The sequence below is a fragment of the Triticum aestivum genome, chromosome 3A (assembly GCF_018294505.1).
Source record: "Triticum aestivum cultivar Chinese Spring chromosome 3A, IWGSC CS RefSeq v2.1, whole genome shotgun sequence".
In the NCBI taxonomy this organism is placed as follows: Eukaryota; Viridiplantae; Streptophyta; class Magnoliopsida; order Poales; family Poaceae; genus Triticum; species Triticum aestivum.
In genome coordinates this window covers 725,249,914-725,307,420 of record NC_057800.1, presented here as the reverse complement: position 1 = coordinate 725,307,420, position 57,507 = coordinate 725,249,914, and the positions used below count along the sequence as shown (strand labels likewise).

At 46.0% G+C, this 57,507-nt stretch overlaps 3 protein-coding genes, 1 non-coding gene and 2 pseudogenes across 4 annotated transcripts in view; 3 read left to right on the top strand and 3 right to left on the bottom strand.

Annotated features, from left to right (window-relative positions):
- Positions 1-9,947: 9,947 nt before the first annotated feature.
- Positions 9,948-12,863, bottom strand: LOC123059472 (uncharacterized; annotated as a pseudogene).
- Positions 12,864-15,473: 2,610 nt separating this feature from the next.
- LOC123063904 (small nucleolar RNA Z102/R77) lies at positions 15,474-15,557 on the top strand. The gene has a single exon (XR_006430603.1). It is a non-coding gene; the product is annotated as a small nucleolar RNA Z102/R77 (small nucleolar RNA).
- Positions 15,558-28,529: 12,972 nt separating this feature from the next.
- Positions 28,530-29,776, top strand: LOC123059470 (epidermis-specific secreted glycoprotein EP1). Its single transcript, XM_044482038.1, has one exon. It carries the CDS (start codon positions 28,591-28,593, stop codon positions 29,563-29,565), a length of 975 nt encoding a protein of 324 aa, XP_044337973.1. The 5' UTR covers positions 28,530-28,590; the 3' UTR covers positions 29,566-29,776.
- Positions 29,777-33,015: 3,239 nt separating this feature from the next.
- LOC123059469 (G-type lectin S-receptor-like serine/threonine-protein kinase At5g35370) lies at positions 33,016-34,566 on the bottom strand (annotated as a pseudogene).
- Positions 34,567-36,984: 2,418 nt separating this feature from the next.
- On the bottom strand, positions 36,985-39,167 carry LOC123059468 (glucan endo-1,3-beta-glucosidase 8). Its single transcript, XM_044482037.1, has 2 exons — positions 38,407-39,167; positions 36,985-38,314 (listed from the first exon to the last, which is right to left on the bottom strand). Exons 1-2 carry the CDS (start codon positions 38,739-38,741, stop codon positions 37,156-37,158), a joined length of 1,494 nt encoding a protein of 497 aa, XP_044337972.1. The 5' UTR covers positions 38,742-39,167; the 3' UTR covers positions 36,985-37,155.
- Positions 39,168-57,121: 17,954 nt separating this feature from the next.
- LOC123059467 (protein DETOXIFICATION 40) overlaps positions 57,122-57,507 on the top strand; it is a 5,560-nt gene continuing 5,174 nt past the window's right edge. The window contains exon 1 of the mRNA XM_044482036.1: positions 57,122-57,507. This exon is cut by the window's right edge and continues 9 nt beyond it. Within this exon, the coding sequence (XP_044337971.1) occupies positions 57,241-57,507 (267 nt within the window). The 5' untranslated portion in view covers positions 57,122-57,240.

Below are 57,507 nucleotides of genomic sequence, written 5' to 3'. Positions count from 1 at the left end.
ACAAATTAGGAGAACACGTTAAATTCCTATGTTGAGGACATGTCCATATTATAATTAATCTTTTAAGAATTCCAACCTTCTGTATGTGTGCATCAAGCTCATAAATCGAGTTCATTGCTCTTTTTCCTTTCGACATCAATCACATTTGGAGTCCTTGATTTCGATCCAGGATCTCCGTATAGAACTGTTGAGACGTGCTGCTCTGTGCTACCATTAGAAGAATCCAGCTTGTCTGCCTCAGCTACCGTCGACAGTGCCCGCGCCTCTTTGACGGACATCTGAGCTATCCCCGCGGCGCACTGGTCGGCTATTATTTCTTCATTCGATCTTGAAGGAGAGTAGCAAAAGCAAAATAAACACTTACTCATCTAATAAAGCAGTTATGCTTCCGAATCTGTTCAAAAACTAAAGAACTTACATGGATTCAATGCCGGTTGGTTCTTGAGCAAGCAGATCTGCTGGACTGCTCATCTTCTACCGCGAAAAAAGAACTCCAGAAAAAGACTTCTGTTAAACAGCAAACGAACAGGCATGGCGAAATTTTCAAAGCGGAAATCACTACAGCCAGCCGAGGGGAGAACTGGTTTTCAAATCTGGCTACGCAGTGCTTGCGAGCAAGCAGAACACTCCACAAGGTAGGCGATGGTTGAGTACATTAATTAGGTGGGTACAATATTACTGTACAAGGTCGGACAGGACAAGAAAGAATAAATGAGCAAGAACAGGTATAGACCGTTGATTCATATAACACGTGCGCCGTATTAACAGGCTATAATGATTTACAGCCAAACGGCACATATCCCAAGGTTGCATGCGTGCGGCAGCGATTTCGTAGGTGGTCGTCACCGAGTGCTCCTAATCCACCTCCGTATTTATGCCCAGTTTACAAGGCAGTTACAAAAGGAGGCAGTTGTCAAAAGTGGCACCGACATAGCAATGATTAATAATTAATTAACCTAATCAATTAATTCCTAACACAAACAACGGGTTTTTACGGAGACCTTAGTGCGAAAAAGAATTCTACGAGACCAGGTCTTACGTGAGACCCATCCTGATAGATGACACGTGGCATTCACAAATCTCAAAGCATCCTCCACCCCCCACTTAAAATCAGGGGGGGAGATTAGATGTTTTGTGATTTATGAATGCCACGTGTCATCCATCAGGACGGGTCTCACCTGCTAATCGTGAGACCTGGTCTCATATAATTTTTTCCCCTTAATGCTAACTTCTCCGTCATCCTAAATTTTAAGAATGGTGTTAGTCCCAATCAAATGATGCCACATGTGACACTCCACGAAACCTGTAAAAATGTGTCCGTCCTTGTGTCTATCAAAGCCCACCGGTTGCAGTCTGACTTGGTATAAACTTGTAAACTAATTCCCTCTTATACGAGCAAATACAATAAGGTGATATAAGCAGACTATAAGAATTTAAATATAGTATTTATACTTAGTTGGAGGAGAGAGAAGAGGAAAGAGAAAAGAGAAGCGGACTATCAGCTTGTAGCCGGTTGTAGCATGAGCTCCAACATAGTTTGTGAGATAAAAGATGGAGTCACATATTAATGATATAGTATACTAGTATGAGTAATTATTGTATTAGTAGGCTATTAAAATGGCTCTAGATAATGTGACAACTTTATATAGCCTGATGTTGGCTATACTATTAACCATGCTTGTAGGTGAATAGTACATTTCACAGGACTAACAAAACATACAAATACAGACGTGGAGCTCATCAATGTGCAGCTTTTTTACAGGAGAAACTGTGCATATGCAGCGCAACATGCATTACAAAGTATTCTATCTCTCCCATGCAAACGACTTCTTTAATTGGCCCGTTCTACAAATCGTCCGGATGATAATACACAAACATAAGCCGCCTCGCCAGCCGTTAGATTGCCCGATGGATCGGGTGAACGCAGAAAACGCACGCAACCGCTCGCCCTCAAATCCAGCCACGCCTCCTCTGCAGCGATGGTGCTCGCCATCAATCCCACCTCACCGTGCTGACTGTGACAGCGACATCGCACCACCGGAGCCATCGGCAGAGCTCCAACGCTGCAGCACCGGAGCCACCGGCAGAGCACCAACGCAGCAACACTGGAGCCGACGAAGAACAAAGCTTTAATGCACAACACCTACGACCCCCGGGGAAGCTCCACGGCAGCACGATCGCGCGAAAAAAAAAACTCCACGCTACATTGTCGGCATCCCGACGAAGCTCCATTGCAACCGTGACGGAGCTCCATTGCAGACGACGCGCGGTGTTCCGGCGAAGCTCTGTTGCAGCCCCAGCCGCTCTCCATTGCAGCCACCGGCGGGGCTCCATTGCAGCCACCGGCGCGCTCCATTGCAGCACTGCCCGCTGCATCGTAGCTCCTCGCGGTGTTCCAGTGAAGCTCCATTGTGGCGCTGGTGAAGTTTCATCGCAATTTATGGTGCCGCCGGTGAAGCTCCATTGCAGCTGCCGGTCAAGCTTCCTTGTGGCTCCGAGCTCCGGGCCTCCGCGCGAGCGCTGCATCGCAGCATCGGGAGCCACCGGCGAGCAGTGCACTGCAACTCCGGGGTGCTGCGATGTCTGATGTCGCGAGAGGTCGAGAGCGACGGGGTGCTGTGATGAAGCTCACGTCGGGCGACTTCTGATGCGGCGACCGAGCTACTGCGGGGGAGATGCGGCCTGCGGTGCTCGCCGTCGTTCTCCTAGTGGATTGTAGCAGTGGTGGGGTGAGGTCTGGGCGTGACGAACAGAGATGGAAAGGGAAAACGAGAGGAAAGAGATGAGTGGAGGAGGAGATTGTGTGCGGGAAGAAGATAAGGCTAGACCGAGCGGTGACGGGTCCACAGGGACACGTGTCCACCACAGGACGTGGCTTGCGTTTCCTTAATTTCATTTGGTTGATAATAAACGTTTTGCTCTTTAATTTGATACTAGTAAAAATTTGGATGATAGATATCTTCTGAACCATAGCTCTGTTTTCTATCTTTTTTATACTCCCTCCGTTCCTAAATATTTGTCTTTCTAGAGTTTCAAATGGACTACCACATACGGATGTATATAGACATATTTTAGAGTGTAGATTCACTCATTTAGCTCCGTATGTAGTCACTTGTTGAAATCTCTAGAAAGACAAATATTTAGAAACGGAAGGAGTATATTATAATTCATAGGGAGAAGACCTTCAGAACAAGCTCAATCAAGGATACATGTGAACTAGTTTTAATTTTTACTGTTTCACTGGTTTAAAAAAATCACTCATTCAAAAATCAATATTTTAAAATGCACATTTCACTCATTTAAAAAAATATTTCAATTATTTAAAAAACACTTGATTAAGTCAATACATAAAAACTGTTTCCTTTAATTTCAAATTTAAAACATGTTTCGCTGATTTCACTTATTTCAAATCACTGGTTTCACTAAAAAATGGATATATTTGAACTAGTTTTTGTTTAACATATTGCAGTTATCTTTGAAAGCACTTTCATAAACTAAAAATTGTTTCGCTTTATTTCATATATTTGAAATAATTAGTTTCACACATGAAAACAATCCATTTCACATATCCAAAATGTCCGGTTTCACACCGAAGATGACCACCACACGACATGGCCAGCTGGCTTCATATTTTTCGTGGTCAATATCATGCGAGTTATAGCAGTCCTAGGGAACTTGTTTAGTGTTGGAGTTATCACATTTCTATTAATGAGTGTGACAATTTTTATAGGATACATACCACCTTGGGTCAGATGTCCTTTTGGAAAGCAACAGTAATTACAAAATTAGCTAGCGATCATACCAGTAGTAGGAGATGCCACAATTACTTGGCTTTGCGGTGGTTTATCAATGGACAATATCACGTTAAATCGTTATTTGTCTCCATCATTTACTCTCCCTTATTTTTATTAGGCGCCATTCATCTTCGTCTGCTCGCATGTGCGTGTATTCCTTGTATTCTTAAAATAAAAAAAGTACTATCTCATATTGAAATGCAGATGTACAAATTTTCAACGACACATAAGATACATACTTTGCTTTCAAACCAACAATAATACTCTCCCCGTCTCAAAGTGTCACTGATTTGGTACAATTTTATACTAACTTTACAGTACTAACTTATTTCGGGTCCCGATAACTGCCACACGTGTGGTGTATCGGGTAGTTGTGCCACACGCCTCGTGTGGCATGGACAGCAACCAGTCCACACACCTACGTGTGGGCAAAATAACTAATGCCCACACACATCTTTTTTTCCCTCTCGAACCCTCTCACACGCGTGCGTGTGGACGAAGTTGATAACGCCCACACGTCCGTATGTCAGGCCTCGTACTCTCCTGGTCCCGCACGCGACGCGTGACGCCCACCGCGCGTCCGCAGTTGCCATGGTCCAGCCACGCCTCCTATGCAGCGGTGGTGCTCGCCATCAATCCCACCTCACCGTGCTGACTGTGACAGCGACATCGCACCACCGGAGCCATCGGCAGAGCTCCAACGCTGCAGCACCGGAGCCACCGGCAGAGCACCAACGCAGCAACACTGGAGCCGACGAAGAACAAAGCTTTAATGCAACACCTACGACCCCCGGGGAAGCTCCACGGCAGCACGATCGCGCGAAAAAAAAACTCCACGCTACATTGTCGGCATCCCGACGAAGCTCCATTGCAACCGTGACGGAGCTCCATTGCAGACGACGCGCGGTGTTCCGGCGAAGCTCTGTTGCAGCCCCAGCCGCGCTCCATTGCAGCCACCGGCGGGGCTCCATTGCAGCCACCGGCGCGCTCCATTGCAGCACTGCCCGCTGCATCGTAGCTCCTCGCGGTGTTCCGGTGAAGCTCCATTGTGGCGCTGGTGAAGTTTCATCGCAATTTATGGTGCCGCCGGTGAAGCTCCATTGCAGCTGCCGGTCAAGCTTCCTTGTGGCTCCGAGCTCCGGGCCTCCGCGCGAGCGCTGCATCGCAGCATCGGGAGCCACCGGCGAGCAGTGCACTGCAGCTCCGGGGTGCTGCGATGTCTGATGTCGCGAGAGGTCGAGAGCGACGGGCTGCTGCGATGAAGCTCACGTCGGGCGACTTCTGATGCGGCGACCGAGCTACTGCGGTGGAGATGCGGCATGCGGTGCTCGCCGTCGTTCTCCTAGTCGATTGTAGCAGTGGTGGGGTGAGGTCTGGGCGTGACGAACAGAGATGGAAAGGGAAAACGAGAGGAAAGAGATGAGTGGAGGAGGAGATTGTGTGCGGGAAGAAGATAAGGCTAGACCGAGCGGTGACAGGTCCACAGGGACACGTGTCCACCACAGGACGTGGCTTGCGTTTCCTTAATTTCACTAGTAGATCGCCCGTGCGTTGCTACGGGCTATAATGCATACATAAATGAATCAAACAAATGATTAAGGTCACCTCTAAGGTCGAAGCTTATTTCTCCCTCATACATTATGGCGTGTTTGAGGCTCCTCGAAATTCAACCATCAAGACAGTCGGAGATCCCCCAATCCAGATCATATGTGGGGAGAAATGTGATTGTCCGGACTATGGGCCATGCTATATATCTCCAATACGCAGGCCGAACACAAAAACCTATCCCATGACACACCCTTCTCCTTTTTCTGTCGGACCCTATCTTTCCCGCACGGCTTCCGGCTGCAGCGGGATATTTCTCGCTAGCTGGAGCCCTTTCTTTTAGAAACGGGTGACGCCCACCTCACCTTTGTTGTGTGTTGCCCGTGCATTGCTAAAGGGGCATATATATTCTAGTATTCAACATTAATTTTGTCTAATATATATTTTTTAGGGACAACTACATTTGAGCCCTTAGTTGTGTCACACCTGTTTGATTTGCCCCAAAATTCAAAAAACCCTCGTTTCTGTCCATCTTGTTCCATCCTCTTATACTTTTGCCCTTTCACCGTTTGACCGAAACTTTGAAAATTTCATAACGAATTCATACTAACTCCAACAAATACAAATAAGATATCAAAATGTTCAGAACAACATCACCTATATGTGCATGTCATTTGCATTCATGAAAAAAGTGTTCAAAAGCCCCCATCTTAGTTTGACCTCATATGATCTCAGCATGAATAGTTAAATTTAGAAAATGATAAAAAAAATAAAAAAAATCTGAATTTTTTTGTGGCAAACATTGACTAATAATTAAATAAACTAAATTCCTGACTTTGCAACAGGCTTCTACTGAAAATCTTACAAAGAATTGAGTGTTTGGGAGTTGTTCTAGGTACCTTGTGCTTGATTAAGGGTAGTGGTTGGTCAGCGGATGCAACAGCCTTTGGCCGTCCATGTGTTGTCAGCTGTAGTTCGTAGATCCGTCATGTGTACGCTGTGCCTCATCCGTTAATCGTCAAAGATGAGAAGCTCGGTTCCTTTATGAGAAGCTAGGTAGGACGTGCGCATGGATTGCTGGCAGAACATTGCATCAGGGGCCTTGAATAGGATGCCTGACCGTGGAGGAAAAATTGGATGACAGATCATAGGGTGTTGATTTTTCTGTGTACGTTAATCTGGCCGGCCTTTGGGGTAATTTAAGTTTGTTTAAGAGGAAGCGCTAGGAATCTGATTCCTTGTACGATGGATTTCATGTCGATACGTGTGATGGGCTTGTAAACGTGGCTTGGGCATTAGTATGTTCCTTAATCAGGGGCACAGTTACAAATGTTGACGCATCCAACATTTTAGGAAACTGATCCCTGATTTCTAGTAGGATATAATAAATCCTATAAATCACGTTTTATTTCTAGTAACAAATCGCTCCTCGGTTGTTTCAATGGAAGCATTATCTCTGGTAACAAATCGCTCCTCGGTTGTTTCAATGGAAGCATTATCTCTGGTAACAAATCGCTCCCCGGTTGTTTCAAAGGAAGCATTTTTCATGCGATAGAAATCAGGAAGCATCAAATAGGTTCTCAAATACGTATTGAAAATATGCAGATGCCACTAATAATATTACCATAAGCTGTTAACAAATTCCATGTGGCGATCCTTCCATGTGGCATTTAGTTGCTTCATTGCCCTTTCATTGATGCTTTGATATGAAAAACACAAAATGACACATGCTTCCTTACATGTTTAATAAAGCTTCATGGCTCACCATTTGATGCTTCGGAACAAAAATGGTAACCGAAACTCTGTTCAATGGTGTAGAAGCATCTCGATTTGGTGGAAGTTGCATCATACATTTCAGAAGCATTTTTCTTATGTGTAGGAAGAAAAATAGAGCAATGTTGGATACACCATTGATAGGTAATTGAATTGCAGGTAGAAAGTATACCAATAATTTTACATATACATTTTGACCGAAGAAAATTATGCTTCCAAAAGGGTGGAAATTTGTTTCCAACAACAATCACTTGTACTTCCAATGTGAACAAAATCTGAATCACGTGTGGCTACTACACATATGGTATCCTTCAACCCGGCCAAATGCAAGACCGCTGGAGCACAGCCGACGTAGCACGCATGAGAGCATCGCTACCATGCAGCCACATTGAAAAGGGACCTCATGAGTCTATAGCATGCAGCCCCAATTACAGGCTTCAACGAGCAGAGCACGACCATACCACTTCAAGCAGCAACTACAAAATGTCTGACGAGGAGTAGCAGAGGAAACGAAGGTCTGCACACCGGCGAAATTACAGTGCCACACCGGCCAGATTGGGGATGCAGCGCGACGAACGGATCACAAGGAGCGTTGTGGGGGCATGAAGCACACATGCACATGCTTAGCCATCAAGGCGACATGGTGTGTGCGTTCTTGCCGGAGGACTTGCTGGTCGAACGTAGATGCGGTGGTGCGATAAGAGCGAGGTTGAAGCGAGGAGGATCCAGATGGTAGGTGTGGCAGAGAGGGTGGCGAGGTAGTTGATTAGGGTTTGATGGTGGATGTGAGGATGATTCGGAGGGGTTATATAGTACAGCCAGGAGTTGTTGGATGCATGGCTCCAAAACGATTGGTGAGATGCTGGTCTGACGAAAGCCATGTATTAGACGTCTCACAGGAATAGTTTTCCTTTATATTTATAGCCTTACCATACCTGGATTGATTTATTGCCATATAATTACCATATTCGAAATTTCCTGAGTTATGACCTTACCATACCTGGATGGATTTATTACTATAATAATCATATTTGAGATTTCTGAGTTTATAGCCTTACCATACGTGGATTAATTGTGATTGATTACCATAAATACATTGGGTGTTGCCGGTTAGACGAGAAAAGAGGAAAACCGGTGAGAGGGTGGTGGTGGGAGGTGGGACGAAGAAAAACCAGACGAAAAAAAGCCAGACGCAAATAAATCGTGGAGACTATTCACCAACTCAGATTTCCTTCTCTTTCCCTGAACTCGGGAAATCCTTCCTGCATGTGACGCACGGCCTTAGCTGCCCTGCAATCTCCACGATTATCTTCCCTACATACACGTGATTGTTTCCTTCTCATTTGTTAACAGATTGGCTAGCACCATTATATATCGGGAGCAAGAAAATCGCCCGAGATATCGCTCCGTTTTATTGAATTGATTGTGTCTGGTTACCTTAAGTTAATTGATTGCGTTTGGAAAGAATTGATTGTCATGCATGATTGCGTTTGGAAAGAATTGATTGTCATGCATGAATCGGGGACGTAAGGGGGGAAACGGAACCTGACTGCGTGCGGTGAATGGGGTGGGGTAGGGGTGGGGATGGTGTGATGAAAAAAACCGGTTGAAAAAAAACCATGGTAGGTGGGACGAAAAAAAACCTGGAAGCGAGACTACCAACTGCTCCATTAGGAGTAGAGATTTGGTTGATAATAAACGTTTTGCTCTTTAATTTGATACTAGTAAAAATTTGGATGATAGATATCTTCTGAACCATAGCTCCGTTTTCTATCTTTTTTATACTCCCTCCGTTCCTAAATATTTGTCTTTCTAGAGTTTCAAATGGACTACCACATACGGATGTATATAGACATATTTTAGAGTGTAGATTCACTCATTTAGCTTCGTATGTAGTCACTTGTTGAAATCTCTAGAAAGACAAATATTTAGGAACTGAAGGAGTATATTATAATTCATAGGGAGAAGATCTTCAGAACAAGCTCAATCAAGGATACATGTGAACTAGTTTTAATTTTTACTGTTTCACTGGTTTAAAAAAAATCACACGTTCAAAAATCAATATTTTAAAATGCACATTTCACTCATTTAAAAAAATATTTCAATTATTTAAAAAACACTTGATTAAGTCAATACATAAAAACTGTTTCCTTTAATTTCAAATTTAAAACATGTTTCGCTGATTTCACTTATTTCAAATCACTGGTTTCACTAAAAAATGGATATATTTGAACTAGTTTTTGTTTAACATATTGCAGTTATCTTTGGAAGCACTTTCATAAACTAAAAATTGTTTCGCTTTATTTCATATATTTGAAATAATTAGTTTCACACATGAAAACAATCCATTTCACATATCCAAAATGTCCGGTTTCACACCGAAGATGACCACAACACGACATGGCCAGCTGGCTTCATATTTTTCGTGGTCAATATCATGCGAGTTATAGCAGTCCTAGGGAACTTGTTTAGTGTTGGAGCTATCACATTTCTATTAATGAGTGTGACAATTTTTATAGGATACGTACCACCTTGGGTCAGATGTCCTTTTGAAAAGCAACGGTAATTACAAAATTAGCTAGCGATCATACCAGTAGTAGGAGATGCCACAATTACTTGGCTTTGCGGTGGTTTATCAATGGACAATATCACGTTAAATCGTTATTTGTCTCCATCATTTGCTCTCCCTTATTTTTATTAGGCGCCATTCATCTTCGTCTGCTCGCATGTGCGTGTATTCCTTGTATTCTTATAAAATAAAAAAAGTACTATCTCATATTGAAATGCAGATGTACAAATTTTCAACGACACATAAGATACATACTTTGCTTTCAAACCAACAATAATACTCTCCCCGTCTCAAAGTGTCACTGATTTGGTACAATTTTATACTAACTTTACAGTACTAATTTATTTCGGGACGAAGAGAGTACATGTTATCCACCAACCAAAGGTGCATCCTTTGTTTCACAGAAGGAGAACTCCCATGTGTTTATGTTAAATGTTGGAGACCATTTCATATCCACCCGATCTCCTCCTCTGCGAAGGAAGCGATGCGGTGCCTCCGAGCCGTTGCTGCAAGAAGAAGAACAAGGCCAGCAGCACTGCCCCACACGGTATAACCGCGTCCCACCCGACGCCGAAGAGGTCGCCACGGTACAGGTGAGAGGAGTGCATGCTCGGCTTGTAGATATGGGCTCTGACCACATCGTACACATGAGGCGCCACACGGACCATGGTGCCCCCTATGTAGAACCACGGCGAGATCGCCCCAACTCTGGATGTTCCTAAGGACGCGTTCAGGACGACCTGCGGGAGGAGGAAGCCATCCAGTATCAGCCCCGCGTACGACACAAGGTCCTCCCAGATCGTCGCTAGCCCTTCACCCATGCTGATCATTGACGGGTCGCCGCTCATGGCACCGGCGTTGATCCCGTGGATTATGGCGGCGAAGGCTCCTCCGAGCGCGTACAATGGCAGGCATGTCCACAGCACGGTCCTCTCGGACACGTTGGATGTGCGGCGGCTTGACCACGCCAGCTGAAGAAGGCGCAGCTGCAGCACGAAGGCGATCAGCGTAGGCGCCGTCATCATGACCTCGTTCATCTCTAGCCTCCGGGTCGTGGAGTCGTAGAAGTCATAGTACTGGCTCCTCCTGCTTGCAAACAGGGCCTCGGAGTTGAGCGCGAGAGGGGCGAGATACCCCATGGTGACCACGGCGAGCATGGTGATCGATGTCGCCGCAGCCGCCTCCGGGTTCCTCTTTGTGTGGAGGATCTGCAGGATGGTGAAGACGCACGACAGCGTGGTGGAGGCCAGCAGCAGGACGCTCTCCATGTCCATCCTCGATACGGCCTCAAACACTTGCGAGGAGTACATCCCATAGGAGGTGAAGTCGACCTTCTCGAAGAAGAGGCGGTCGGTCTTGCGTCTTGGAATCGAGGGAGGCGAACTGCACCGTTACCAGTGTCTGGCAGTCCGTGGAGCCGTTGTGCTCCTTGCAGCCGACCATGCAGAGGATGCCCCTGTTGGGATCATAAACACCTTCTGCTGAGATCTTTCTCTTCTCATAGCCAACTGAGTAGTTGAACATATTGGTAGGGCGCACCCAGTTATCAGGTGGGGCAGTGTAGCGTATGGTGTAGCTGACATTCAGCAGAACCGGCTCTTTGTCTTCCACGGCCACCACCGTGTGCTCGAAGAAGGCGTCATCGGCGGCCAGCCTCTCGCCGGCGAGCATCGCCGAGCCGATTGTGACAGGGTCCGTGTGTCCGCTCCCGATGTCCGGCCCGTAGAAACCGAATTCAAAGTCACGGTGAGTAGTGTTAAAATCCGGGAACAAGTGCGAACCCGGGGTGATCTTCTTCTCCTTGCTCATCTTGAGGTAATGCTTCATGGCCTCGTCGAGCACCGTGTCGTTGTAGCTGTACTTCACGTCGGAGAGGTTGGTGGAGCTTCTTTGGTCGTCGATGCTCGACGCTGTTATCACGCCGTGGATCAGTCCAGAGCCGGCGTCGGTCGAGTTCCAGAGCATCCCGGACACGATGCTCCGCTCCCGCATCGTCCATACGGCAGGGAACCAGAAGCTCATCCCGATCCCGCATCCGTGCTCTTGCACCGCCGGAGCAGACGACGGCACCGGCAGCGGAACCCGGCACGCCGTGAGGCAGAGCATGCGCCGATCCGAGTCCCAGTACCCGTCGGCCACGACGGCCTCCTCGCGTACCAAGAAGCGTCGTCGGCGGCGGTAGTGCCGGCGCCTCTCGGACGACCCGGTGTCGTTGGAGAGCACAGCATATGCGCGGACGTGCACGGCCGCGCCGTCCGCGGTACAGTGCATCTGGTTCACGCGCATCCGGGGAAGCGGAGCGCCGCCGTGCTCTAGTCCGTACGAGGCCATGAGCTGTTGTTTCAGGTAGCCGCACAGGGAGTTGTGGCCACCGAGCGCCCGGAGCGACTCCCTGTCCGGGTGCTTGGGTGGGCTGGGGCTGCAGGCCGCGCGCTCGGAGCCGTACCTGTAGTCGTCGCCCTCGGCGGAAAGTCCCAAGGCCGGAGCCGCCCTCCAGACTGCCGGTCACGAATGGATCGGCGAGGGTGGGAGGACTGGGGACGCGGAGGCGGAGGGCGACGTCGGGATAGTGCTTGAGGGAGCCGTCCTCTCCGCGCTCGGTGCCCGTCCCGACCATGCAGAGCTGCAGCGAGGCGGAGGAGTAGTGGCCGTCGAGGACGAAGGAGACGGGCGCAGGGAAGCTGTAATTGTCGCGGCGTCCACCGGGGCTGCGGAGACCGGTGAGGGTGAAGGTGGCGGTAAGGTGGAGGAGAGCCGGGTCTTGGGTGCGGGAGATGCCGTGTGGGAAAAAGGCGAAGGAGCGGTCATTGTAGGGACCATCATCTTGAGGGGAAAACAGGCCGGCAGCGCCACCAGAAAACTGGCCGGCGGAGATCTGGAAGGAGCGGGTCAGTGAAAGGGCGTCGTCGGCGTCGGTGCGGCGGTCGTGGGCGGGCGGCAGGGATGGGCAGGCGGTGGAGTAAGAGGAAGCGGTGACGGCGGCCGAGAGGGTGGCGGTGGACGCAAGGAGAAGGAAGCACAAGCAGAGGTGGCACGTGTGCATGCTGGGATTCCTCTTCCTCCCTGGTGCCGGCGCCATTCTTGGTCGGTTGGTTGAGCTTGTTAGCCCGGCCATGGCCATGTCCATGTGTTGGTGCTTACATACCCGAGGGAGTACTAGACTAGTAGTAGAAAACTGCAGGGCTGCGATGTGGATTGTGGAATGGCCGACTTATTTGTTGGCAACTTGCATGTATCGAAGAAAAGTTGGGAGGAAATATAGAAGAAAAAATGTGCCTAGTGGAAGTTGAGAGGAAATATCGAAGAAAAAATGTGTCTACTGGTGAGAGGCATAATGGCCGATGGGTCCACACACTTATCTTGTCCTGGTTTTTCAAAGTAAACGTTTTCGTTTTCATTCAAGTTAATTGTTCGCAAAAAAGAAAGATTGTCCTAGGTGAAACTTAAATTAAGGCTGACCAAGTCTCTATGCAGAAACATATCAAATTCTCTACTGTAGATAATTGTGGATTTTTTGTTCTTGAATTCAGAAAATGTTTGCATATTCGAAATATGTTTGCTAATTTGAAAAAAAAAGTCCATCAAATTGAAAAACTGTTCACGGATGTAAATATTGATCACCAATTTGAAAATTTGTTTATGGATTTGAAAAATGTTCACGAATTTAAAAATATTCATGAATTTTAAAAATCATCACGAATTTTAAAAATGTTTACAGAATTTAAATAAGAAAAAAATAATAAAGGGATACAAATTAAAAGGAAAGTAAATAGAAAATAAAAAACCAGAAAAGCCAAAGAAGAATGGGAAAAAACCTTCCCAAAAGCGGAAGGAAGGTTCTTGTAGCTTACATAAACCGCAATTTGAGCTAACATTATCGCCAATGAGCCGGTCCAGGAAACAACGTAATGTTAGTGAGCAATTTTTTGTTGTCGAGAATTCGCCCTCTCTAGCCACTTTATTCAGTAATAGGTAGTTCATATCCGATTGAACAGGAACAATCAGATGAAAGTACTAGGACCTTGAACAACAGCCTCTCTTGCCGCAGCATGAGCAGCTGCATTAGCGCACCTCCTAGGGGCTTGTTCGGTAATCACCCGCTCCCAGAATCTGTGGAGCGGAGAAACCACAACTCCTTCGATTTGTACAGCAGCTCCACCAACTCCGCTTCTGGAGTTGTGGAGCGGAGGGATACCGAACAGGGCGCTAGTGAACTCAAACTTGAACCCCTGAAATGTCCGATTGAACAGGAACAATCACATGAAAGTACTAGGGCCTTGAACAACAGCCTCTCTTGCCGCAGCATGAGCAACTGCATTAGTGCACCTCCTAGGGGCCTGTTCGGTAATCACCCGCTCCCAGAATCTGTGGAGCGGAGAAACCACAACTCCTTCGATTTGTACAACAGCTCCACCAACTCCGCTCCTGGAGTTGTGGAGCGGAGGGATACCGAACAGGGAGCTAGTGAACTCAAACTTGAACCCCTGAAATGTCCGATTGAACAGGAACAATCACATGAAAGTACTAGGACCTTGAACAACAGCCTCTCTTGCCGCAGCATGAGCAGCTGCATTAGCGCACCTCCTAGTGAACTCAAACTTGAACCCCTGAAATGTCGACAGAAGAGTCTCTGAAAATTTGGTATCCTACATTTACTAGGTCAAGCCAAGCCAAGGCCCAACCAAGCCCACAAAGCTGACTAAGTCATAACCGAGGCTTCAGGCAAAAGAAGCCAGGCATGTCCGACATCTGCCTAAGAACCGCCCAGATTTAAGTAAAAAAACTGGCAAAACTTGTGAAATCTCACAATCCATCCATCCCTTGGTCAGATTTTGTACGGTAACGCACCAGAAGAAAAAAAAACATACTACAAACATGCCCAGTACCACTATGAGATGCATACAAGATTTGATCTGATCATTATCGACTCAAAAGCGAAACGAAAGGAGAGTCGGTGGAGATCGTTGATGCAGATCCCCACATCTGAGATTTTAGAACCTATCATCCGCGAGGATGTTCTACGTCAGACAACCCTTCAGGAGGCCCTCGGACATTTCCTCGGAGACGGCTTCAGGGAAAGCAACTAGTTAACGAGCGCTCCTTCGGGAGCCTCGCAACGATCAGCACCACTTGGCGCTCTCAACTATTTGCCACGTGTCGCGCTCCCAACGATTTTGTTTTTTTATATTTTTTCGCACGCGTTTTCGGCCTTTTAAATGATTTCTTAGACGTTTTTTCCACCGGTCTTCCTTAGCTTTTCCATCAAAAAAAATCAAGAAAAAAATTTTTGCGCAAAAAACGCTTTCTCTTTTTTTCGCGAGAGTCCCGGTCGCGCCTCTCGGAAATGAAAAAAAAGCGTTTTCTGTTTTTTTTTCTTTTCGCGAGAGTCACAGTTTTACTTTCGCGAGTGGCATAGTTGTGCTTTAACGAAAGTCACAACCATGCCTCTCGAAAAAAATATATTTTCTATTTCTTTTTCTTTCGCGAGAGTCACGGTTTTCCTTTCGTGAGAGTCATGGCCATGCCTCCTCGGAAACGAAAAAAAAACGTGTTTTCTCTTCTTCTTTTTTCATCCGCGAGAGTCATGGTTTTGCTTCCGCGAGAGGCACAGTTGTGATTTCGTGAGAGGCACGGGCGTGCGTCTTTCGGAAAGGGAAAAAACCCATGCTCCTGGTTCGGTCTTTTCGTCCGGTTTTTTTTCGTGAAAAAAAAAAAGATTCGTCAAAACCTATCAACATGAGATCTAGTTTTGAAGATATTGACACGAAGAATCCAACGGTGAAAGCGATTCGAGATGAGACGATGAATGATTAATTTTCCAATTGGTTTGATTGGTCAACATGATGGCCTAATTACTGAACCGAATCTGATCATCCTTTATGGTTTGATATTAAAAAGAAATGAAATTGTTTTAAGCTTTCGCAGTTTCAAAGATATGGTGGAGTCCTTTGTTCCAGAATGGTACCAAAAATTATTTTAGTGCAGTTGAAAAATAAACAAACAAATTATCGTCCTCTAATCAGTTTAGGGGTCGGCTAAGTGCAGCCTAGAGGAGGATAACTGAATTTATCCTCCCTTACGATTAGATACAGGATCGGTTAGAGTTTTGCTAACGTGGGGACTTTTGATTGAGCAACAGGTTTATAAAGAGAATCAGGAGTAAAACGGGAAGAAGAATCTACAAGTAATCTTTCTAACTAGCAAGGTCGGAACATGGGCATATTGTTGATCTCAACGCAGAAACAAAGAACGTAAAACAAATCTGGATCAGACTTTCCTGATTCCACGCGGCCTGTAAAGAGTGTGCATACCTTGTTGGGGTGGTCAAAGAGAAATAGAGACCTAGTTTAGAGATCAATCGCAAGTTGTTGTTCTTTCATGGTGAAAAGTAAGTGGCTTTATTTTTTTTTTCCGAGAGAAATTTCCACATGGGCGGCACGACGACGCCGCCCTGGTCGCGGCTGCCCATTAGTGGTCGTTGTAGCGAGCAGGCCATTGTACGAGTTTTGAAAATGTAGTCTATATCAAAGTAATGCATTAACTCTGCACTAGTTGTTAAAAAAACTCTGCACTGCTTGTAGAATACTATGGAGAACGGGCCGCCATACCAGTGCGATGAATTTACATTTTTCAAAGTTGATTTTTTAAACATGCAAACATTTTTTTTTAAAGTGAACACTTTTTAAATGTGAATATGTTTTAAAATTGCAAAGTTTTTTTTGGAAAAAGCAAACGAATTTTGAAATTTTGAACCATTGTTTCAAGACACTGACATTTTCTAACATTCGCAAATACTTTTTGACTTTGTGAACAAATTTGTAAACTAGAACATTTCTGGAAATTTTGAACAAAATTTTAAAATCTCAAAAAAATAGAAACTCCCAAACATTTTTTCACATGCAAAGAAAAACTGAAAATTGGAGCACTTTTAGAATATTTAATGATTTTATAAAAACATGAAAATTTTGAATTTATGTAAAATTATGACAAATGCAAACATTTTTTGAATTGTTTGAACATTTATTTGTAAAAGTCAACATTTTTAAAATTTCAAATACAATTTAAATTCCATACGAATAATAGAAAAACTGAAAACTTGAAACAGATTCAGAACCGTTCCCAAAACTGGATGGCTTGTACTGTCTAATATGTCAATATTATTGCCCATATTGTGAAGCTTCCAGAATTTCCTGCTACGAGCGTCCAATAGCAATTGCGGTCCTTTACATAGCATTTTGCGTCAAGATGCCCACGTTCCGCAACCGCATCTCATCGATTCTACCTCTTGCGGAATTAAATCAATGCTTTCACAAGAAGTAAATCGGTGCCTCTTGTGTGTTTTTTTCGTTCTCCGAGAGGCACGGTGGTGTCTCTCTCGGAAGCAAATCCGTGCCTCTCGTAGTCTAAAGAAAAATGAGTTCTTTCCTTCTGTGAGTGGCATGGTCGTGTGTATCACATAAGCAAATCCATGCCTCCATGAGAAATTCCTGCCTCTCACGGATGGAAAAAATGTGTTTTTCCTTTTCCGAAAGGCACGACCGTTGCTCTCGTGAAAACGAATCCGTGCCTCCATGAGAAGTAAATGTGTGTCTCCTGTGAAGGAAAAAAAATATTTTTTTTCTCTTTTGCGAGAGACACGGCCGCATAAGCAATTATGCACGTGCCTCCATGAAAAGTAAATTTGTGCCTTACGAAAGGGGGGAAAAAGAACATGCGTCAAAAAATTGGAAAAATATTTTTGGTCCAAAACCTAAGAAAAACAGAAAGACTTCCGAAAAGCCGAAAAAATAAAAAAAATGTATTTAAAAGCCGAGAACGCATGCAAAAAGATAAAAATTAAAACAAAATTCGGAAAGAACGCCCATCGCGCGACACGTGGTGGCGGCTGAGAGTTCACCAAGTGGCGTAGCCCAGCCCAAGTGACCCTTGCGGGGGCATTCGAAGGAGTACTCCTTGATTAGTTGCTCTCCCCGTGCGAAAGGCGGAGAGCGACTAGGTACCGCTCATAGCGACACCTACACGAGCGTCACCTGCAGCACTAGCTAAACGAAACTGGTCCAATTAGTTCCAAGCATCCACAGGAAAAACAAACATGTCTGCACATACGAGTTTTTTTATTCGTTTGATTTTCTAAATATGTTAGTAAAGTTTAAATCATTTGAAATACCTACTTCCCAGAACTTAGAACTACTTTTAACAAAATCTTGGAGTTTAAAAAGATTAACACACTGGAAAAAATTTCTAGAGTAATTTCAGCAATATGTTTATAGCATTCAAAAGAATGTGTGACATTTACAAATATTGGCGCATTTCATAAAACCTGTACATGACATTTAAGAAAAAGGTTTATACAATGAAAACAAATCGTGTAATTCAACAAACCGGATACAGAAAATTGTTACAAGTTCAAAATATATATTTGATATTTTACTGAAAAGTGTTTGCACACTGTAAAAATTGTTCTGTATCATTCAGAAAATGTTTCGACAGGGATTCCTAAGACTTTTAACATATATAAAAATTAATCAAAATCTTTTTGAAAGAATATTCATCATGTATTTAAAAAAGTTATTAAAAAATGTTTTGGATGTATACAAAAAATATAAAATGTATATCAAAAGAATAGACATCAAAATATATGTTTGAAAATAATGTTGAACATATATTTTAAAAAATTAAACGTGTAAAAAATGTTCTTGGTATATATGATCAATGCACAGTGCCTACGAAAAATGTGGACATGTGCTGAGAAAAAAGGAAACATAAGGAGAAAAGATGATCAAAACCGAGAAAAATTAAAAAAGAAACCAAATAAAATAAATAAAAATAAATGAGCAAAAACAAAAAAACTTGAAGAAACCATGCAAAACATGAAAACGCCAATAAAACCCCATAGATTAAATTAGCAAAACCCAAAAAAGGCCACAAAGAAAATTAAAAAAGACAGTAAAAAGGTGAATACCACACTAATCCAGCAAGTACACAACAAAGAAGAATAAGAAAAAATAGACGAACAACAGCGATCGATCGAGGTAGCGCCTTCTGGTTCGCTTGCCATGAAGAGAAGAAATGGTCTGGCCGGATAACGACTCATAGAAAAACCCTTCTGGCGAGACATATGAAATATTTGTATGAGCGATACTTAGCCCTGGTGAAAATGGTGACATTTTGTCTCAACAAATAGGGACTACATATTCCAGTGTCCTATGCGTGGAATAGAGCAAGCAGGCAACATTATCAAGCCAGGCCTAGTTAGGTTGATGTAGAATTTCCTTTTTGTACCATTTTTTCCGTCTTTCAGATATTTCCTAGTTCTTTTGTTCTTGTTTGTGCACTTTTCATTTATTTTAATTTCATTTTTTGGTTTATATTTATACATTTGCTATCAAGTTTTTTTTCCGATGTGTTTTGTATACACAAACCTTTTTAATAATCCAGGACGAACATTTTCACACTAGCCGATAAATAATTTTCCCAATGTGCGATCAACTTTTTGTACAAGTGCAATGAAATTTATTTTAATTTGTGATTACTGATTTTTTTAATACACAACTAAAGTTTTAATACATATAGAAATTTTAAATACTAATTAACATTGGGGAAATGATAAGTTAATCGAGGAAAGTTGTTATTCCTTTAAAAAATTAAAATCTTGATGTGGCACTAGAGATAATATGAAAAAAGCTTGTATGGCAATCACTTATGCTCTTGTTGCAAAGTATGTGAAACAGTTAGACACTCATTCTTTTAGTTTGGGTGGCTAGAGCTATTTGGTGCATTATTGAAAAAAGTTACTACGGTCAGTTGTTGTCCTACAAACTTGTCGCAATGTATTTCTTGGTTGTTTGCTTTCCTGCATGTTTGGGTATATGGACTACTCGAAACAAAATCACTTTTCAGGGCGTGTGAGGTGAACGCTAGTTGTGATTATCCTTACAGTTTGCTTGTTTTCGTTATACTGGATGGGTTTGTTGAAGGAGGAGAACAATGCAGTGTTCCAGGAGGGAGTTCACCGTTCACGCGATCATGTAGGAAGAGACCATGTTGGCACGCCATACATCACCTAAGGGTGCTGATCCTGGTGCCTTGTGGATTGTTGATTCATGAGCTTGCCGAACGATGGGTGTATTACCTAGAAGTTGTTTTTCTTTTCAACAAATGGTTAATTTGATTGCCTCAAGATGGAGCATCAAGAAGATACAAACACGATTAGCATACACTAGTTATCAACCCGTGCATTCGCACGGGCTAGTTTATAAAAAAATATTAAGTATATCTTTTTCTTAAATTTGATAAAAATATATAATTTCATTTGAGTACATATAACTAATCTCTAGTATATCAGTACCACCACCACTGGTTACCAGCTCGTCAGAATTTTAAGAATATAAAATTTTCATTTACGAATAGTCTAAATTTGAATATACGACCAGAAATGGCAACATATTACAAAAATATTATTGTTCATAAATGTGAATTTTTCTATATTGCCGAGATAAAGAATATTACAATATTTTAGACATATTACAAAAAGATTATTGTTTGTAAACGTGCATTTTTCTACATTGCCTAGATAAATATGATTACAATATTTTAGACATATTAGATTGAACACAGGGAAGCATAGAAGAATAAACATGAGATCTCTAGAAATATATGACCATCTTGAAAATAATTTAACAACCATATGTTCCTATATACCTCGCGCTAAGCTTGTGGCTAGTTGGTCTACCAGGCTTGCTATAAGAAAAAGTAGTCAAAATGGCATATAGAGTGTTGACTTCTACCACAAATGCATGCCTACATGTTCCAACCCAAGAACAGCTTCACTACGAAAATGGGCATTTTATTAGGTAAAACTTTTAGTGTACCCAACTATCTATTGAAATACAATGGGGTTTCTTATGCAAAAAAAAACGATATGAAATCTCAGCGACCATCTTATATTTTCCACCAAAGCAACCATGCTCTCCATATCTTCGTTCTCGGGATCGGCAACTAATCTAAGTGTTGATTATTGAATTCAGTGCAGTTTTATAACACCAAAGAACATGTACTTGGCATCTAGAATTAAGATGAAGATACAACGTAGTGTGTGCTCATGTAGATGAAAACAAAATCCATAAAGATTGATGATGTGGATGTCGTACTAAAAACTTATTTATTAACTCTAGGGGATATAGCACTCATATTTTTTATGCATCGTTCAGACTAAAATAGACATGGCATTTCCATTTGCTTAGATATTGTGTGTTCTGAAAAGGAAAGAGAAATATATCAACAATAAGCAGTTTACAATTTATCTACAAATTATGTAATGGAACCGGCATGATAAAAACGCCACTGTATCTTTCTTTGAACTTTATTACAACATGTAACACATGGAGCAGTTATCTCCAGAGAAGGGAGCCAGAACTTTTAGTACTTAATAATTAAGAATATGGTAATGGCAACATGGCACATCAGATTCTTGGAACCTATAAACATGAATACCCACACAATATAATTCTATTGAAGTAGTGGCCAGAACTTTGTAGTACTTAATAATTAAGAATACGTTAATGTCAACATGGCACATCAGATTCTTGGAACCTATAAACATTAATACGCCCCCTCGGCACTATGCAAATGTGTACATACATCATGTGAGACACAGTATACACTTGAAGATGATGTATAGCACTTGATGGCTCCTCCTCGCCGCGGCGCACCTTCAAGTATGATCTGGCCCGTCGCGCGCGGGTTGTGCGTAGCAGATTCTGCAGGTGCAACCTATAAAATCTAGAAAATATTATTTGGAAGTGTTCCTATATTAAGTATTTGGAAAATAAAAAGATCATAATATGGTTTTCACATTTATTGTTTAGATCAATAGTAGTTATGGACAATATTGTAAAACACGCTCTAAATAAATCTGAATGTAACTTGCTGTATAACCCTAAGAGTTTATTCTTGATGGCTTGATCTGTTGCACGATACAGTGGAGCTGCTAGGAGTGGGCCAGCAATTAGGTCCTCCAGATCATGTAAAATTCATAGGGAAGTTCTTTGTACCTATTTAGGGCTTTACTTTAACCACTGAGCTGGAACATGAAGGATGTAATAGGAGAAAAAAATATCAGTATAAGCATCCATAGCACGACACCCCATTCAATCATATAGTGTTATAGCTTTATATATAACTAAGCAAATTTAATCCATACTACATTCATGTCTTGCTAAAAAATAAAGTAACCATATATTGAGCAGATACTTTGTTATAAACTTTTGTCTGTATGTTTGAGCAGATACTTCGGTTCCTTTATTAGGGAAAAAAACTACCCAGAGTCCAAAAATATGCTTACAATCTATAAGAAATAAGGTCCAGCTTTGCAATATATTTGGTTTTATACAGATTAGGTTAAATGAACTACATGAGACATCATCACATATACCACCAAATTGTTCCCAAATGGCAAATATAGGAGTACATTAAATCACATGGATTAGTACGTTGATAGATAAATATGTATTAAACCCTCCAAAGAACTGTCGAGTACACCACACCATGCACTGCATTGATGCATTAGCCAAAATTAAAGCATCACTTAATTTCGGCAGGAGAAAAATAGGTCAGCATGCGTGGCTGATGCAGACAGTTTATGTAATGAACTGAACAAACCTGATCTTGTATCTTATTTCCCACCTAGTTAGAAATTAGTATATCACATAAGCACAAAAATAAACTAACCGCACCGACAGATTACTCTACTGATAGATTTCTCAATAAATACTCCAGTGATGGATTGCAAGATATATCTTCACTTCATGGGTGCATGTATATGCTAAATATTGTTTCACTAGTAGAAAAAGGGTCTTTTGTCCCGGTTGGTAAGGGTCTTTTGTCCCGGTTTTGTGAACCAGGACTAAAGGGTCGTTACTAATGCCCTGGCCCTTTAGTCCCGGTTCAATCAGGAACCGGGACTAAAGGCCCTCCGCGTGGCCGCTGGCTAGAGCTCCACCAGCTCCACCTTTAGTCCCGGTTGTAACATCAACCAGGACTAAAGGTAATTTTTTAAATTTTTTTCTCGATTTTCAAATTTATGAATTATTTTATAATTTAATCTCTAATCACCCACCCCTCATCACTGCTTAATTTAGCCTCTAATCTCTAATCACCCCTCATCATTCCAAATCATCTAACTTCCCGACCGGTCACCCATCCCTCTCACTACTCCAGCCCGAGCACGCTTAGCTTTTGGGTTCTATTCTCCTTCGTTTCCAAGTCTGCACTTGTTGTTTTCCTGACAATAGTAAGATGCCAATCCTATTAGCCCTCAGGAGTTTAGCTTGAGCATTAAGTCACACATTTCACTGTTTGAGTTTGAAACTATTATTGTACAAAACAATAATTATTTAGTAACACTAATATTTCTTGAATAAATAGTTTGACCACAGTTTGACCAGATTTGACCAAAATTCAAAAAAACCGAAACAATTATTTAGTAACACTAATATTTCTTGAATAAATAGTTTGACCATTGTTAGACCACAATTTGACCAGATTTGACAAAAATTCAAAAAAACTAAAATAATTATTTAGTAACACTAATCTTCTTGAATAATTATTTAATAACACTAATACTTCTTGAATAAGTAGTTTGACCATAGTTTGACCAGATTTAACGAAAATACAAAAAAAACTGAAATTTGAGCATACCTTTTTTCCTTTTAGAATTTGAGGATTCTAAAAATTTGCAAACAGGCCGTAGGCTGTCAAAATTGAAAGCGGATTTTCGTTCTGAACATTTTGATATATTATACGTTTTTTTCCGACATCGTATGCAAAAGTTATAGCCGTTTTACATTTTCCCTACATTTTTTGCAAAACATGTCCAAATTTAAGTTTTTTAATTTTCCTAACTAGTAGATGTAGTAATATAACTACCTCTCGAAGGATTTTATTTTTTTATCATTTTCTTTTGATTTTTTCAAAACAAAAAAGGCGATCGGGGGGGGGGGGGGGGGTAGAGTTTGAAAATGGGACCTTTAGTCCCGGTTTGAGACACAAACCGGGACTAAAGGGTGCGATGCCCTTTAGTCCCGGTTTGTGTCTCAAACCGGGACTAAACGTCCCACCCTTTAGTCCCGGTTTGTGTCTCAAACCGGGACTAAAGGTCTAATCTTTAGTCCCGGTTTGAGACACAAACCCGGACTAAAGGGCATCGCACCCTTTAGTCTCGGTTCGTGACTCAAACCGGGACTAAAGGGCTCAGGTGAACCGGGACTAATGCCTTAGCCGCACGAACCGGGACCAATGCTCACATTAGTCCCAGTTCGTGATTGAACCGGGACTAATGTGAATATTGCCCCGTGACCAAAGCCCTGTTTTCTACTAGTGTTCCTTCCAGAAGCTACTCAGGAGCACGCCCTTGATCTGTGCTAGACCTATATATTACATTGGATACATATGGGAGAAAGATCATTGACCGTGGACGTGAGGGATTTCTGTAAAGGTGAAATAACCAATTAAGCTACATAATATTACACGATTAGTGTTTACCTAAAGAGCCAGTGTGCATACATATTAGCCTCCTCTAGTTTTTTATATGAACTCTACATGCACAACCGAGTACTTTGATGATACTAATTCACTTAGCAGCATGGTCTTATTTGGTCCTTTGGACATCAAGATGACGCTGTATGAGAACAGGCTGACGACCTCCAGCGTTGATGACACCGAATGGCGATTCATAAATCTGGAAAGAAAAAATCTTTAGGGTGGGAGACGAGAGATTACATGGTGTTAAATATTACCGTATTAGAGAAGGAAAACAATACAAATTTCTAGATGTAATTATGTATCATGAAATTTACTTTTTATTGTAACGTGATGCAAATCCTTTTTTCTAACGCATGATGGTTGCATCTCAGCAGATCTACCTAGGCTATTCTACAATTTGAGCCGATATAACTTGGCTATGTAACTTCAGATTCAAATCTAAACCGCCAATAGCAAGAAAGAGAAAAGTTCAAAGGTGTAGAGATAGTCAAATTTACCTGCTATGGGGGACAGAGAATCGCATGTGAAGAGAACCTATTAGTGGGGAAACAATGTGACAGATCGGAGCGATGGAATCCCAAGGATTTGAGATGAGGCAGCGATTAGTGGAGAGCCACGATTGCAGCACCGGATTGAGGTGACCATCAAGACAAATATGTTATGTTGTGTTGGCTTGCGGCGGGGAGGCAAGACGAAGGATGATGGAAATAGATAGATAAAAGCGAGAGGGCGGCAGCAGCGAGTTCAATCCATGGGAGCAGTCTTACGGAGGGAGACATGGGGCGTCGATGTGAGATTGAGGGTGTGCGCAAATCTACCGGCCCAAAGTGATTTACATGCGTCTAGCCCGACACCTTCAACACGGCCGACGGCGGCGCCCAGGCCTACGATGCTGCCGCTCGCCACATCCACGGCAGACAGGCCAAGGTAAACTTCCCCGACACTCGCAGGGCGAACTGCAGAAGCAGAGCCGCGCCAACACCGCAACGTCCCCGTGCGCCTGCGAAGACGGCGACGTACTCTGCCGGTGCCTTATGCGGCAGCGCAGGCACGGGTGGAACAGCAGGCCGTGATGTCCAAGCGGCCTGAACCGATGGCCTATTTGAACATGGATGCATTCCTTGTTCTATGACGTGGTGTTTCTCAAAAAAAAGTTATATGACGTGTGTTAACATGAATACTTATATTCGTTTAAAAAAACCATGCATGCTTATTGGAAAAGGAGTCCTTCTTTAATCTTGATCGTTATAACTTGTACCCACGTGATGGATGGCTAGTGTTATTTTTTCTCTATAACGTGATTTTTTTTGAAGTTCTATAACGTGATTTTCATATGTGTAGACTGCGTCATGTTTTTTTAGCCCGTGGGGCTATAGATACATAGAGAGATGGGAGTTTTAAAACGTGATTTCTATATGTGTAGACTACGTCATGTTCTTTTAGCCCGTTGCAAGATAGAAAAGATAGGAATTTTTTTCACCTCAAAGAGAAAAAAGATAGGAGTTTTCTCTCTCTAGGATTTTATAGGTTGATCTACACCGTTATAATTTGATCCCATCAGATTAACTGTTCCTAATTACTAATTAACGTGGTAATTTCTTGGAAGTCTGTAATTAGTATAGGTATAGGTATAGATATAGATATAGATAGATCTGGCCTCTACATAGTTCAGATGCACACAACCAACAGAAAAACACACACAAAAAGACGTCAGCAAATAGCAAATTCATATAAGACCAAAGCTATGCGTAGGCGAGGGAAAAAACCCACAAAACGATCAGATACGCGATTAGCATACTATGACAATGACCATATCCGTACCAGTCATCTCATGACACCACATGGAGGACAAAATTCTGTTGTTGGTTGTTGGTGTTTGCAAAGTGTGTGGTGCCTTGTTGGGCCTTTTGCATGTAATGCTGACTACTTCCTCCGTCCTATAATGTAAGACATTTTTTTTACAGATTCTAGCTTGATGACGATGTTTCAATGTTATCACCTTTTTGTTCCGTGATAAGTGCTTCGATGGTGATCACATGTAGCAGCTTCCCGATAATGCTCCAACTCGCTCTTTTTTTTCTCATTTTCTCCCTACTTCTGGTTCGTGTTTAGTTGTAAAATGGAAACTGGTGTATTCTTGTTGAGCAATTAATTGAAAGGGGATGCCAATTTAAAAACAGTAGTTAACATTTTAAAATAAATAACCAATATGTTTCAAATACATGAAAAATATGCAATAAATATTTTTTTCCAAATACGTACCGGTCTCATTAACGGTATGCAAATATGCATAAACAACCAATATGTTTCAATATTTTTTTCAATCCATGGGAGCAGTTGTACGGAGGGAGACTTGGGACGTCGATGTGAGATTGAGGGTGTGCGCTAATCTACCGGCCCAAAGTGATTTACAAGCGTCTAGCCCGACACCTTCAACACGGCCGACGGCGGCGCCCAGGCCTACGACGCTGCCTCTCGCCACATCCACGGCAGACAGGCCAAGGTAAACTTCCCCGACACTCGCAGGGCGAACTGCAGAAGCAGAGCCGCGCCAACACCGCAACGTCCCCGTGCGCCTGCGAAGACGGCGACGTACTCTGCCGGTGCCTTATGCGGCAGCGCAGGCACGGGTGGAACAGCAGGCCGTGATGTCCAAGCGGCCTGAACCGATGGCCTATTTGAACATGGATGCATTCCTTGTTCTATGACATGGTGTTTCTCAAAAAAAATTATATGACGTGTGTTAACATGAATACTTATATTCGTTTAAAAATACCATAGATGCTTATTGGAGAAGGACTCTTTCTTTAATCTTGATCGTTATAACTTGTACCCACGTGATGGATGGCTAGTGTTATTTTTTCTCTATAACGTGATTTCCATATGTGTAGACTGCGTCATGTTTTTTTAGCCCGTGGGGCTATAGATACATAGAGAGAGATGGGAGTCTTGAAACATGATTTCTATATGTGTAGACTACGTCATGTTCTTTTAGCCCGTTGCAAGATAGAAAAGATAGGATTTTTTTTCACCTCAAAGAGAAAAAAGATAGGAGTTTTTTCTCTCTAGGATTTTATAGGTTGATCTACACCGTTATAATTTGATCTCACTAGATTAACGGTTCCTAATTACTGATTAACGTGGTAATTTCTTGGAAGTCTGTAATTAGTATAGGTATAGGTATAGGTATAGATATAGATATAGATAGATCTGGCCTCTACATAATTCAGATGCACACAACCAACAGAAAAACACACACAAAAAGACGTCAGCAAATAGCAAATTCATATAAGACCAAAGCTATGCGTAGGCGAGGGAAAAAACTCACAAAACGATCAGATACGCGATTAGCATACTATGACAATGACCATATCCGTACCAGTCATCTCATGACACCACATGGAGGACAAAATTCTGTTGTTGGTTGTTGGTGTTTGCAAAGTGTGTGGTGCCTTGTTGGGCCTTTTGCATGTAATGCTGACTACTTCCTCCGTCCCATAATGTAAGATATTTTTTTACAGATTCTAGCTTGATGGCGATGTTTCAATGTTATCACCTTTTTGTTCGGTGATAAGTGCTTCGATGGCGATCACATGTAGCAGCTTCCTGATAATGCTCCAACTCGCTCTTTTTTTCTCATTTTCTCCCTACTTCTGGTTCGTGTTTAGTTGTAAAATGGAAACTGGTGTATTCTTGTTGAGCAATTAATTGAAAGGGGATGCCAATTTAAAAACAGTAGTTAACATTTTAAAATAAATAACCAATATGTTTCAAATACATGAAAAATATGCAACAAATATTTTTTTCCAAATACGTACCGATCATTTTCCCAAATTCGTGATGAATGTTTTTCATACACACGAACATGAACATTTTTATATTTTCTGTATTTTTTTGATGTTTTTCTAAATTGAACTTAACAATTTTTCAATCTGTGAAATAAAAATTCGGCTGCTGGTATAGAGCGCATTCGTAGGAGCACGCGAGAGGTTGGACGTAGGCGCTGTGCTCCGTGCTTGCCTAGAAGAATATGGCCCAACCAATATACTACAGTACTAGCAAGGAAACGAGCTCGAAATTTTGTTCACTAGTAGTACATAGTAGGAACCAGACCACACGTACCGCGGCGGGCACAGAGCTGGCCACCGGCAACGCGTTGACGCGCAGACGAGTCGTGAACCGACGGCGGTGGCGGCGCCATCCCGCAACGACTTCCATGCCGGGCTGGATACCACGTAAGATCATTCTTTTCCCATCCAATGTGCGTGCCAATTCTGCACCACACACCAATCGCTTGCATAAAAGCACGCTCCGTCGATCCAGTCCCATACCACATCACGATATTCACAATCCACCAAGTCACAGCCCATGATCATGATGCACCGTGCTACGATCATCGCGCTCGTTGCGCTGATCTGCTGCCTCGTGGCAGCCGGCGGAGCGCGCGCGCAGCCGTTCGACTACCCGGCGGCGAGGCTGGCCACGACCTGGGCCAACACGGACGCCGCCCTGCCGCACCACGTCGTCTACACCGACGGCTCCGTGGCGCGCGCCGCCCTGCTGCGTCTCAACCCGGCCGGCCTCGGCCCCTCCTACGCCTTCGGCTTCTTCTGCACCGCCAGTCAACCACGCGGCAACGGCCCCGCGGCCCCGTGCACGGAGTTCCTTCTCGGCGTCGCCGTCGTGTACTGCAACAGCGGCGCGGGCATGACGTTCGTCACGGCCGGCGTCCCGCAGGTCGTCTGGTCGGCCAACCGCGGCAGCCCCGTCCGGGAGGGCGCCGCGGCCGAGCTCACGCCGGAGGGCGACCTCGTGCTCAGGTCCAGTAACGGCGCGGTCGTGTGGTCGGCCGGCACCAAGGGCCGGTCCGTCGCCGGGGCGCGCATCGGCAGCGACGGCAACCTGGTGCTGTTCGACGGGCGCAACGCCACGGTGTGGCAGTCGTTCGACCACCCCACGAACGCGCTCCTCGTCGGGCAGTCGCTGAAGCACGGGGCGCGGCTCACCGCCAACGCGTCGACCGCGGACTGGCGCGATGGGAGGCTCTACCTCGCCGTCGACGACGATGGACTGAATGCCTACGTCAACGCCACGCCGCCGCAGCGCTACTACCACCTCGGCCTCAGCGAGACCGCACCCGGCGCCTACGCGACGTACACCAACGGCAGTCTCACGGTTTCCGCTCGTCCCGCAGCCCCGCCTCTGGCAGCCATGGAGCTGCCCACCGTCGGGGCAGGCACGGTGCAGTACATGCGGCTGGAGCACGACGGCCACCTCCGGATCTACGAGTGGCGCTCGGGCTGGGCGCCGGTGTACGACGTGCTCAAGTCTGCTACGAACTGATGAGTCCTGAGCACCATACATACATACATCAAGGCATATGGCAATGTCCTAGAAAAATATGACACGAATAAAGTTCTGCGACATGTATGTACAAATTCCATTATAGAAAAAAATGGACATAAATCTTGTCTCCGTTCTCTCTATATTGATCACCTCATGCCAGATGGATGGTGACTTAGCTTGTGCCGAACCCAATAATGTCTATAATCCTAGAAACACCTCTAAAACTATGCTGGTTTCTGCCTTGGCTTAATAAAGTTGGGGCCGAGGAAACCCCTATGTTTTAAAAAAACACCTCTAAAACTATGACATTATACTATTGTATCTGGTACTAGTGCACACATACAGAATCAACAATAAAAATAACTATCCACTTTAGCTATATGTAAGTCGTCTGAATTTTAAATTTAGATCAATCAATTTTCTAACCGTTGATTCTTTTGTCAAGATTTGTGTTGTTTTCTTTCTTTGGTTGCTAAGGTTGATTTTTGACTTGTCCCTATTTGGGGTAAGTCAAACTTTTCTTATGCTGCATTTTTTATTTGCCCCTGTTTGGGGTAGGTCAATCTTTTCTTAGAGCATCACCAACAGGCCCCCAAAAAATGCCTTACGCACTAAAACTTTAGCGCACGCGTGTGCACGCGGGCTGCTACAGGTGGGGCCGCTAGATTGGGCGCTGTATTTTTGTGCATTTGAAAAACCTCTTCGTCAGTCCCGTGCGCAAAAAGACGATTTTGACGCCACAAAAGAATTATACCGCGTTCAGGTGAAGTGCGCCTGTTGAAGATGCTCTTAAGTTGAATTTTTGACTTGCCCCTATTTGGGTAAGTCAAATTTTCGATTGGGCTTGAAGCCCATTATACGTTGTCTGTTTGTTTTTCTATGGCTTTTTTCTTTTGCTTTTATTTTTTATATCGTTTATTTCCATATGGGTATTTTTTTGCATTTGGATGAGTGAAAATGTATGCATGCAATTATTGTACAATATGAGTGTCAATTACACTAGAGTGTGAAAAGTGCACTATTGTACGATTATTCTTTCCATATTTGAAAGTCCAATTTCAATGTCAAGCTGAGAGCAAGTATTTTTATCTCGTTTTCTTTCTTCTTAAAGGGTAATACCAATGCCACTATTTCATTGTTTTTTAGAAAAATCCATTGTTTTGATTAGTTTTAGTTTTTATTTCTTTTCCTTTTTTTCTTAATGAGTAATCACAGTGCCACTAATTCATTCTTCCTTAGAAAAAACTATTATTTTTATTTAGTTCTAGTTTTATTTCATTTTCTTTCTTCATTAAGGGTAACATCAATTCCACTAATGCGTTCCTTCTTACGAAACAGCTTAGCTCCACTAATTTATTTTGTTCTAGTTTTATTTTAATTATTTTCATTTTCTTTCTTTCGGAAGGGTATTAAATTGCAACTAACTCATTCGTTCTTAGAAAATTTATTTTTTATTTTTTGTTTTATTTTATTTCTTCTTTAAGGGTATAATACAAATAACATTAATTCATTCCTTCTTAGAAAACTTTTTTTTAAGGAAAATCCAGATAGCATGCTTATTTTTGCATATTACGGAAAAAGCAATTTATGTATAATGTGTGTGCAAAATTTTGTCATTACTTGTTTTATTTGTTTAATTTTCTTTCTCCTTAAAGGGTAATACTAATGACACTAATTCATTCTTCCTTAGAAAACTTACTTGGCTTCTTCTTTTTTCATTTTATTCTTTAAGGGTAATTCCAATTACACCAATTTATTCTTTCTCATAAAACTTCATTTTTGTGAGAAAAAAATCATTGTTATATGTCTGTTCTTGTGTATTGTAAAAAACAGAATTTCAGTGTAATTGCATGGAATTATTATTATTATTATTATCATTTTTCTTCTTAACGAGTAATACCAATGGCTCTAATTCATTATTTCGTATATTTTATTCTTATTTTATTTTACTTAGTTCGTATTTAAGCATTATACCTTTGTTACTAATAGATTTTCTTGTTGGAAACTTCTCTTTTTACGAAATTTCACAACTATATGCTTATTATTGCATATCACAATAAGATGCAATTTATGTGTAAATTGCGTAAAAAAATTGCGCTATTTGTTTCAATATTTTTTTCTTTTATCTCTTATTTAAATGAAAATACCAATTCTGAAAATTCATGAATCCTTACAAAATATCATTATTTTGATTATGTTTAGTTTTTATTTTATTTTTTTCTTCTTTAAGTGTAATACGAATGTCACTACCTTAGGAAAGTTTTTTATACGAAAATTCCACTATTACATGTTTATGCCTGCATTTTATAAAAGAGCATTTTTTTTTGTAAATTATGTCAAAACTTTGCCATTATGTTTTATTTATTATCATCTTGAAGGGCAATCGGTGCCACTAATTCATTCTTTCTCTTAAAACTACATTACTTTTATTTTGTTTCAACTTTCATTTCATTTTATTTCTACTTAAAATGTAATACAAATGCCACTTATTCATTCCTTCTTAGAAACTTCATTATTTTGATCCCCACCCCCTGTTTTTATATCATTTTATTTGTTCTTTAAGGGAACTTTTAAACTTGGTAGAACTTTGGATGGAAGGGAGGGGCCTCTAGACCAGGCCTGGGATTTGCATATCAGACTTGTCAAGGCCGGCCCGAAATTTGGGCTGGTGTGGGAATGATCAGGTTTAACACAAGTTACCTTAATTGCTGGGAAAAAAACATTGCTACCTTAACTTGGTATTTCCAAATTCAAATTGTCGTGTAATATGAAAAAATGTTCAAACACAAAAAAGGTGTCTGTTGTGTATGTTGGGAAAATGTTCTGTATATATGTGTAAAATATTTTTAGAAGTGAGAAAATATTCATGTATTGAAAAATAATGTTGGCATATTCAAAAGGCTATGTTCACATATGAAAAGAAAAGACAATAAATAAACAGAGAAAAAAGTGATGGAAAATAAAGAAACAAAAATGTAATAAAAATGAATGGAAAAAACCAATACTTTTTTTCATTGTATTCATTTCCATGGCCAGTTATGTTTCTTTTTTAGTTTCAATGTGAGCGTGGTTCTATGAAGCTCCGTTTCTATATGCATAGGAGCCATAGAGAAATGTCATGGTTAATTGCTAAATGAAGATATTTTCTTATTGTTGATTCTGTATGGGGTGTGGCTAGGTCTCAGTCGACTGAGATTTAACCAAGTCTCAATCATGTGATATAACATGTAAAAAAGAAAAAAAACTGAAAAGAAAATTTTACACGGATCTCAATGTAAGACCTCACGGATATAGCATCGACTGAGGCTTAACAAAGTCTCGGTCGATCGAAACTTAGCAAAACTGTAGAGATTATTTCGCTTTGGCACAAGCTAATCACACGTGAAGTCGCCATGCTTTTGTCATGAAGTACTCAATGTAGAGAGAATGGAGAGATGATTCGTGCCATTTTTTCGATATTGGAATTTGTACATATACATGTCCCAGAACTTTATTCGTGTCATATTTTCAAGGACAATGCCATATGCTACTGTATTATGTGCGTGTAGTGTTCAGGAGTCATCAGTTCCTGGCAGGCTTTGACCTGCGCCTTGATATGCATGGTGGAGTTGTAGTGCACCACGTCCGGCTCACCGTCTGCATCGAGAACACCTTCGACTGCAGGTAGCATGACCCGTCGCCGGCGTCCAGGCCGTAGTAGAACTGCGCCGCCGCGCAGGCGCAGTCGTCCAGGCACGCCTTCTTGCACGCCTCCTCGCTTACCCTCTCCACGGCGCGCATGCTCGTGCCGTGGTCGTTGAAGTAGGCCGTGCCCGGCAGCGACACCAGCCGGTGCTGCGTGCGTGGCCGCCGCGACGGGCGGCACGACGTTGGAGGCGGCGTGGTCGGGACGCAGCCGCGGTTGGGCCTCCGGAAGTCCACCGGCCGGAAGTTCACCGCGTCGGGGCAGCTGCACTGCGTGTCGTCCGTGCACACACCGTACGCGCCGCAGCGCAGCCGCCATCCGGGAAGAGGCGCAGCACGTCGAACACCGGCGCCCAGCCCGAGCGCCACTCGTAGATCCGGAGGTGGCCGTCGTGCTCCAGCCGCATGTACTGCACCGTGCCGGCGCCGACGGTGGGCAGCTCCATGGCTGCCAGAGGCGGGGCTCCGGGCCGGGCGGACACCGTGAGGCTGCCATTGGTGTACGTTGCGTAGGCGCCGGGTGAGGTCTCGCTGAGGCCGAGCTGGTAGTAGCGCTGAGGCGGCGCGGCGTTGACGTAGGCGCTCAGGCCGTCATCGCCGACGGCGAGGTAGAGCCGACCATCGCGCCAGTCCGCGGCCGACACGTTGGCGGTGAGCCGAGCGCCGTGCTTCAGCGACTGCCCGACGAGGAGCGCATTGGTGGGGTGGTCGAACGACTGCCACACCGTGGCGTTGCGCCCGTCGAATAGCACCAGGTTTCCGTCGCTGCCGATGCGCGCCCCGGCGACGGACCGGCCCTTGGTGCCGGTGGACCACAAGACGGCTCCGCCGGAACCCGACCTCAGAACCAGGTCGCCCTCCGGCGTGAGCTCCGTGGTGGCGCCCTCCCGGACCGGGATGCCGCGGTTGGCCGACCAGACGACCTGCGGGACGCCGGCCGTGACGAACGTGATACCCGCGCCGCTGTTACAGTACACGACGGCGACGCCGAGCAGGAATTCCGTGCACGGGGCCGCGGCGCCGTCGCCACGGGGGCGGCTGGCGGTGCAGAAGAAGCCGAAGGCGTAGGAGGGGCCGAGGCCCGCCGGGTTGAGCCGCAGCAGGGCCGCGCGCGCCACGGAGCCGTCGGTGTAGACGACGTGGTGCGGCAGGGCGGCGTCCGTGTTGGCCCAGGTCGTGGCCAGCCTCGCCGCCGGGTAGTCGAACGGCTGCGCGCGCGCTCCGCCGGCTGCCACGAGGCAGCAGATCAGCGCGATGATCGTAGCACGGTGCATCATCATGGGCTGTGTCTTACCGATTTGTGAATATTGTGATGTGGTATGGGAGCACTGTGGTGCAAGAACGTTCGACGGAGCGTGCTTTTATACAAGCGATTGGTGTGTGGTGCAGAATTGGCACGCACATTGGATGGGAAAGACGAAAGAATAATGGTGGCGTCCAGCCCGGCGTGGAAGTCGTCGCGGGATGGCGCCGCCGCCGCCGCCACTGCCGTCGGTTCACGACTCTTCTGCGCGTCGTCAACGCGTTGCCGGTGGCCAGCTCCGTGCCCGCCGTACGTATGTACTCATGTGCATATCTGGTACCCCCTCCAGTCTTATTTACATCTAAATACATTCTCTTTTATTCATTTTAATGACAAGTATTTCCGGATGGATGGAGTACGTGATTTTGTTAGTAGTAATACTAATTTCCGCGCTCGTTCCTTGGTTGTATATGGAAATGGCTAGAAATCAGTCAACTAACTTTTTCATTTGTGGTCAGTCGATTTATTAGCCATTGGATGCAAAATCAAAGGCCCACAGTGCTTCTTTAACCTCCATCTCTTTGAGCCGCCAGCCACCGCCGGTCGAACCGTCGGCCAACCGCCGCCTGCACCGCCTCTTCTCCCCGCCCTCCCCGAAACCACTCCCCACCGTCGGTCCTCCGCCGCCCCGGCCATCCCTCTAGGCCTCCCATGTCGAGCTTTTTCTCCGGCGAATCCCCACGCCACCGCGCCCCACCACCGCCGGCGACCACCACCCCCACCCTGGGTAGCCTCTCCGGCAAGCACCCCCTCCTCGCTGCGCGGCTGGTTCTTTCTTCCCTCCGGCGAAGTCGATGAACTGATCAAGGGAGTCTGCTGGCTAGGGCTCTTCTGTGTGCATACAACGAAGCCGTTTAGTCACACTGACCTCTTGTGACAGATGAGGAACGCGTGGGCATCAGCACAAGGTGTGAATTTCAATATTAAAGGCCCAAAGCTTTTCCTGGTGCAGTGTCATTGTCTTGGTGATTGGAAGAGGATCATGGGGGGTGGTCCGTGGATCTTCCGCAATTCTGCACCTGTTATCATACAAGAGCATGATGGTTTTACTGATGTGTGTGAGTACAAGTTGAACAAGATACCGCTTTGGGCAAGGGTGAAGGGGCTGCCGGATGATTTAACAACGAAGAAGAAGCTGGCAGAGAAGGTGGCAGCAAAGGTGGGTGAGCCACCGTTCATCGTCATTGTCAATGAAGGAAAAAAATTAATCCGGCAAGCACCTTGAGGGTCAGAGTCTATGTGGATGTTAATAAACCTCTGGTCTGGTTTGTGCCAATAACACTCAAGGGGAGCAAAAGGTATCCGGTGTTTTATGACAAGTTGCCTGATTTTTATTACTTTTGTGGCCTGATGGGGCACATAGTGGAGGAGTGTTGTGATGGCATACATGATCCTGGATCGTGTGAATGGGGGGGAGTGTCTTCTGTGGAGTAACGAGACGTCCAGGTTTGCAGATGTTGGGAGGGGAAGCATGGAAGGAGGAGGTAGAGGTAGTAGAATAGGTGGAAGAGGTACTAGGGGGAGGCAAGGAAGAGGAGGTCCGGTCGGAGGGAAAGATGGGGTAGCTGGTGGCACAAAATGGAGCTGACTCAGATTTCATACCCGATGGTCAGTACCTGCTGGAAACCAACAGAACTGCTCGTAAACGGCTTGTGTCAGTGGATAGCACTGACAACGTTGGTGGGCAAGCTTTACCAAATTTGGCGAGGAAAGTGGCTGGCACAATTTTGTTTTTGGAGAATGGGGCGGTGAACAATAGTTCAGGGACGGCAATATCTACCCCAGAGGAAGATCCGGTGGTGAAGAGGAGAAGGCGGGAGGGAGAGACTATGGTTGAAGACTTGGATGTGACAACTCAAGCGGCCTCCATTGAGGAGGACCGCCGAGCCCAATGAGGACCCTTTGCTGAAACTGCCGCGGAATTGGCAATCCCGCGACGGTTCGTGAGCTCCGCGATCTCGTGGAGGCGTGTGCGCCGATGGTACTCTGTATTGTTGAAACACAAATTGCAAAGTACCGGGTGGAAGGCTTGGATGGTAGTTTAGGGTTTACTGGTAGTTTTGGTGTTGCGAGTAGCGGACGTAATGGAGGTTTATGCATGTACTAGAAGGATGATGTTGATCTTGAAATAAAGAGCTTTTCTCAGTATCATATAGATTCAGTTGTGAAAGAACCGGGTAAAGATATGTGGCACCTATCATGCTTCTACGGTGTAGCGAACAAAATACTGGCATCTTCCTCCTCGGCACTCCGGTGCAGGTGGCCACAACTGCTCCACGCCATTCTTCGAAGAACGATGGCATGCTCGGCTGCATGCATCCAGCGCCTGCCCATTCCGACTCGGGAGGTGTTAGGGTTGTCGGCGTGGTCATAATGCCTTGCGTGCGTGGAAAGACAAGCCGAGCATGCAGATGATTCTCATTCTCTCATCTTAAAAATCAAAAATATATTTCTGAATTACTCCGAAGAGTTTACAGATGATGCCCTCGCAACCCTGCTAGTTTAGTTTAGTTTCAAAAATAAGAAAAGAGATTCGTACATCATTTTCCAGACTGCCACATATATATATCTACAGGCCTACGAACACTTATTCCTTGCCCTTATGCCGAGACGAGCACAAGTAACAAAGCCATCACGGCGGCGGTGAGCCGCGCCGCGGCTGCGTCGGGGGCCATAGACTCGGCGGCGGTTGTGTTGGTGGTGACCGCCGTGGCGCGCGACTCGGCGACTACCTGTACGGTGAAGTTGCAGGGTGGCCGTGACACGTCCTTGTCGGTGACGAGGGCGAGGCCCTGGAAGTCGCACGCCAATGGCACCTGCCCCTGCGCCTGGTAGTAGGCGTTGAACGCGTAGGAGGCGTTCCCGGCGGCGTCCAGCGCGCCGCAGCTGCAGGCGTAGCCGAGGGGCGTGCAGTCGGCGCGCGAGCACGCGTAGGCCACGTTCTCCGCGACCGCCGTCGTGTTGGTGGCGTTGGGGCTCAGCACGCACCACCGCCGCGGCAGGTACTGCACGCCCCTAGCCCCCGCCGGCATGACCGGCCGCCCGTTGCCACGGAGGTCCAGCGGGAACTTTGGGCGGCCGTCGAACGTGAAGATGCCCCAGTGCCGCTCGAAGTTGCCCGGGGCGACGCTCTTGGCGTCCTCGTCCATGAGCCCGAAGAGGTAGACCTCGATGCGGGCGTGCGGGCGTAGGGGCGTGCCCTGCCGCGCCGCCAGCCGCTTGAGCAGCCCGGTGTAGAACCTCTCCGCGTAGGGCACGGTGGCGTGCTTGTCGCCGTCCGTCGGCCAGCCGACCTCGCCGATCACCACCGGCAGGCTCCCGAAGCCGATCTTGTCGAGCGCGGAGACGAGCGTGTCGAAGTTGGCGTCGAACACGTTGGTGTAGTTGATGCCGTTGTCGATGACGGGCGTGGGAGGCGCGCCGTCGAAGAAGGCGTAGTCGATGGGGAAGTTGTCGTTGCCGTAGAGGCTGAGGAACGGGTAGATGTTGACGCTGAAGGGCGCGCCGCTGTGGTTGAGGAAGCCGACCATGTCGGTGATGACGGCGGCGACGTCGTCCCGGAACTTCCCCGCCGACGGGACGGGGTTGCTGGCCGGAGAGTCGTAGACGTCGGCGTTCACCGGGACCGTGGCCTTGATGGCCGCCCCGTGACCGGCCTCGTCGAGCGCGCGCTGGATGTTCTTGAGCGCCGGCACGGTGACGTTGTCGTAGGTGCCGTTGTACGCCGTGAGGAACGGCTCGTTCCCGATCGCCACGAATCTGACGGATGGATCAACAACCAGTACATCAGATCAGTTGCGAGAAAGACGGACGAAAATGACGAAGTAAGTAACTGCAAGCCCCGCACGTACTTGATGTTGACGCCCCCGTGGTAGTCGTACTTGGTGACGTTCACCTTGACCCATTCCTTGGCCCGGCGGTAGTCGGCGGCCACGGCGGCGAGCATGTCGTTGGGCACGGCGATCATGGTCTCGATGCCGGTCCCGGCGAGCCCCATCATGGTGGTCTCGTCGGCGTCGAAGATCTTCACCTTCTTGAACCCGTTGTCCTTGAGCAGCTGGGCCATCACCTTGGGCGGCAGCCGGCGCGTGGCCATGGTGCCCCAGTTCACCCCGAGCCCCTCCACCGGCGCCCCCGCCACCGCGGCCGCCAGCACCACCGCCACCACCGCCGCGCAGCACGCCATTGCTCTGCTCGGTCGAGGATCGCCAGGAAACGCCGCGCGCGATTAATAGAGGAACGGAACCAACCGAGATGCGACACGCACGTACGCACCGCGCGCGTGTACGTGCCACCGGAATAAATTGGGCAACTTTCCGAGCGACCGATCTATGGCTGGTGGGTCGAACAACCGCAACTTTTTGGATCTCTATCGGCCGGCCGGCCGGCCGGGGAAAAGCAAATGGAGAGCGGCGACGCTGGGGCAATCAATGGCGTCGCCAGCCACGTACTACGGCGTGGAGTTAACCACCGGCCGTCTGTATCGGAAGAGGTAGCGGTTAATTTGTCCTCTGTGAATCGGACGTGGGAACGAAGGACCCCAACTGAACTGTAGAGGCCGCGGGGGAAGTGGGAACCGCGCGAGAAATATATCTCGCTCAACACGAGATGGAAGCAGGTCTTGACTGAAGGATTTCCTCCGCGCTGCAGTACTCGCCCAGCCCATATTCATGCATTCTCGTCACTCGCTCGCTGTTGCTTCGCTGGTTCATTGTTTGCTTCGGTTTTACTTTTAGAGAAAAGACATCGGCCGAACCCGAGAAGAGACTTGAACCTAATCAGACTTTGATTTAACAAAGCCATCAATCGGCCAGGATTACATCGATCGGCCACTTACAAGCAACAGGAAAAAAAGAAGTAAAGCAAGACTCAACATCAGGCGGTCGATACAAGGTGCAAAACACGATAGTGCACAAACCAAGACCATACAAGCAACTACCAAGATGAAGCGACTCAATAGCAAAAAACCACCACATTTGCGGCTAGGTTTGCAGGAAACCACCGACTCGTTAATCCGTTGCAGAAAACACCAGAAAATTTGCTAAGTCGTTGCAAAAAGGCACTGCTTGGTAAGTGGGGCCGGATTGTAAGGAGCTTAACTGGCAAAAAATTAGCACACACCCCTAGATATTTACAGAAAAGGCAATCAGGCCCACTGGCCTTGCCGTCTAGTACGCACGGCGACGCCCTCGTCGGTGTAGGAGACGACCACGGCCGTAGCAGATGACGAGGAGGCGGCTGGGGTGCGCGCATTTCCGAGGCGTTGGCCTGCCGGTGCTGTAGCGAGGGTGGCGGTCGGGTCAGCGACATGGAGCACGCGCCAGGAGCCGAAGCAGAGGAGCAGCACCCTCTTCCTCCGATGTGGTCAAGGGGGGGTTTGGAGGGGGAGGCGACAAGATGAGTCCACCTGCTCGACTTCCCGTCGCCCTCATCCACGAAGGAGGACGAGCTCGATCTAGAGGCCACTCCGGCGCTTGTGCAGCTGCAGCGTCCACACGAGGCGCAGCCACTTGAGGGTCCTGGCCGGCTCCTCCCCGTTGCTTCCGCTGGAGCCGGCGGCTGACGACGCGCCGCCGTTCATCTCCTGGCGGGCCGCCCCTGAGCGGGCCGCCCCTGTGTGTGGGTGTGTCGAAGGCAGCGGCGAGATCGCAGGGGATGTGCAACTGCGCAGCATGAGCTCGCCCGACGCCGACAGGTCCTCTTCGAAGCGCGCAAACCAGCTGCGCTCCTCCTCCTCCCTCATCCTCCCGGCCCGGAGCAGAGCGGCGGCGGATGGCAGCAGCCGGCGGCGGCGCGTAGTGGATAGGGCATTGGTGTTCCACCGGGGAGGATCTGATTGCTTTTGTTTTTTAGATCTAGGGGTGTATGTGCTAATTTTTTGCTGAGTCAATTCCTTACAATCCGGCCCCACTTGTCAGAAAGTGATTGAACGGGCCAAATCACCCGATCAGTGCTTTTTGCAACGACTTAACAAATTTTTTGGTGTTTTCTGCAACGGATTAACGAGTTGGTGGTTTTCTGCAAACTTAGCCACAAATGTGCTGGTTTCTTGCAATTGACTCAGATGAAGCTGAAGGACTGAGCTTGATGGATCCGTCGAGGTCTTCGGCCACCAAAGAGCCAGCACCAGGCAACCACCGAGCCTGTGGAAAACAACAATGTAAAAGGAGAAGGCCCAAGTCCACTTCTTCATGATGAACAACCTGGGCACAATGACATATGTCTTTGTCGCCGTAGAAGGCCACAACCTCCTCGTCCCGGATCAGAAGGGCGTCGCACCGTCGGCAGGCGAAATGGTTCACCAAGAACCCGAATTCACATATGGCCACCATGTGTACCATGGGAGCGGCTACAACAGACCACATTTAGCTCCACAAGAAACAGTCGTTGCCATGACACATCCACGAAAGAGACGCGCGTCTTCAGGATAGGAACACGAAACAAATCAACATGACGAAAAGTTGATGAAGAGAAATGCCGCCACAGCAGGCACCAACACATCTCAACACGACATGCCCATATTCATGCATTCTCGTCACTCGCTCGCTGTTGCTTCGCTGGTTCATTGTTTGCTTCGGTTTTACTTTTAGAGAAAAGACATCGGCCGAACCCGAGAAGAGACTTGAACCTAATCAGACTTTGATTTAACAAAGCCATCAATCGGCCAGGATTACATCGATCGGCCACTTACAAGCAACAGGAAAAAAAGAAGTAAAGCAAGACTCAACATCAGGCGGTCGATACAAGGTGCAAAACACGATAGTGCACAAACCAAGACCATACAAGCAACTACCAAGATGAAGCGACTCAATAGCAAAAAACCACCACATTTGCGGCTAGGTTTGCAGGAAACCACCGACTCGTTAATCCGTTGCAGAAAACACCAGAAAATTTGCTAAGTCGTTGCAAAAAGGCACTGCTTGGTAAGTGGGGCCGGATTGTAAGGAGCTTAACTGGCAAAAAATTAGCACACACCCCTAGATATTTACAGAAAAGGCAATCAGGCCCACTGGCCTTGCCGTCTAGTACGCACGGCGACGCCCTCGTCGGTGTAGGAGACGACCACGGCCGTAGCAGATGACGAGGAGGCGGCTGGGGTGCGCGCATTTCCGAGGCGTTGGCCTGCCGGTGCTGTAGCGAGGGTGGCGGTCGGGTCAGCGACATGGAGCACGCGCCAGGAGCCGAAGCAGAGGAGCAGCACCCTCTTCCTCCGATGTGGTCAAGGGGGGGTTTGGAGGGGGAGGCGACAAGATGAGTCCACCTGCTCGACTTCCCGTCGCCCTCATCCACGAAGGAGGACGAGCTCGATCTAGAGGCCACTCCGGCGCTTGTGCAGCTGCAGCGTCCACACGAGGCGCAGCCACTTGAGGGTCCTGGCCGGCTCCTCCCCGTTGCTTCCGCTGGAGCCGGCGGCTGACGACGCGCCGCCGTTCATCTCCTGGCGGGCCGCCCCTGAGCGGGCCGCCCCTGTGTGTGGGTGTGTCGAAGGCAGCGGCGAGATCGCAGGGGATGTGCAACTGCGCAGCATGAGCTCGCCCGACGCCGACAGGTCCTCTTCGAAGCGCGCAAACCAGCTGCGCTCCTCCTCCTCCCTCATCCTCCCGGCCCGGAGCAGAGCGGCGGCGGATGGCAGCAGCCGGCGGCGGCGCGTAGTGGATAGGGCATTGGTGTTCCACCGGGGAGGATCTGATTGCTTTTGTTTTTTAGATCTAGGGGTGTATGTGCTAATTTTTTGCTGAGTCAATTCCTTACAATCCGGCCCCACTTGTCAGAAAGTGATTGAACGGGCCAAATCACCCGATCAGTGCTTTTTGCAACGACTTAACAAATTTTTTGGTGTTTTCTGCAACGGATTAACGAGTTGGTGGTTTTCTGCAAACTTAGCCACAAATGTGCTGGTTTCTTGCAATTGACTCAGATGAAGCTGAAGGACTGAGCTTGATGGATCCGTCGAGGTCTTCGGCCACCAAAGAGCCAGCACCAGGCAACCACCGAGCCTGTGGAAAACAACAATGTAAAAGGAGAAGGCCCAAGTCCACTTCTTCATGATGAACAACCTGGGCACAATGACATATGTCTTTGTCGCCGTAGAAGGCCACAACCTCCTCGTCCCGGATCAGAAGGGCGTCGCACCGTCGGCAGGCGAAATGGTTCACCAAGAACCCGAATTCACATATGGCCACCATGTGTACCATGGGAGCGGCTACAACAGACCACATTTAGCTCCACAAGAAACAGTCGTTGCCATGACACATCCACGAAAGAGACGCGCGTCTTCAGGATAGGAACACGAAACAAATCAACATGACGAAAAGTTGATGAAGAGAAATGCCGCCACAGCAGGCACCAACACATCTCAACACGACATGCCCATATTCATGCATTCTCGTCACTCGCTCGCTGTTGCTTCGCTGGTTCATTGTTTGCTTCGGTTTTAGACATCGGCCGAACCTGAGAGGAGACTCGAACCTAATCCGACTTTGATTTAATAAAGCCATCAAACAACCAGGATTACATCGATCGGCCACTTACAAGCAACAGGAAAAAAAGAAGTAAAGCGAGACTCAACATCAGGCGGTCGATACAAGGTGCAAAACACGATAGTGCACAAACCAAGACCATACAAGCAACTACCAAGATGAAGCGACTCAATAGCAAAAAACCACCACATTTGCGGCAAGGTTTGCAGGAAATCACCAACTCGTTAATCCGTTGCAGAAAACACCGGAAAATTTGCTAAGTCGTTGCAAAAAAGCACTGATTGGTAAGTGGGGCCGGATTGTAAGGAGCTTAACTGGCAAAAAATTAGCACACACCCCTAGATATTTACAGAAAAGGCAATCAGGCCCCCGGTGTGGACAACCGCGGCGCACTGGCCTTGCCGTCTAGTACACACGGCGACGCCCTCGTCGGCGTAGGAGACGACCACGGCCATAGCAGATGACGAGGAGGCGGCTGGGGTGCGTGCATTTCCAAGGCGTTGGACTGTCGGTGCTGCAGCGAGGGTGGCGGTCGGGTCAGCGACATGGAGCACGCGTCAGGAGCCGAAGCAGAGGAGTAGCACCCTCTTCCTCCGATGTGGTCAAGGGGGGGTTTGGAGGGGGAGGCGACAAGATGAGTCCACCTGCTCGACTTCCCGTCGCCCTCATCCACGAAGGAGGACGAGCTCGATCTAGAGGCCACTCCGGCGCTTGTGCAGCTGCGGCGTCCACACGAGGCGCAGCCACTTGAGGGTCCTGGCCGGTTCCTCCCCGTTGCTTCCGCTGGAGCCGGCGGCTGACGACGCGCCGCCGTTCATCTCCTGGCGGGCCGCCCCTGAGCAGGCCGCCCCTGTGTGTGGGGGTGTCGAAGGCAGCGGCGAGATCGTAGGGGATGAGCGACTGCGCAGCATGAGCTCGCCCGGCGCCGACAGGTCCTCTTCGAAGCGCGCAAACCAGCTGCGCTCCTCCTCCTCCCTCATCCTCCCGGCCCGGAGCAGAGCGGCGACGGATGGCAGCAGCGCGGTGGCGGCGCGTAGTGGATAGGGCATTGGTGTTTCACCGGGGAGGATCTGATTGCTTTTGTTTTTTAGATCTAGGGGTGTATGTGCTAATTTTTTGCTAAGTCAATTCCTTACAATCTGACCCCACTTGTCAGAAAGTGATTGAACGGGCCAAATCACCCGATCAATGCTTTTTGCAACGACTTAACAAATTTTTCGGTGTTTTCTGTAACGGATTAACGAGTTGGTGGTTTTCTGCAAACCTAGCCACAAATGTGCTGGTTTCTTGCAATTGACTTAGATGAAGCTGAAGAACTGAGCTTGATGGATCCGTCGAGGTCTTCGGCCATCAAAGAGCCAGCACCAGGCAACCACCGAGCCTGTGGAAAACAACAATGTAAAAGGAGAAGGCCCAAGTCCACTTCTTCATGCTGAACAACCTGGGCACAATGACATATGTCTTTGTCCCCGTAGAAGGCCACAACCTCCTCGTCCCGAATCAGAAGGGCGTCGCACCGTCGGCAGGCGAAATGGTTCCCCAAGAACCTGAATTCACATATGGCCACCATGTTGTTGGAAATATGCCCTAGAGGCAATAATAAAAGCATTATTATTATATTTCCTTGTTCATGATAATTGTCTTTATTCATGCTATAATTGTGTTATCCGGAAATCGTAATACATGTGTGAATAATAGACACCAACATGTCCCTAGTAAGCCTCTAGTTGACTAGCTCGTTGATCAACAGATAGTCATGGTTTCCTGACTATGGACATTGGATGTCATTGATGACGAGATCACATTATTAGGAGAATGATGTGATGGACAATACCCAATCCTAAACATAGCACAAGATCGTATAGTTCGTTTGCTAGAGTTTTTCCAATGTCAAGTATCCTTTCCTTAGACCATGAGATCGTGTAACTCCCGGATGCCGTAGGAGTGCTTTGGGTGTGCCAAACATCACAACGCAACTGTTGGTTATTGACCGGAGAGCGATCTCGGTCATGTCTACATGTCTCCCGAACCCGTAGGGTCTACACACTTAAGGTTCGGTGACGCTAGGGTTGTAGGGATATGTATATGCAGTAACCCGAATGTTATTCGGAGTCCTGGATGAGATCCCGGATGTCACGAGGAGTTCCGGAATGGTCTGGAGGTAAAGAATTATATATAGGAAGTACTATTTCGGGCATCGGGACAAGTTTCGGGGTCACCGGTATTGTACCGGGACCACCGGAAGGGTCCCGGGGGTCCACCGGGTGGGGCCACCTGCCCCGGGGGCCACATGGGCTGTAGGGGGTGCGCCTTGGCCTATATGGGCCAAGGGCACCAGCCCCAAGAGGCCCATGCGCCTAGGGTTCAAGAAGGGAAGAGTCCCAAAGGGGGAAGGCACCTCCTAGGTGCCTTGGGGAGGAGGGATTCCTCCCCTTGGCCGCACCCCCCTAGGAGATTGGATCTCCTAGGGCCGGCGCCCCCCGGCCCTCCTATATATAGTGGGGAGATGGAGGACTTCTTACCCCATGCCTTTGGTGCCTCCCTCTCCCTCTCCAACACCTCCTCCTCCTCCGTAGAGCTTAGCGAAGCCCTGTCGGAGTACTGCAGCTCCACCACCACCACCACGCCGTCGTGCTGCTGCTGGAGCCATCTTCCTCAACCTCTCCTTCCCCCTTGCTGGATCAAGAAGAAGGAGACATCACGCTGACCGTACGTGTGTTGAACGCGGAGGTGCCGTCCGTTCGGCGCTAGGATCTCCGGTGATTTGGATCACGTCGAGTACGCCTTCCTCATCCCCGTTCTTTGAACGCTTCCACGCGTGATCTACAAAGGTACGTAGATGCAATCCGATCACTCGTTGATAGATGAACTCATAGATGGATCTTGGTGAAACCATAGGAAATTTTTTTGTTTTCTGCAATGTTCCCCAACAGTGGCATCATGAGCTAGGTCTATGCGTAGTTCTCTTGCACGAGTAGAACACAATTGGTTGTGGGCATTGATGTTGTCAACTTTCTTGCCGCTACTAGTCTTATCTTGCTTCAACAGTATTGTGGGATGAAGCGGCCCGGACCAACCTTACACGTACGCTTATGTGAGACCTGTTCCACCGACTAACATGCACTAGTTGCATAAGGTGGCTGGCGGGTGTCTGTCTCTCCCACTTTAGTTGGAGCGGATTCGATGAAAAGGGTCCTTATGAAGGGTAAATAGAAGTTGACAAATCACGTTGTGGCTTTCACGTAGGTAAGAAAACATTCTTGCTAGAACCCTACTTCAGCCACGTAAAACTTGCAACAACAATTAGAGGACGTCTAACTTGTTTTTGCAGCAAGTGCTTTGTGATATGATATGGCCAAAGTTGTGATGAATGATGAATGATATATATGTGATGTATGAGATGTTCATGCTATTGTAATAGGAATCACGACTTGCATGTCGATGAGTATGACAACCGGCAGGAGCCATAGGAGTTGTCTTTATTTTTTGTATGACCTGCGTGTCATTGAGAAACGCCATGTAAATTACTTTACTTTATTACTAAACGCGTTAGCCATAGTAGTAGAAGTAATAGTTGGCGAGCAACTTCATGGAGACACGATGATGGAGATCATGATGATGGAGATCATGGTGTCATGCCGGTGACAATATGATCATGGAGCCCCAAGATGGAGATCAAAGGAGCTATGTGATATTGGCCATATCATGTCACTTTTATTTATTTGATTGCATGTGATGTTTATCATATTTATGCATCTTGTTTACTTAGAACGACGGTAGTAAATAAGATGATCCCTCATAATAATTTCAAGAAAGTGTTCCCCCTAACTGTGCACCGTTGCGACAGTTCGTTGTTTCGAAGCACCACGTGATGATCGGGTGTGATAGATTCTAACGTTCACATACAACTTGTGTAAGACAGATTTACACATGCAAACACTTAGATTGACTTGACGAGCCTAGCATGTACAGACATGGCCTCGGAACACAGAAGACCGAAAGGTCGAGCATGAGTCGTATAGAAGATACGATCAACATGAAGATGTTCACCGACGTTGACTAGTCCGTCTCACGTGATGATCGAACACAGCCTAGTTAACTCGGATCATGTTATACTTAGATTACAGGAGGGATGTCTATCTAAGTGGGAGTTCATTGAATAATTTGATTAGATGAACTTAATTATCATGAACTTAGTCTAAAATATTTACAATATGTCTTGTAGATCAAATGGCCAACGTAGTCCTCAACTTCAACGCGTTCCTAGAGAAAACCAAGCTGAAAGACGATGGCAGCAACTACACGGACTGGGTCCGGAACCTGAGGATCATCCTCATAGCTGCCAAGAAAGATTATGTCCTACAAGCACCGCTGGGTGACGCACCTGTTCTCCCTGCAGAACAAGACGTTATGAACGCTTGGCAGGCACGTACCGATGACTACTCCCTTGTTCAGTGCGGCATGCTTTACAGCTTAGAGCCGGGGCTCCAAAAGCGTTTTGAGAGACATGGAGCATATGAGATGTTCGAAGAGCTGAAAATGGTTCTCCAAGCTCATGCCCGGGTCGAGAGATATCAAGTCTCCAACAAGTTCTTCAGCTGTAAGATGGAGGAAAACAGTTCTGTGTTTGAGCACATACTCACTATGTCTGGGTTGCATAACCGCTTGACTCAGCTGGGAGTTAATCTCCCGGATGACGCGGTCATTGACAGAATCCTTCAGTCGCTTCCACCGAGCTACAAGAGCTTTGTGATGAACTTCAACATGCAGGGGATGGAAAAGACCATTCCTGAAGTGTTTGCAATGCTGAAATCAGCAGAGGTAGAAGTCAAGAAGGAACATCAAGTGTTGATGGTGAATAAAACCACTAAGTTCAAAAAGGGCAAGGGTAAGAAGAACTTCAAGAAGGACGGCAAGGGAGTTGCCGCGCCCGGCAAGCAAGCTGCCGGGAAGAAGCCAAAGAATGGCCCCAAGCCCGAGACTGAGTGCTTTTATTGCAAGGAAAGTGGTCACTGGAAGCGGAACTGCCCCAAATACTTAGCGGACAAGAAGGCCGGCAAAACGAAAGGTATATGTGATATACATGTAATTGATGTGTACCTTACCAGTACTCGTAGTAGCTCCTGGGTATTTGATACCGGTGCAGTTGCTCACATTTGTAACTCAAAACAGGAGTTGTGGAATAAGCGGAGACTGGCGAAGGACGAGGTGACGATGTGCGTCGGGAATGGTTCCAAGGTCGATGTGATCGCCGTCGGCACGCTACCTCTGCATTTACCTACGGGATTAGTTTTAAACCTCAATAATTGTTATTTAGTACCAGCTTTGAGCATGAACATTGTATCAGGATCTCGTTTAATTCGAGATGGCTACTCATTTAAATCCGAGAATAATGGTTGTTCTATTTATATGAGAGATATGTTTTATGGTCATGCTCCGATGGTGAATGGTTTATTCTTAATGAATCTCGAGCGTAATGCTACACATGTTCATAGTGTGAGTACCAAAAGATGTAAGATTGATAATGATAGTCCCACATACTTGTGGCACTGCCGCCTTGGTCACATAGGTGTCAAACGCATGAAGAAGCTCCATGCTGATGGACTTTTAGAGTCTCTTGATTACGAATCATTTGACACGTGCGAACCATGCCTCATGGGTAAAATGACCAAGACTCCGTTCTCAGGAACAATGGAGCGAGCAACCAACTTATTGGAAATCATACATACTGATGTGTGCGGTCCAATGAGTGTTGAGGCTCGCGGTGGCTATCGTTATGTTCTCACCCTCACTGATGACTTGAGTAGATATGGGTATGTCTACTTAATGAAACACAAGTCTGAGACCTTTGAAAAGTTCAAGGAATTTCAGAGTGAGGTTGAGAATCAACGTGACAGGAAAATCAAGTTCCTGTGATCAGATCATGGAGGAGAATACTTGAGTCATGAGTTTGGCACACACTTAAGAAAATGTGGAATAGTTTCACAGCTCACGCCGCCTGGAACACCTCAGCGTAATGGTGTGTCCGAACGTCGTAATCGCACTCTATTAGATATGGTGCGATCTATGATGTCTCTTACCGATTTACCGCTATACTTTTGGGGGTATGCTTTAGAGACTGCCGCATTCACTTTAAATAGGGCTCCGTCGAAATCCGTTGAGACAACACCGTATGAATTATGGTTTGGGAAGAAACCTAAGCTGTCGTTTCTAAAAGTTTGGGGATGCGATGCTTATGTCAAGAAACTTCAACCTGAAAAGCTCGAATCCAAATCGGAAAAATGCGTCTTCATAGGATACCCTAAAGAAACTATTGATTATACCTTCTACCTCAGATCCGAAGGCAAGATTTTTGTTGCCAAGAATGGGTCCTTTCTAGAGAAAGAGTTTCTCTTGAAAGAAGTAAGTGGGAGGAAAGTAGAACTTGATGAAGTATTACCTCTTGAACCAGAAAATGGCGCAGCTCAAGAAAATGTTTCTGAGGTGCCTGCACCGACTAGAGAGGAAGTTAATGATGATGATCAAGATACTTCTGATCAAGCTCCTACTGAAATTCGAAGGTCCACAAGGACACGTTCCGCACCAGAGTGGTACGGCAACCCTGTCTTGGAAATCATGTTGTTAGACAACGGTGAACCTTCGAACTATGAAGAAGCGATGGCGGGCCCGGATTCCGACAAATGGCTGGAAGCCATGAAATCCGAGATAGGATCCATGTATGAAAACGAAGTATGGACTTTGACTGACTTGCCTGTTGAGCGGCGAGCCATAGAAAATAAATGGATCTTTAAGAAGAAGACAGACGCGGATGGTAATGTGACCATCTATAAAGGTCGGCTTGTCGCTAAGGGTTATCGACAAGTTCAAGGGGTTGACTACGATGAGACTTTCTCACCGGCAGCGAAGCTAAAGTCCGTCCGAATCATGTTAGCAATTGCCACATTCTACGATTATGAGATATGGCAAATGGACGTCAAAACGGCATTCCTTAATGGTTTCCTTAAGGAAGAATTGTATATGATGCATCCGGAAGGTTTTGTCGATCCTAAGAATGCTAACAAGGTGTGCAAGCTCCAACGCTCGATTTATGGGCTGGTGCAAGCATCTCGGAGTTGGAACATTCGCTTTGATGAGATGATCAAAGCGTTTGGGTTTACACAGACTTATGGAGAAGCCTGCGTTTACAAGAAAGTGAGTGGGAGCTCTGTAGCATTTCTCATATTATATGTAGATGACATACTTTTGATGGGAAATGATATAGAACTCTTGGACAGCATTAAGCCTACTTGAATAAGAGTTTTTCAATGAAGGACCTTGGAGAAGCTGCTTATATATTAGGCATCAAGATCTATAGAGATAGATCGAGATGCCTCATAGGTCTTTCACAAAGCACATACCTTGATAAGATATTGAAGAAGTTCAATATGGATCAGTCTAAGAAGGGGTTCTTACCTGTGTTACAAGGTGTGAAATTGAGCTCAGCTCAATGTCCGACCACGGCAAAAGATATAGAAGAGATGAGTGTCATCCCCTATGCCTCAGCCATAGGTTCTATTATGTATGCCATGCTGTGTACCAGACCTGATGTAAACCTTGCCGTAAGTTTGGTAGGAAGGTACCAAAGTAATCCCGGCAAGGAACACTGGACAGCGGTCAAGAATATCCTGAAGTACCTGAAAAGGACTAAGGAAATGTTTCTCGTTTATGGAGGTGACGAAGAGCTTGTCGTAAAGGGTTACGTTGATGCTAGCTTCGACACAGATCTGGATGACTCAAAGTCACAAACCGGATACGTGTATATTTTGAATGGTGGGGCAGTAAGCTGGTGCAGTTGCAAGCAGAGCATCGTGGCGGGATCTACATGTGAAGCAGAGTACATGGCAGCCTCGGAGGCAGCACATGAAGCAATTTGGGTGAAGGAGTTCATCACCGACCTAGGAGTCATACCCAATGTGTCGGGGCCGATCAAGCTCTTCTGTGACAACACTGGAGCTATTACACTTGCCAAGGAGCCCAGGTTTCACAAGAAGACAAGGCACATCAAGCGTCGCTTCAACTCCATTCGTGAAAATGTTCAAGATGAAGACATAGATATTTGTAAAGTACATACGGACCTGAATGTAGCAGATCCGTTGACTAAACCTCTCCCTAGAGCAAAACATGATCAACACCAGTATTCCATGGGTGTTCGATTCATCACAATGTAAACTAGATTATTGACTCTAGTGCAAGTGGGAGACTGTTGGAAATATGCCCTAGAGGCAATAATAAAAGCATTATTATTATATTTCCTTGTTCATGATAATTGTCTTTATTCATGCTATAATTGTGTTATCCGGAAATCGTAATACATGTGTGAATAATAGACACCAACATGTCCCTAGTAAGCCTCTAGTTGACTAGCTCGTTGATCAACAGATAGTCTTGGTTTCCTGACTACGGATATTGGATGTCATTGATGACGAGATCACATCATTAGGAGAATGATGTGATGGACAAGACCCAATCCTAAACATAGCACAAGATCGTATAGTTCGTTTGCTAGAGTTTTTCCAATGTCAAGTATCCTTTCCTTAGACCATGAGATCGTATAACTCCCGGATGCCGTAGGAGTGCTTTGGGTGTGCCAAACGTCACAACGTAACTGGGTGACTATAAAGGTATACTACGGGTATCTCCGAAAGTGTCTGTTGGGTTGACACGGATCAAGACTGGGATTTGTCACTCCGTATGATGGAGAGGTATCACTGGGCCCACTCGGTAATGCATCATCATTATGAGCTCAAAGTGACCAAGTGTCTGGTCACGGGATCATGCATTACGGTACGAGTAAAGTAACTTGCCGGTAACGAGATTGAACGAGGTATTGGGATACCGACGATCGAATCTCGGGCAAGTAGCATACCGATTGACAAAGGGAATTGTATACGGGTCCTCGACATCGTGGTTCATCCGATGAGATCATCGAGGAGCATGTGGGAGCCAACATGGGTATCCAGATCCCGTTGTTGGTTATTGACCGGAGAGCGATCTCGGTCATGTCTACATGTCTCCCGAACCCGTAGGGTCTACACACTTAAGGTTCGGTGACGCTAGGGTTGTAGGGATATGTATATGCAGTAACCCGAATGTTGTTCGGAGTCCCGGATGAGATCCCGGATGTCACGAGGAGTTCCGGAATGGTCCGGAGGTAAAGAATTATATATAGGAAGTACTATTTCGGGCATCGGGACAAGTTTCGGGGTCACGGTATTGTACCGGGACCACCGAAAGGGTCCCGGGGGTCCACCGGGTAGGGCCACCTACCCCGGGGGCCACATGGGCTGTAGGGGGTGCGCCTTGGCCTATATGGGCCAAGGGCACCAGCCCCAAGAGGCCCATGCGCCTAGGGTTCAAGCAGGGAAGAGTCCCAAAGGGGGAAGGCACCTCCTAGGTGCCTTGGGGAGGAGGGATTCCTCCCCTTGGCCGCACCCCCCTAGGAGATTGGATCTCCTAGGGCCGGCGCCCCCCCCCCTTGGCCCTCCTATATATAGTGGGGAGATGGAGGACTTCTTACCCCACGCCTTTGGTGCCTCCCTCTCCCTCTCCAACACCTCCTCCTCCTCCGTAGAGCTTAGCGAAGCCCTGTCGGAGTACTGCAGCTCCACCACCACCACGCCGTCGTGCTGCTGCTGGAGCCATCTTCCTCAACCTCTCCTTCCCCCTTGCTGGATCAAGAAGAAAGAGACATCACGCTGACCGTACGTGTGTTGAACGCGGAGGTGCCGTCCGTTCGGCGCTAGGATCTCCGGTGATTTGGATCACGTCGAGTACGCCTTCCTCATCCCCGTTCTTTGAACGCTTCCGCGCGTGATCTACAAAGGTACGTAGATGCAATCCGATCACTCGTTGCTAGATGAACTCATAGATGGATCTTGGTGAAACCGTAGGAAATTTTTTTGTTTTCTGCAACGTTCCCCAACACATGTGTACCATGGGAGCGGCTACAACAGACCACATTTAGCTCCACAAGAAACAATTGTTGCCATGACACATCCACGAAAGAGACGCGCGTCTTCAGGATAGGAACACGAAACAAATCAACATGACGAGAAGTTGATGAAGAGAAATGCCGCCACAGCAGGCACCAACACATCTCAACACGACATCCACCTAATGATCCAAGGACGACGCCTTCAGAAAGGGGTACGGTGCCATAGCGCCACCATCGTCCTGAAGAAGGACCAAAGTTTTCACCTAGATGCAGGGAAGGATGGATGTGGGTGGGATACCTCAACGAGGCCTCCAAGAAGTGGTTCGACACTGCAACGTCGTTGTCGTTGTGGTCGCCGCCGGCGGCAGCCATAGGTTTCCCTTGGTCCTAGGAACCCCACCGCCAAAACGACGACCACCAGGGCCACACCGGAGCCTAGATCGAACGGGAGAGGGTGAGGAGGATGGGCTTGGTCGATTTAGATCTGGCGGCCGACCGATGAAAGGAAGTCCGGCCATCGCGAGCTCCATCCACCGAACCTCGCCGCCCAAGCACGTCGAGGAGACCAGCCGAGCACCCGCCGCCGCAGTGACAGCGCGCCCACCTTGACCGGGGCCGCTACCCCGACACGCCATGCCCTTCGTGTGAGGCAAAAGCAGCAAGCCTCGCTGCCACCTTCCTTGGTGCCGCGCGGGCTTGCCGGTGGTTTCTCTGGTGGTGTCGAGGTCAGGGGAGAGGCCGGCGGCAGACTTTGGAGCCACCCAAGTCGCCCCGAGGGAGCAACGCGGGGGCAACTTGGATAGTGTATACTATCTGAAACATATGATAAAAATGTTTTATTAATAAAGCGGGCAAGTGTACACTATCAGAAATATTGACCATGTTTCAACGTGCTTTTGCCATCGGTTTTGTATCGTATTTTTCTGTCTTCGTTTTCTTTTGTTTTTTTTCTTCAGCACTTCATTTTTTCGTTATATTTTGGGTTTCTTTGTTTTTCACCGGTTTCCATTGTTTTTATTTTTTGCTTCGTTATAACTTAGTTTTCTTTGTTTCTTTCTCGGTTTTCATCCTTCTCCTTTTAGTTTTTTTATCGGTTTTCATTGCTTATCTTTTTTTAACACATGTCCACTTTTTTCAGTGCAGAATATCTATTTTTTTCGTGTACACGTGAAATATATTTTTGTAAACGTCAAACATTTTTCAAATACACGATGTACATTTTCCTTTCAATACATGTTTGAACACTTTATTAATACATGGTCAATATTTATCAAATATACGTTGAAATATTACTATTGAGCGACATGGTTTTTCTTACATTTGTATAAACAAGCTTGTAAATGTCAGAAACAATCTTTTGAAACGGGGCAATATTTCTTCAAAAAATCATGTACTTTTTTTACTGGTAAGTAACATTTTTTATACTACACTACTTTTTTTACATTGTATGCATTTTTAAAAATTCACAAATAATTATTTTAACTGTCATATTTTCTTACAGTTGTATGCAAGTCTTTGTAAATGTCAGGATTTTGTTTTTTGAAACGGGGGAACATTTCTGTCATTTAATTTTTTTAATGGTATGAAACATTTTTCTTATCCTACACAACTTATTATTTACATCGTGTATGCGTTTTTCTTAAAACAAATTCACTTAAATTTTCTTTGAAGGACATGAACATTTCTTTACATTTGTATAAACATTTCTGTAAATCTCGCAAACATTTTTTTGAAACAGGGGAACATATGTTCAAAATTTCATATTCTTTTGTTAATGTTACGAAACAGTTTTTATACTACACACTTTTTTTTACATTGTATACACATTCGAAAGAACACATATATATTTTGAAACCCAGAGACAATTTTTCATTTTTACGAACATTTTTTTTGAAACCTATCAACATTTCCTAAATTTGAGCTCACATTATTTATACCGTGTTAGGATTTTTCAAATTCATGGTTTTAATTTTCGAAAGTAAAATATTCTCTAATTATATTTATTTCAAATATAAGTAAAAAAATAATATAAATAATAAAAACGAAATTAGCATGACATCAGATCGACGACTCACGTCCCTACTGGACCGGCACCGGCAGCTTGCAGCATGCTCGCGGAGAAGGCAGCAGTCTGCCTCGCTATAAGCGAGACATAGGCGCGCCCTATCTCGCCTGCAACGAGAGACAAGCTGGCCACTGGCACGAGGTTAGCATGCTGGCCCAAAACTGTAGCTCCACTGAGGCCCCGATTGGATTGCTTGATCATTCCTATACCTGTAAATTTTCACACTTGTATCTTAACAGTCTCCAACTAAATACCCGACAGCGAAGTAGGAGTTGTATTTTTAAATCGGATGGGCTGCAGGGTGTATCAGATACCAGCCCATTACAGGTGTATTTGTGGAAACCAGTGTAATTATTACGCCGCTGAAACGACGTTCCAAGCGCGTGGTCAGCCGTCCACGGTTTCTTTTACGGGGTTTTATTTTACATGTGTATATCAGCTAGAAAACGAGATTCCAAGCGCGGCCTGAGTTGTTTTGGCAAGATTCCATGGTCCGGTTTGGATCGGTGTTAGAAGGTTGTGTACGTTTCTTTCGATGTGTTTTTCTTATCGGTTTTCTATGTTTTTCTATTTTTATATCCTTCTTTTTTCCTTTTATTTTCTGAAACACATGTCAAAATTTTTAAATAAATGTTGTAAATTTTTAATATACATGCGGACCATTCCATAGGTACATGTTGAACATTTTTCGAACACAGGATGAACATTTTATTCAAGCATGTTTGAAAAAAAATTTGGTACGTGCAAAACATTTTTCAATGCATGTTGAACAATTTATGAATGGTATAAAATATTTTTTAAGTGTAGACCCTTTTTGTTTTATCGTATAAACATTTTTTGAAAGGATAAAACATTTTTAAAATTGCGTCAACAGTTTTTACAATACATAAAAATTTGCTATAAATGTGATGAATAATTTTTGAAAGCGTGAACACTATTTTTTAATGGTATGAGATATTTTTTATTATATGAACATTCTTTTTTTACATTAGGTAAAAAAATTAAAACAACACCGAAACATTTTTTTTTGCAACACATGTACCTTTTTTAAATGTAAAACATTTGTTAGTGCTATGAACATTTTTTTAAGTAGTGCAAACATGACTTTATGTTGCATAGACATTTTTTAAATGTGCAATGAGCATTTTCAAAATTTGAGTAAATTATTATTTGGAGTATATGTATTTAGAATATTGCAAAAATATAAACAAAACAAAATGAAAATATAAACAACTCCTGGATATGAACCACCGAGAGGCCATGCTGCAGGTCTATGCGCCTCATTCAATCGTTGTCTTGCAAAGCCTTGTCCAGCTTGCAGTTCTTGATGTTGGAAAGCTAAAAATTTCCTAGGGCAATGTCCTTGGGCTTACATCCTTGCAGCCATGCCGCAAAAGCTCGTCGTCTCGCCATCCCCGATAGGGATGTTGGTGACGTCGAAAGATCTTAATCCTGTTCATGACATGGAGTCTCAAAGTCCATCCACACCCTGCGCTGCCTCTTGTAAGCGAACCAAAGCCACCGAAGACATCGAGCGCACGAAAGCATAGCAAGGTCGAGTTCACATCCTTCTAGAAGCTCGGGGAAGAAAATGACAAGGTGTATAGGGAGAGGTTGTATTAGAAACTGGTGTAAAATATGCTTTTATATTATGGGACGGAGGGGTAGCTTGTACTCCCTCCGTTCCCAAGTATTTGTCTTTGTAGACATTTTAAATTGACTATAACATATGAATGTATGTAGACATATTTTAGAGTGTGAATTCACTCGTTTGGAAACCGGCTGAGTGCTGAGCGCTCGGTATGTCCGTCGCTGGCTAGCTGGGCCCCACTGTACAGCCGGAGCCACAGTTAATATCGTGGCGAGCCGGCGAGATTTGGCAAGTTTTTTTTTACTTTATTTATTTGTTTGGACACCTTTGGCAAGTTGTTACCACACCAACCTGTGGTGAGCAGCCTACAGCTACAGAAGAAGTGGTCACCTCACCTGTCGGTAGCTGCCGCATTGATTCAAGGAGCAAAAACACACACACACAGAGACAGATCGCGCCATTATATGCGCCAGCGTCCGTCGACGGACTTGGCCGAGCGGAGCTACCATCTCAGTCAACGCCAACACAGCACAGACACTCGCTCGCTCGATCGATCGACAGGGGATAGCTCCTCGCATGGCGGACGGGGACGAGCATGAGCATGGCGCGCCGGGCCGGCTGGAGAGCATCCTGACGGACTCGTCGGCGCCGCTGGCGGGGCGCGTGTGGGCGGCGGGGGCGATCGAGCTCGGCATGCTCTTGCGGCTGGCGGCGCCGGCGGTGGTCATGTACATGATCAACTACCTCATGTCCATGTCCACGCAGATCTTCTCCGGCCACCTCGGGAGCCTGGAGCTCGCCGCCGCCTCCCTCGGCAACACCGGCGTCCAGATGTTCGCCTAC

What these genes read in the sequence shown, in the direction of transcription:
- LOC123059470 (XM_044482038.1), top strand. Translation starts at nt 28,591, where the DNA reads ATGATCATGATGCACCGTGCTACGATCATCGCGCTCGTTGCGCTGATC.
- LOC123059468 (XM_044482037.1), bottom strand. Translation starts at nt 38,741, where the DNA reads ATGGCGTGCTGCGCGGCGGTGGTGGCGGTGGTGCTGGCGGCCGCGGTG. An exon ending in CACGGGGGCGTCAACATCAA is followed by an intron (nt 38,315 to 38,406) that starts GTACGTGCGGGG and finishes TCCATCCGTCAG; the next exon opens with ATTCGTGGCGATCGGGAACG.